This window comes from Triticum aestivum, chromosome 4B (assembly GCF_018294505.1).
Source record: "Triticum aestivum cultivar Chinese Spring chromosome 4B, IWGSC CS RefSeq v2.1, whole genome shotgun sequence".
Taxonomy (NCBI): domain Eukaryota; kingdom Viridiplantae; phylum Streptophyta; class Magnoliopsida; order Poales; family Poaceae; genus Triticum; species Triticum aestivum.
In genome coordinates this window covers 594,098,620-594,170,708 of record NC_057804.1, presented here as the reverse complement: position 1 = coordinate 594,170,708, position 72,089 = coordinate 594,098,620, and positions in this window count along the sequence as shown.

Sequence of the window (72,089 nt, the reverse complement as noted above, 5' to 3'; positions counted from 1 at the left end):
AACAGATTCCCTACACTTGTGGGTTATCAAGACCTTTTTCTGGCGCTGTTGCCGGGGAGCAATAGCGTGGGGTGAATATTCTCGTGTGTGCTTGTTTGCTTTATCACTAAGTAGATTTTATTTGCTATTCTAAGTTGTTCTCTATCTTTAGTTATGGATATGGAACACGAAATACCAAAAAAAATTAGGTGTACTTGCCACTCATGGAGATGGGGAACCTCCTAAAACCCTCGGTGCTCGTTATGTGAAAAATATTAAACACTACTTTGATAATCCTGAGAAAACCTTGTTCAACTTGATAATGGGAGACACGTTGGATCAACGTGAATACTTTAGGGATTATCGCTTGACTCAAAGAGGGAAACTATTATGGGATCAAATTGAAAAGGTACATTGGTATGCTTGGAATTTATGCTTGAGATATGATTATACTTGTTGCTCTAGGATGAAGGTTGAACACCTTCCCTTTTCATGTGGATTTAATGATAATGAAACCTTGGCTTCTTATGCTAATCGTATATATGATTACTATGTTGTGGAATGAATAGAAGAATTTGTAAGGGTGCTTATGAAATTGAATCTTTGTTTGAAAAGTATGAAGATTTTGATGATGCTGTTTATAGACATGAAATATTGCTATGCTTAAATATTGCTATGAGAATTATGAATATAATGCTGATATTAATGAGTTTATTAAGAAAGTCTCCGCTGTCCAAGAAGAGATTAATATTTTGCAGGAATCTATGGAAGAAGAAATTGATGACACTTCGAGCTCATTGGATGAAAAAGACGAGGAGGAGAGCAAAGAACAAAAGGAGGAAGAGCGGATTAGCTACCCGTGCCCACCTTCTAATGAGAGTAACTCTTTAACTCTTACATTGTTTAATTTCCCTTCGTGTTTACCGAAGGATGAATTCTATGATGATTGCTATGATCCCTTGAATTCGTTTGAAATATCCCTTTTTGATGAAATTGATGCTTGCTATGCTTATGGCCATGATGCCAATATGAGTTATGCTTATGGAGATGAACTTGCTATAGTTCCTTATGTTAAGAATAAAATTGTTTCTATTGAACCCACACATGATAGTCCTATTATCTTTTTGAATTCTCCCAACCACACTATATCGGAGAAGTTTGCGCTTATTAAGGATTATATTGATGGGTTGCGCTGTACCACTACACATGATGATTTTGATAGATATAATATGCATGTGATTTCTGCTCCTACTTGCAATTATTATGAGAGAGGAACTACATCTCCACCTCTTTATGCTTCCAATACGATAAAATTGCAAGAAACTGTTTATACTATGCATTGGCCTTTACTTTGTGTGCATGAATTGTTCTTTTATGACATGCGATGCATAGGAAGAGAGTTAGACTTTGTTGTTGCATGATATATGTTGCTTTGTGCTCAATATCAAATTACAAATCATTTTTAATTAAAATTGTCTTTGAAATACCTTGGGATCCGGGTGGATCCATTACTTGAGCACTATATGCCTAGCTTAATGGCTTTAAAGAAAGCACTGCCAGGGAGACAACCCGGAAGTTTTAAAGAGTAATTTATTTATGTTGTGTGATTTTAAAAAGTTTAAAAACAATAAATAAAGTGGGGAACCTAAAAAATTTTCAAAAAGAAAAGTGAAAGTAAGAAAGACGAGCATCGTTGAAGTATGTGAGCTCCTTGGACTTTGTTCATGCCCATGGAAAATTTGCAAATCTTGAATGACAAAAACTTTTCAACAAAAATAATTATCCCCTCGTACAAATCCATTGTATTATAAAAATAATGTGCCAAGATTTGCCTTTAGGATGATTAGATTGCTTGTTGGGTTTGTCCAGTGCAAAAACTGAAACTTTGGCTGTAGTGCGTGATTTTTCATTTTTTACCTGAAGGTCGAATGTTTTTTGAAATTTTTACACAGTACTGCTATGCAAATTTTTTATTTTGTCCTAATATTTCATAATTTTAGAGTTACAGAAGTATGGTAAATTTTCAGATTTCTACAGACTGTCCTGTTTAAGATAGATTCTGATTTTGATGCATTGTTTTTCTTGTTTTGATGAAATTACCAATTGTATCGGTGGTATAAGCCATAGAGAAGTTATAATATAGTATCTAAAATGCAAAAATAAGATATGAATGGGTTTGCAACAGTACTTGAAGTGGTGATTTGCTTTATTATACTAATGGATCTCACGAGGGTTTTGTTAAGTTTTGTGTGATTGAAGTTTTCAAGTTTTGGGTGAGATCATGATGGATGAAGGAATAAGGAGTGGAAAGAGCCTAAGCTTGGGGATGATCGAGGCACCCCAAGGTAATGTTCAAGGACTCACAAGCAACTAAGCTTGGGGATGCCTCGGAAGGCATCCCCTCTTTCTTCTAATGACCTTGGGCAACTTTACTTGGAGCTATATTTTTATTTGTCACATGATATACGTAAATTCTTGGAGCATCCTGTGCTTTTTCTTTTTCTTTTAGTAATGCACCATGCTGGTATGAGATAGTCCTTGGTTGATTTATAGAATGCTCTTTGCACTTCACTTATATCTTTTGAATATGGCTTTATAGAATACTTCATGTGCTTCACTTATATCATTTGAAGTTTGGATTGCCTGTTTCTCTACATAGAAAAACCGTTATTTGTAGAATGCTCTTTTGCTTCACTTATATTTGTTAGAGCTTGGGCAAGTCTTTTGTAGAAAGAATTAAACTCTCGTACTTCACTTATATATATATACATATATATATATATATATATATATATATATATATATATATATTTAGAGAGTTAACAGGAATTGGTCATTCACATGGTTAGTCATTAAATCCTACATAAAACTTGTAGATCGTTGAGTATGATATGTTTGATTCCTTGCAATAGTTTTGCAATATTGAGGTGGTAATACGGGGGCATGATACCTAAAGAATTAAAGTTGAGTATTAATAATGGTGTTAAGGGAAGTAAGTCTTTACACAAGTAAATACTCACGCATGTAAAGTGGTGGTCGCTGACATTAGCAGTGAGGTTGGAGCATAATTTATCCTTTGTTGAAATCCTTTTATGTTGTTTGAATCGAGGGTGCGTGATGGTTGACTCCTACCAACCTCCCCCCTAGGGGCATGCGAGTAGTACTTTGATTTGAGGGCTAATAAAACTTTCATAATAAGTATATGAGTTCTTTATAACTAATGTTGAGTCCATGGATTATACGCCTCTCACCCTTCCACCATTGCTAGCCTCTGTAGTACCACGCAACTTTTGCCGGTGCATAAACCCTCCTTATACCTTCCTCAAAATGGCCACCATACCTACCTATCATGGCATTTCCATAGCCATTCCGAGATATATTTCCATGCAAATTCCATCATCATCATATACATGACTTAAGCGTTCATTGTCATATTGCTTTGCATGATCGTAAGATAGCTAGCATGATATTTACATGGCTTGTTTTTGATATCTTTGATATGCTAGACCATTGCACATCCTGATACACTGCCAGAGGCATTCATATAGTCATCATGTATTAGTTTTATCGAGTTGTGAGTAAATAAAAGTGTTATGATCATCATTATTAGAGCATTTGCCCCAGTTAGGAAAGGATGATGGAGGCTATGATTCCCTCACATCGGGATGAGGCTTCGGACTTACAAAAATAAAAAGAGGCCAAAGAGCCCAAAATAATAATAAAAAAGAGGCCAAAGAGCCCAAAAAAGAGAAAATAAAAAAATGAGAGAAAAAGAGAGAAGGGGCAATGTTACTATCCTTTTACCACACTTGTGCTTCAGAGTAGCACCATGTTCTTCATATAGAGAGTCTCTTGAGTTATCACTTTCATATACTAGTGGGAACTTTTCATTATAGAACTTGGCTTGTATATTCCGATGATGGGCTTCCTCAAAATGCCCGAGGTCTTTATGAGCAAGAAAGTTGGATGCACACACACTTAGTTTCATGTGCGAGCTTTCATACACTTATAGCTCTAGTGCATCCGTTGCATGGCAATCCCTACTCCTCGCATTGATATCGATTGATGGGCATCTCCATAGCCCGTTGATGCGCCTAGTTGATGCGAGACTTTCTTTCTTCTCCTGTTGATCCCTACCACCGCAATCTATTCCACCCATAGTGTTATATCCATGGCTCATGCTCATGTATTGAGTGAAGTTGAAAATGCTGGAGCGCGTTAGAAGTATGATCTAATTGCCTGGTTTGACACCAAGGTGCTCATGACTTATACTTTATGCAAGGAAGACTGAGTGTTTCATGCTTACCACAATTAAGTGTATAGAGGTTGTTTCCTTTCGTCCCATTATTATGAAAGGCAATGATGAATTACATGCATGTCTTATATTTTTCTTTTGATGTCAAGTGATAGACTATTGCTTTGAATCACTCATGTTTTAATATTCATGCCATGATTAGATTACATGATCAAGATTATGCTAGGTAGCATTCCACATAAAAAATTATATTTCTTACCATTTACCTACTTGAGGATGAGCAGGAATTAAGCTTGGGGATGCTAATACGTCTCCGTTGTATCTATAATGTTTGATTGTTTCATGCCAATGTTGTACAACTTTCATATACTTTTGGCAACATTTCATATCATTTTTTGGGACTAACATATTGATACCGTGCCCAGTGCCAGTTCCTATTTGTTGCATGTTTTTTGTTTCACATAAAATCCATATCAAACGAGTCCAAACGCGATAAAAATATACAGAGATTTTTTTTGGAATATATGTGATTTTTGGGAAGCGGAATCAACACCCAATGATGCCCGAGGGGCCCACAAGCCCTAGAGATGCTCCCCCTACCAGGTCGCGGCTTGCAGGCTTGTGGCCACCCTGTAGGTCGGTTGGAGGTTTCCTTTGGACACAAGGAAGCTAATATCCAGATAAAAATTGTGTTAAAATTTCAGCCAAATCGGAGTTACGGTTCTCCGGGAGTTTAAGAAATGGTGAAAGGCCAAAATTGGGAAATGCAGAAACAGAAGGAAACAGAGATAGAGATCCATTCTCGGAGGGGCTCCCACCCCTCCACTGCCATGGAGGCCAAGGACAAGAGGAGAAACCCTCCTACCATCTAGGGGGGAGGTCAAGGAGGAAGAATAAGGAGGGGGGCTCTCTCCCCCTCTCTCCCGGTGGCGCCGGAACACTGCCGGGGCAATCATCGTGTGACGGTGATCTACACCAACACCTCCGTCATCTTCTGATGACCCACAAGTGTATGGGGCCAATTATAGTTCTTTTCGATAAGTAAGAGTGTCGAACCCAACAAGGAGCAGAAGGAAATGACAAGTGGTTTTCAGCAAGGTATTGTCTGCAAGTGCTAAAATTGTAAGTAGCAAAGTAGTTTGATAGCAAGGTAATATGTAACGATAGTAGTAGCAAAAGTGCAGAAAGGTAGACCAATCCTTTTGAGGCAAAGGACAGACCAAAACGGTTTCTTATGATAAGCAAAGTGTTCTTGAGGGTACACGGGAATTTCATCTAGTCACTTCCATGATGTTGGCTTAACTCGTGTTCACTACTTTGATAATTTGATATGTGGGTGGACGGGTGCTTAGGTGCTGTTCTTACTTGAACAAACCTCCTACTTATGATTAACCCTCTCGCAAGCAACCGCAACTACGAGAAAAGTATTAAGAATAAATTCTAACCATAGCATTATACTTTTGGATCCAATCGGCCCCTTACGGATTAGCGCATAAACTGGGGGTTTAGGCTTCTGTCACTCTCGCAACCCAGCATCTAATAACTACTTCACAATGCATTCCCTTAGACCCAAATATGGTGAAGTGTCATGTAGTCGATGTTCACATGACACCACTAAGAGAATGGCAACATACATATCATCAAAATATCAAACACATATCAAGTTCACATGATTACTTGCAACATGATTTATCCCATGACGTCAAGAACAAAAGTAACTACTCACAAATGATAAACATGCTCAAGATCAGAGGGGTATTAAATATCATAATGGATCTGAACATATAATCTTCCACCAAATAAACCATATAGTAATCAACTACAAGATGTAATCAACACTACTAGTCACCCACAAGCACCAATCTATAGTTCTGATACAAAGATTGAACACAAGAGATGAACTTGGGTTTGAGAGGAGTTGGTGCTGTGAAGATGTTGATGAAGATATCCCTCCCCAAGATGTGAGAGTTGTTGGTGATGATGATGATGATGATTTCCCACTTCAGGAGGGAAGTTCCCCCGACGGAATCGCTCCGCCAGAGGGCAAAAGTGCTCCTGCCCAAGTTCCTCCTCGAGGCGGCGGTGCTTCGTCCCGAAAGTCCCCCTCTAATTTTTTCTAGGTCAAAATGACCTATATATTAGAAGATGGGCACCAGAGGTGGGCCGAGGAGGGCAGCATCCACTAGGGCGCGCCTGGGCCTCCTAGCATGCCCATGTGGGTTGTGCCCACATGGTGGCCCCCCTCTGGTACTTATTTGCTCCAATAATTCTTAAATAATCCATAAAAAATCCTCGAGAAGTTTCAGCTCATTTGGAGTTATGCAGAATAGGTAGCTTGACGTAGCTTTTTCAGGTCCAGATTTCCAGCTGCCAGAATGCTCCCCCTTTGTGCATACCTTGCATATTATGAGAGAAAAGGCATTAGAATTACTCCAAAAAAGCATTATTATACAATAAAAACATAAATACCAGTAAGAAAACATGATGCAAAATGGACGTATCAACTCCCCCAAGCTTAGACTTCGCTTGTCCTTAAGCAAAAACCGAAATAAAAAAACATGTCCACATGCTTAGAGAGAGAGAGAGAGAGAGGTGTCGACAAAAACGAAAATGCGGACATAGCAGCATCATGTGACTTATTATAACAGCAACAGACTTTAACATAAAGCTTCTATTATAAAACTTTTATCATAGACTTCTCATGAATAAGTGACAATTCATCACAACATCGAAGTATAAAGCATAAACTCTATTGGAAACCAACAAACTATGTTCTCAGTCAACTTTGCAACTACAATTCATCATATTTTCAGGAAGGGCCACGTATCGGATCCTTTAGGCAAGTACACATACTCAACTATCATTTAGTCTTCTATGATTGCTAACACTCACCGCTTACACATGAACAAAACGTTTCAACAAGACACATAGGAAGATAGGGGCTTATAGCTTCGCCTCCCAACAAACTCACCTCAAGGGTGATGTCAACAATAATAACTCATGCTACCCATATTCTACTGGATATATGTGCCTAGATCTTTCCTCACCACATGATGCTTGCCAAAGGATAAAAATAAAAGGAATAGAGAGAAAAACTTTGACTCTTTGCATGAAAGTAAATACATGAAAGTAGAATATATGCCCTTCATAGAGGGGAAGCGGAGGTTGCCATGCGCTTTTTGTTTGTATGCTCAACCCCTTAGTGCAAGAGAACGCCACGTTATATTGCCCCTTGTGATGGCAACCTTTATTATGCGGTCTGTCGCTTTTATTCTTCACCATCACAAGTTCGTACAATGCTCAATTTTCCCTTACACTAAATGATATCACACTTTTGGAAGCAATTTTTATTTCCCTTTTTGCATCGATGACAGCTTACTTGAAGGATCTTACTCAATCCATAGGTAGGTATGGTGGACTCTCAAACAAGATAGGGTTGAAAGTGTTTTGGATGCACAAGTAGTATCTCTACTTACTGCAGAGTTTTTGGCTAGCAAAGATAGGGGCAAGCACGACATGTTGAAGGATATTTGACAATATAACTTCTATGTGAATATGAACAAACATAAATCATTAGGTTGTCTTGTCCAATGTCAACAAATTTGGCATATAATATTTTGATGGATGCTCACAATCACAAAAGATTTCCATGATAGTATATTTATATGTGAATCTTCTCTTCCCTTATTGATTCTTTCATGAGTTGCATCATTGACCAATGCTATGTTTGTCAATCTAGAATACAGTTTTCTACTTATACTTTTCTTTATGTAATATCATCCCTTACCATAAGATTAGCATATGATCTTTTTCTTTCATTTCCTTTCTTTTTATTGAAACAAGAAAAGTAAAGAAGGTAAAACTCAAACTAAAATTTATTATATATCTCACACATGATTACAAGGATTGATCACTAAGCAAACTCACGCAAAGAAAGGTTAGAACTAAAATTTTATCCATCTAAATATCAAAAGATAACCATGGATTGAACTAGAAGTAAAGGCAAAAGATAGTGGAGATGATACGATACCGGGGCACCTCCACCAAGCTTGGCGGAAGCCAAGGGGAGTGCCCATACCCAATACTCAGTTTTCTTTTGGTGGTGAAGAAGGAGGTGGTGGTGATGAAGTAGAAGCCTTCTTGTCCACGGGTTTCCATGGCAGAGGCTCACCATCATAAGAGGAGTGAGTCTCTCGGATCCTGCAACTAGCAGCCAAACTCATACCTTTACACCTTGCCTCATATTCAAAGACTTGGTTTTGGAGGTCGTAGATCTGGCTTTGGAGGAAGTTGATTTGCTCGTTGAAGGAGATAACGATGTCCTTCATGGACTTGCCATCCACCTTGAGATCACGGGTATAGTCCGCGATCATGAGGTGATTGGCATTGAGTCCACGTTCCACCATCCCCTTGCACTTGAAGATATCTTGCTCCATAGCTTCAAGCCTGGCCTCCATGGATCCAGTCCCCCTGGGTCCTTGCACATCGCGGATGTGCAACACCCCATCGTGCATCTGGATGGCTTGAGGGTGCTGCATCACCTCCCGCAGATATGGGTTGATGAAGTTGTCAAAGAACTTGTCCTCGGAGGATCTTGAAGCGGCCATGGTGGATTGGATCTGACAGAAAACAACAAGAAAAGAAAACAGAAGATTTCTCCACGATACAGAGGTTAACAGGTTCGGGAGGTATATATATATATATATTTATCTTGGGGAACAAGCAGAATGAAAGAAAAACAGAGACCGGAAAGTACCCAAGGTGGGCACAACCCACCTGGGTGCACCAGGCATGCCTGACATGCCCTCGTGTATTGTGCCCACCAGGGTCACTTTCCTGGAAGTTTCTTATTTTCCTAATTTTCTAAATATTTCAAAACTAACAAAAAATATTTTTGCGGATTTTTTGGAGTCCGTTTACTTACCGTATCACGTACCTCCCTTTTTCATGATTCTGGGGTGTTCCAGAAGGTTTCCTTTATGTGTTCTTACGGTGTCAAAGTTTGAATGATATTGCTTTCAACATCAATGGGAGTCTGAGATATAGTGCTTTATTCATTGCCCATTGACCACCTTCGGGTTAGTGCCTTCGGCATTATTTATTTTGGTAGCACCGGATCGATAGACCTCCTCGATGACATAGGGTCCTTCCCATTTGGTGAGGAGTTTTCCTGCAAAGAACCTGAAACGAGAGTTGTACAAAAGAACATATTCTCCAACTTTGAACTCACGCCTTTGGATTCTCTTGTCGTGCTATCTTTTAAATTTTTCTTTGAATAATTTTGCATTTTCATAAGCCTGGGTTCTCCATTCATCTAATGAGCTAATATAAAATAATCTCTTTTCCCTAGCAAGTTTGAAATCATAATTGAGTTCTTTTATTGCCTAGAATGCTTTGTGTTCTAACTCAAGAGGTAAATGACCAGCTTTTCCATAAACCATTTTATATGGAGACATACCCATGGGATTTTTATATGCTGTTCTATAAGCCCAAAGTGCATCATCTAATTTCTTAGACCAATTCTTCCGGGACCTATTGACATTTTTTTGTCAGATTAGTTTTATTTCCCTATTGCTAAGTTCAACTTGACCACTAGACTGAGGATGATCAGGTGATGCGATTCTATGGTTAACATCATACTTAGCAAGAATTTTACGGAAAGCACCATGAATAAAGTGTGAACCACCATTAGTCATTAAATATCTAGGGACTCCAAACCTTGGGAAAATAACTTCCTTAAGCATTTTAATAGAGGTGTTGTGATTAGCACTACTAGTTGTAATAGCTTCTACCCACTTAGTAACATAATCAACAACAACCAAAATATGTGTATACCCATTAGAGGAAGGAAAAGGTCCCATGAAATCAAATCCCCAAACATTAAATGGTTCAACAGCATATGAATAATTCATAGGCATTTCTTGATGCTTACTGATGTTACCTATTCTTTGGCATTCATCACAAGATGAGACAAACTTACGGGCATCCTTGAAGAGAGTAGGCCAATAGAAACCAGATTGCAATACCTTATGAGCGGTTCTGTCTCCCGCGTGATGTCCTCCATAAGCTTCAAAGTGACATTTCCATAGGATTTGTTCCTGTTCATGCTTAGGTACACAACGTCTAATAATACCATCTACTCCTTCTTTATAAAGATGTGGGTCATCCCAAAAGTAATGTATTAAATCATATAATACTTTTTTCTTTTGTTGGTAAGGGATATCCTTTTGCAAAAGATTTGTAAGAGGCCTAGAAATTTTAGGAAAGTCTTTGATAAACCTCCTATAAAAACCAGCATGACCAAGGAAACTACGAATACCTTTGATATCTTTAGGACATGGCATTTTTTCAATTGCATCAACCTTGGCTTTGTCCACCTCAATGCCCCTTTCAGAAATTTTATGGCCCAAGAAAATACCTTGATTAACCATAAAGTGGCACTTCTCCCAATTCAAGACAAGATTTGTTTGCTCACATCTCTGCATGCAAGACTCGATCAAGATTGCTTAAACAATCATCAAAAGACTTTCCATAAATAGAAAAGCATGAAAACCTCAACAATATTTTCACAAAAACCAGAGAATATAGCAGTCATACATCTTTGAAAGGTAGCAGGAGCATTACATAAACCGAAATGCATGCGTCCATAAGCAAATGTTCCAAAAGGACAAGTAAAAGTGGTATTTTCTTGATCAGATTGTAAAACATGTATTTGCGAAAAGCCAGAATATCCATCAAGGAAGCACAACTGTGTGTGCTTAGATAATCTTTCTAACATTTGGTCGATAAAAGGCAGAGGGTAATGATCTTTTCTAGTAGCTTTATTCAGTTTTCTAAAACCAGTTACCATTCTATAGCCTGTGATAATTCTTTGTGGAATGAGCTCATTCTTATCATTAGGAACAACAGTAATACCTCCCTTCTTAGGCACACAATGAACCTGACTTACCCATCTACTATCAGCTATAGGATAGATTATACTTTCTTCCAGAAGTTTCAATATTTCTGTTCTTACCACTTCTTTCATCCTAGGATTTAACCGACATTGGTGATCAACAACAGGTTTAGCATCAGGTTCCATATTAATCTTGTGCTGACACAGAGTGGGACTAATGCCCTCAAGATCATCGAGAGTATATCCAATAGCAGCTCTGTGCTTCCTTAGAACTTTCAATAAGCTTTATTTCTTCATGTTCTGAAAGGTTAGCACTAATAATAATAGGATATATCTTTTTCTCATCAAGATAAGCATATTTCAAAGTGTTTGGCAATTGTTTTAATTCAAACTTAGGATCACCTTTAGGTGGAGGAGGACCTCCTAAAGTTTCAATAGGCAAATTGTGTTTAAGCAGAGGTTGTTATTTGAAAAAGTTTCAATAGGATCACCTTTCACGCATATTGTTCCAAAGAATCAGTAGGAGGCATAGCAATAGAAGCAAGACCAATAATTTCATCCTTACTAGGCAAATCTTTCTTATGAGGTTGTCTACTAAACTTGGAAAAATTAAATTAATGAGATTCATCACCAAAGCTAACACCGACAGTTTGTTTCTTACAATATTTTAGCATTGATGGTGTTCAAGAAAGGTCTACCAAAAATAATGGGACAAAAGTCATCTTGTGGAGAACTAAGAACAAGAAAATCAGTAGGGTATTTTATTTTCCCACACAAGACTTCAACATTTCTAAGGATCCCAACTGGTGATATAGTGTCTCTATTGACAAGTTTAATAGTAACATCTATGTCTTCTATTTCAGCTGGTGCTATTTCATTCTTAATTTCTTCATACAGGGAAAAAGGAATAGCACTCACACTAGCACCTAGGTCACATAACCCATGATAACAGTGATCTCCTATCTTAACTGAGACAACAGGCATGCCAACAACTGGTCTATGTTTATCTTTTCCTTCAGGTTTGGCAATTCTAGAAGCTTCATCATAGAAGTAAATAACATGCCCATCAATATTATCAACTAAGAGATCTTTAACCATAGCAATACTAGGTTCAACTCTAATTTGTTTAGATGGTTTGGGTGTTCTAACATAAATTTTCTTAACCACAATTGAAACTTTATCATGTTCCTTCATCCTAACAGGGAAAGGTGGTTTCTCAATATAAGCAGTGGGAACAACTGGATCAACATTGTAAATGATAGTTTCTTCTTTAGCTTTCATCGGTTCCTTAATATCTTCTTTAATAGGTGGATGATATTTAAACCACTTCTCCTTAGGGAGATCAACATGAGTAGCAAAAGATTCACAACAGGAAGCTACTATCTCAGAGTCAAGTCATATTTAGTGCTAAACTTTTGAAAAGCGTCGGTATTCATAGAAGATTTTACACAATCAAACTTTGGTTCAATACCTGACTCTTTACATTCGTCGAGTTCCCAATCTTCAGAGTTGCGTTTAATTTTTTCTTAAAGATCCCACCGGAATCCAATAGTCTTCTTCATAAAAGAACGAATTCAAGAAGTATCGAGCATGGTTTGATCATTACAAGAAAGCCAAGCATAAAAATTCCGAATAATAATTTCTCTTGAGAGCTCATGATTGGGGCATGAATATAACATTGACTTAAGCCTCCCCCATGATTGGTAGCCTCCCCCAATACTTATGATTAACCCTCTAGCTTGGGGGAGGCTTAAGTCAATGTTATATGCATGCCCCAATCATGAGATCTCAAGAGAAATTATTATTCAGAATTTTTATGCTCGGCTTTCTCGTAATGATCAATCCATGCTCGATACTTCTTGTACTGGTTCTTTTATGAAGAAGACTATTGAATTCCGGTGGGATCTTTTATAAAGAATTAAACGCAACTCTGAAGATTGGGAACTCGAGAAGGTAAAGAGTCAGGTATTGAGCCCAAGTTTGATTGTGTTAAATCTTTTATGAATACCGATGATTTTCAAAAGTTTAGCACTAAATATGAACTTGACTCTGGGATAGTAGTTTCCTTTTGTGAATCCTTTGCTACTCACGTTGATCTCCCTAAGGAGAAGTGGTTTAAATATCACCCACCTATTAAAGAACCAGTAAAAGCTAAAGAAGAAATTATCATTTACAATGTTGATCCAGTTGTTCCCACTGCTTATATTGAAAAACCACCTTTCCCTGTTAGGATAAAGGAACATGCTAAAGTTTCAACTGTGGTCATAAAAAGTTATATTAGAACACCCAAACCAGCTGAACAAATCAGAGTTGAACCTAGTGTTGCTATGGTTAAAGATCTGTTGGTCTATAACATTGATGGGCATGTTATTTACTTCTGTGATGAAGCTGCTAGAATTGCCAAACCCTATGAAGAAGATAAACATAGACCAGTTTTTGGCATGCCTGTTGTCTCAGTTAAGATAGGAGATCGTTGTTATCATGGTTTATGTGACATAGGTGCTAGCATGAGTGCTATTCCTTTTTCCTTATATGACAAAATTAAGAATGAAATAGCACCAGCTGAAATAGAAGACATAGATGTTACTATTAAACTTGCCAATAGAGATACTATATCACCAATTGGGATTCTTAGAGATATTGAAGTCTTGTGTGGGAAAATAAAATACGCTACTGATTTTCTTGTTCTTGGTTCCCCACAAGATGACTTTTGTCCCATTATTTTTGGTAGACCTTTCGTGAACACCGTCAATGCTAGGATAGATTGTGAGAAACAAACTGTCAATGTTAGCTTTGGTGATGAATCTCATGAATTTAATTTTTCCAAGTTTAGTAGAAAACCTCATAAGAAAGATTTGCCTAGTAAGGATGAATTATTGGTCTTGCTTCTATTGTTGTACCTCCTACTGATCCTTTAGAACAATATTTGCTAGACCATGAAAATGATTTGCATATGCGTGAAAGAAATGAAATAGATAGAATCTCGTTCGAACAACAACCTCTGCTTAAACACAATCTACCTACTGAAACTCTAGAGCCGGCTGTAAGTTTGTAGCCCGCTTCTCTTCTCTCTCTTATTCTCTCACATCCAACTCACCAAAAATATATTATTTAAAACCTTACAGCCCACCTGCATTACCTTATTATACTTGCTCTTAGTAGGTGACCTTGCGCTTGGCTCTTCGCCTCTTCCAGAAGTCGAACAATAATGCTCATACTACATTAGTACTTCTGGCAATCTGACACCAAATGAACTGCTGCACGTTCACCACTTGTAAGCAAAAGTTTCTCCTCGTGCTGCAAGCCACCGCGCATGCGTTGGCGAGGGAGAAGGCATAGTAAGCAAGCTTTTTGTCGTTCTGCGAGTTGAGGGGACACATCAAAGTTATTTAGTACTCTCTCTAAAAAGGACTGACCATGTCCATGGCTACCATCCCGTGCTCCGTCATTGAGCACTACTGTACATATAACCGTATTTGGTCGCTCGCCGGTCGCACACGACCTCATTTTGCCGAGCGTGTGTGCTAGGAGGGCATATCCCTGATGGTTTCTAGGTCGTGTGGGAAGGACCCCATATCGCACACACTGACTAGGCGACGGTTCCAAATGCCGTCGCAAAAAGGGGTTTAAAACCGTTTGTATAGCACCGACGCGTACCAGTGGCACATGCTCCAATGCACCAAAGTTGGTTGAAAAATCGCATGTGTGTCCTTGGGTGAATTTTCAGGTCCCATGCAAGAAATGAGAATGAAATTCAATCATCTGGGCGTCGTGGCTCGTCCGAAAAGATTGAGAAACTTGGTTTTTTTTAATTGATGTAAATCCAAAACACGCCTCAAAATCATGAAACTTGGCATGGTGTCATGACATGGAACCAATATGTTGTGGTAAATTTTTTGGCCGAATTGGGACAAGCTTTGGTATAAGATTCTTGCAAACTGGAGCTTCTCTCAAGAAGGCTCGTGGTTCCAAGAGGAACGTGTCACCTCCGTGTGCGAAACAACGTACGTTGCCTTCTCCCACCTTAATTTTTTACGCGGGCATATTAGACCGAATAGAAGTATCATGCTAAATTTTGGAATTATTCTGGGTTTGTTTGGACTTTTTATACATTAATTGAATTTCCGGGCATTTAATGTGCATAATTAAAATTTGAACTACAAGCACATGCTCCAATTCACCAAAGTTGGTTGAAAAATCACATGTGTGTCCTTGGGTGAATTTCTAGGTCCCATGCAATAAATGGGAATGCAATTCAAACATCTGGGCATAGATAACTTCAAAGGGAAAACTCAATTCATCACAAGAGGATAGAGGGGGAGAAACGTCATATAATCCAACTATAATAGAAAAGCTCGTGGTACATCAAGATCGTGCCATATCAAGAACACAAGAGAGAGAGAGAGAGAGAGAGAGAGAGAGAGAGCGAGAGAGAGATCAAACACATAGCTACTGGTACATACCCTCAGCCCCGTGGGTGAATGACAACCCGCAAGTATATGGGATAGTTGTAGCCTCTTTCGATAAGTAAGAGTGTCAAACCCAATGAGGAGCTAAAGGTAGAACAAATACTCTCTCAAGTCCTATCGGCCACTGATACGACTCTACGCACGCTTGACGTTCGCTTTACCTAGAACAAGTATGAAACTAGAAGTACTTTGTAGGTGTTGTTGGATAGGTTTGCAAGATAATAAAGAGCACGTAAATATAAACTAGGGGCTGTTTAGATAAAGAAGCAATAAAGTAAATATAGCGAGTGTGGAAAAGTGGTGGTAGGAGTTGTGAAATTGTCCCTAAGAAATTGACTATGTTACTAGACCGGTAATCACTATCAATTCTATTTGAGGGAGAGGCATAAGCTAACATACTTTCTCTACTTGGATCATATTCACTTATGATTGGAACTCTAGCAAGCATCCGCAACTACTAAAGATCATTAAGGTAAAACCCAACCATAGCATTAAAGTATCAAGTCCTCTTTATCCCATACGCAACAACCTACTTACTCGGGTTTGTATTTCAGTCACTCACGCAACCCACTATAAGCGAATCATGAAGCATTGCAACACCCTACAGCGGGAATCCCTCATGCTTGCATGACACAGAGGGCACCATAGGACAGCACCAATAATAAAACATGCAACTCAAACCAATCATAGCAATTCATCAATCACTGATAGGCCAACGAAAATCTACTCAGACATCATAGGATGGCAACACATAATTGGATAATAATATGAAGCATAAAGCACCATGTTCAAGTAGAGGGTACAGCGGGTCGCGGGAGAGTGGACCTCTGCATATAGATGGGGGAAGGTGATGGATATGTTGGTGAAGATGGCGGAGGTGCTGGTGAAGATCGCGATGATGATGATGGCCCCCGGTAGCGCTCCGGCGCCACCGGAAGCAAGGGGGAGAGAGCTCCCCTTCTTCTTATTCTTCCTTGACCTCCTCCATAGATGGGAGAAGGGTTTACCCTCTGGTCCTTGGCTCCCATGGCATGGGAGGGGCGAGAGCTCCTCCGAGATTGGATCTATCTCTCTGTCTCTCTCTGTTTCTACGTTCCCAGATTCTGCCCCTTCACCGTTTCTTTTATATCCGGGGATCCATAACTCCGATTGGGGTGAATCTTTCGCCCAGATTTTTCTCGTAAAATTAGCTTTCTTGTGGCAAAATAAGAGCGTCAACTGCCTTACAGGTGGCCCAGGAGAGTGCCAGGCGCGCCCCTATCTCCTGGCCACCTCAGACACCATTTCGCATTGATTCTTCCTCCGGAAAATCCCAAATATTCCATAATAATTCTCTGTCCGTTTTTATCCCATTTGTATTCTGTTTGATATTGGGTTTCTGAAAACACAAAACATGCAACAAACAGGAACTGGCACTGGGCACTGGATCAATATGTTAGTCCCAAAAATAGTATAAAAAGTTGCCAAAAGTATATGAAAGTTGAAGAATATTGGCATGGAACAATCAAAAATTATAGATACGATGGAGACGTATCAGCATCCCCAAGATTAATTCTTGCTCGTCCTCGAGTAGGTAAGTGATAAAAATAATAATTTTTGATCTGGAATGCTACCTAGCATAATCTTGATCATATGTCTAATCATGACATGAATATTAAGACACGAGTGATTCAAAGCAATTGTTTATCATTTGACATAAAAACAATAATACTTGAAGCATACCAACCAAGCAATTATGTCTTATCAAATAACATAGCCAAAGAAAGCTTATCCCTACAAAATCATATAGTTTGGCCATTCTTCATTTTCGTCACACAAAATGCTCCCATCATGCACAACCCGGATGACGAGCCGATCAATTGGTTCATACTTTTTAATGCGCTTCAGCTTTTTCAACTCTTACGCAATACATGAGCGCAAGCCATGGACTTAGCACTATATGTGGTATATGGTGGTGGTTGTGAAGACAAAAAGGGAGAAGATAGTCTCACATCAACTAGGCGTATCAACGGGCTATGGAGATGCCCATTAATAGATATCAATGTGAGTGAGTAGGGATTGCCATGCAACGGATGCACTAGAGCTGTAAATATATGAAAGCTCAAACTGGAAACTAAGTGGGTGTGCATCTAACTTGCTTGCTCATGAAGACCTCAGGCATTTGAGGAAGCCCATCATCGGAATATACAAGCCAATTTTTATAATGAAAATTCCCACTAGTATATGAAAGTGATAACTCAAGAGACTCTCTATATGAAGAACATGGTGCTACTCTGAAGCACAAGTGTGGTAAAAGGATAGTAACATTGCCCCTTCTCTCTTTTTCTCTTTTTTTATTTTTTTATTTTTTTGGTGGGCTTCTTTGGCCTCTTTTTTTATTTGGGCTTCTTTGGCCTCTTTTATTTTTCATAAAGTCCGGAGTCTCATCCCGACTTGTGGGGGAATCATAGTCTCCATCATCCTTTCCTCACTGGGGCAATGCTCTAATAATGATGATCATCACACTTTTATTTACTTACAACTCAATATTACAACAAAGATATGAATCTATATGAATGCCTCCGGCGGTGTACCGGGATATGCAATGATCTAGAGTAGCAATGACATCAAAAAAACGGACAAGCCATGAAAACATCATGCTAGCTATCTTACAATCATGCAAAGCAATATGAAAATGATGGACCATGTCATAATAAATGGAACAGTGGAAAGTTGCATGGCAATATATCTCGGAATGGCTATGGAAATGCCATAATAAGTAGGTATGGTGGCTGTTTTGAGGAAGGTAAATAATGGGTGCATGATACCGGCGAAGGTTGCGCGGCATAATAAAGGCTAGCAAAGTGGAAGGGTGAGTGTGCGTATATCCATGGACTCACATTAGTCATAAAGAACTCACATACTTATTGCAAAAGTCTACTTGCCCTCGAAGCAACGTACTAGTACGCATGCCTCGAGAGGGATAGATTGGTAGGAAAAGACCATTGCTCGTCCCCGACTGCCACTCATAAGGAAGACAATCAAAGAAACACCCCATGCTTCAAATTTTTCACACAACGGTTACCATACGTGCATGCTACGGGACTCGCAAACCTCAACACAAGTATCTCTGCAATCCACAACCACCCACTAGCATGACTCTAATATCACCATCTTTATATTGCAAAACTATTGCAAGGAATCAAACATATCATATTCAGCGATCTACAAGTTTATGTAGGATTTTATGACTAACCATGTGAATGACCAATTCCTGTCATCTCTCTAAATAGATATAAGTGAAGCAAGAGAGTTTAATTCTTTCTACAAAAGATATGCGCATGCTCTAACAAATATAAGTGAAGAAAAAGAGCATTCTGCAAATGGCGGTTTTCTATGTGAAGAGAATAAAGCAATGCAGACTTCAAATGATATAAGTGAAGCACATGAAGCATTCTATAAAGCCATACTCAAAAGATTTAAGTGAAGTGCAATGAGAATTCTATAAATCAACCAAGCACTATCTCATACCATCATGGTGCATACAGGAAAAATGAAAACTAAATGCAAAAGACACTCCAAGACTTGCACATATCGCATGAATGAAACAAATACGAAAACATACCGATACTTGTTGAAGAAAGAGGGGATGCCTTCCGGGGCATCCCCAAGCTTAGATGCTTGAGTCTCCTTGAATATTTACTTGGAGTGCCTCGGGCATCCCCAAGCTTGAGCTCTTGCCTCTCTTCCTTTTCCTCATATCGAGACCTCCTCGATTAGACACTTCATCCACACAAAACTTCAACAGAAAACTTGGTAAGATCCGTTAGTATAATAAAGCAAATCACCACTCTAAGTACTATGGAAAACCAATTCATATTTTGTTTTTACATTGTGTCTACTGTAATATAATTTTCTATGGCTTAATCCACTAATATAAATTGATAGTTTCATCAAAACAAGCAAACTATGCATCAAAAACAGAATCTGTCAAAAACAGAATAGACTGTAGCAATCTAAACATTCACCATACTTCTGGTACCCCAAAAAATTCTACCAAAATTAGGAAAAATAAACAAGTTGTACATCAAGACAATGCAAAAGTAATCAGAACCATTTGACATTCCAGCAAAAAATGTAAAATCGAGCACTACAGCCAAAGTTTCTGTCCTACACTGTACAAACCAACATGTAAACATCCTAAAGGCAAACCTTGGCACATTATTTTTATAATACAATGGAATTGTACAAGGGGGTAATTATTTTTGATGAAAAGTTTCTGTAATCAAGATTCACAAAGTTTCCGTGAGCATGAACAAAGTTCACGGAGCTCTCGCACTTCAACAATGCTTGTCTTTCTTACTTTCACTTTCCTTTTTGAAAAGTTTTTAGGTTCCCCTCTTTATTTTTTTGTTTTGAAACTATATAAAAGCACTCAACAGAAATAAATGACTCTCTAAAACTTCCGGGTTGTCTCCCTGGAGCACTTTCTTTAAAGCCATTAAGCTAGGCATATAGTGCTCAAGTAATGGATCCACCCGGATCCCAAGGTATATCAAAGCCAATTTTAATTAACAATGATTTGTAATTTAATAGTGAGAAAAAAGTAACATATATCATGCAACAACGAAGTCTAACCCTCTTCCTATGCATCAGCATGTCATAAAAGAACAATTCATGCACACATAGTAAAGGCCAATGCATAGTATAAGCAGTTTCTTGCAATTTTATCATATTGGAAACATAGAGAGGTGGAGATATAGTTCCTCTCTGATAATAATTGCAAGTAGGAGCAGCAAGCACATGCATATTACATTCATCAAAATCATCATGTGCAATGGTAAAAGGCAACCCCTCAATATAATCCTTAATAAGCACAAACTTCTCCGATATAGTGTAGTTTGGAGAATTCAAAAAGATAATAGGACTATCATTTGTGGGTGCAATAGCAACAATTTCATGTTTAACATAAGGAACTATAGCAATTTCATCTCCATAAGCATAATTCATATTGGCATCTTGGCCATAAGCATAGCAAGCATCATCAAAAAGGGATATTTCAAGAGAATCAACGGGATCATAACAATCATCATAGCAATTACCCTTCGGTACGCACGAAGGGGAATTAAATAATGTATGAGTTGAAGAGTTACTCTCATTAGAAGGTGGGCACGGGTGATCAATCCGCTCTTCCTCGTTTTGTTCTTCGCTCTCCTCATCATCTTTTTCATCCAATGAGCTCACAGTTTCATCAATTTCTTCTTCCATAGCTTCCTACAAAATATTAGTCTCTTCTTGGACAACGGGGTAGGCCTCAATATATAGTTTAAGATAGGCATTAGAAGCATAATTATCATAGCAATATTCAAGTATGGCAAAATTTTCAGATTTGTAGAGAGTAGCATCATACTTTTCAATCAAAGAAGCAATTTCATAAGCACCCTTAAAAGCAACAAATTCTTCAATTTGCTGAACATCATAGTAATTATAAACACCCTTAGCATATGAAGATACGATTCCATTATCACTAAACAAGCATTGATAGGGAAGGTGTTTCTTAGGGTTTTCAGAACAACAAGTAACATCATATAATTCACATAAAGTCCAAGCATAGCATTGCAAACGTTGAATTTGATCCCATAATAGCTTCTCTTTTTCAGATATACGGTGTCGCACATAACAATCATGCTCATCTAAAGATTTTCCCTCAACTAAGCTAGTTGGGGTTTCAGCACGAGCACAAAGGGATCGAAGATGATCCAAGTAAAAAGCTTCAGGAGTGTGATAGATTTTGAGTGGTTCTTCAACCATTGGTGTAGTAGGTACAACTAATTTTTTTTGGTATTTTGCATTTCCTACCCATAACTAAAGATAGAAAACAACTTATAACAACAAATAAAAATTACTTAGTGATAAAGCAAACAAGCACACATGAGAATATTCTCCCCACGCTTTGTCTCCCCGACAAGGGCGCCAGAAAAAGGTCTTGATAACCCGCAAGTATACGGGATAGTTGTAGCCTCTTTCGATAAGTAAGAGTGTCGAACCCAACGAGGAGCTAAAGGTAGAACAAATACTCTCTCAAGTCCTATCGGCCACTGATACGACTCTACGCACGCTTGACGTTCACTTTACCTAGAACAAGTATGAAACTAGAAGTACTTTGTAGGTGTTGTTGGATAGGTTTGCAAGATAATAAAGAGCACGCAAATATAAACTAGGGGCTGCTTAGATAAATAAGCAATAAAGTAAATATAGCGAGTGTGGAAAAGTGGTGGTAGGAGTTGTGAAATATTCCCTAAGCAATTGACTACGTTACTAGACCGGTAATCACTATTGCAATTCTATTTGAGGGAGATGCATAAGCTAACATACTTTCTCTACTTGGATCATATGCACTTATGATTGGAACTCTAGCAAGCATCCGAAACTACTAAAGATCATTAAGGTAAAACCCAACCATAGCATTAAAGTATCAAGTCCTCTTTATCCCGTACGCAACAACCTACTTACTCGGGTTTGTGTTTCAGTCACTCACGCAACCCACTATAAGCGAATCATGAACACATTGCAACACCCTACAGCGGGAATCCCTCACACTTGCGCGACACGGAGGACACCATAGGACAACACCAATAATGAAAACAGGCAACTCAAACCAATCATAGCAATTCATCAATCACCGATAGGACAACGAAAATCTACTCAGACATCATAGGATGGCAACACATCATTGGATAATAATATGAAGCATAAAGCACCATGTTCAAGTAGAGGGTACAGCGGGTCGCGGGAGAGTGGACCGCTGGATATAAATGGGGGAAGGTGATGGAGGTGTTGGTTAAGATGGCAGAGGTGTTGGTGAAGATCGCGGGGATGATGATGGCAACCGTTAGCGCTCCGGCGCCACCGGAAGCAAGGGGGAGAGAGCCCCCCTTCTTATTATTCTTCCTTGACCTCCTCCCTAGATGGGAGAAGGGTCTCCCCTCTGGTCCTTGGCTCCCATGGCGTGGGAGGGGCGAGAGCCCCTCCGAGATTGGATCTATCTCTCTGTCTCTCTCTGTTTTTGCGTTCCCAAATTCTGCCCCTTCACCGTTTCTTTTATATCCGGAGATCCGTAACTCCGATTGGGGTGAATCATTCGCCCAATTTTTTCTCATAAAATTAGCTTTCTTGCGGCAAAAGAAGAGCGTCAACCGCCTTACGGGTGGCCCAGGAGAGTGCCAGGCGTGCCTAGGGGGGGTGGGCGCGCCCCTATCTCCTGGCCACCTCAGACACCGTTTCGCGTTGATTCTTCCTCCAGAAAATCCCAAATATTCCCAAATAATTCTCTGTCCGTTTTTATACCATTTGGATTCCGTTTGATATTGGGTTTCTGCGAAACATAAAACATGCAACAAATAGGAACTGGCACTGGGCATTGGATCAATATGTTAGTCCCAAAAATAGTATAAAAAGTTGCCAAAAGTATATGAAAGTTGAAGAATATTGGCATGGAACAATCAAAAATTATAGATACGATGGAGATGTATCAGTGAACTACTCCCTCCTCATCATGGAGAGTGCCAGGATGACTACGATGGCCACCGGAGATGGACCCCCCCTCCGACAGGGTGCCAGAACAGGGTTCCGATTGGTTTTTCGTGGCTCTGGAGGTTTTCAGCGGCGGAACTCCTAATCTAGGTTCTGTTCTGGAAGTTTGGAGATATATAAGAGGTGTTGGCGTCGGGAATAAGTCAGGGGGTCCACGAAGTAGGGGGGCTCGCCCAGGGGGGTAGGGCACACCCTCCACCCTCGTGGTGGCCTCGGTACTCTTCTGGTCCATCTTCGATGCTCCGTGGGCTTCTTCTGGTCCAAAAATAAGCTCCAAAAATTTTCAGGTCAATTGGACTCTGTTTGGTATTCTTTTTCTGCGTTACTAAAAAATAAGGAAAAAATAGAAACTGGCACTGGCTCTAGGTTAATAGGTTAGTCCTAAAAATCATATAAAATAGCATATAAATGCATATAAAACATCCAAGATGGATAATATAATAGCATGAAACAATAAAAAATTATAGATACGTTGGAGACGTATCAAGCATCCCCAAGCTTAATTCCTGCTCGTCCTCGAGTAGTTAAATGATAAAAAATTTTTTTTTGATGTGGAATGCTACCTAACATATTTATCCATATAATTCCCTTTATTATGGCATGAATGTTCAGATCCGAAAGCTTCAAAACAAAAGTTTAATATTGATATAAAAACAATAATACTTCAAGCATACTAACAAGGCAATTATGTCTTCTCAAAATAACATGGAAGAAAGCTTATCCCTACAAAATCATATAGTCTGGCTATGCTCCATCTTCGTCACACAAAATATTCAAATCATGCACAACCCCGGTTTCAGCCAAGCAATTATTTCATACTTTAGTATTCTCAAACCTTTTCAACTTTCACGCAATACATGAATGTGAGCCATGGACATAGCACTATAGGTGGAATAGAATGGTGGTTGTGGAGAAGACAAAAAGAGGGAGATAGTCTCACATCAACTAGGTGTATCCACGAGCTATGGAGATGCCCATCAATAGATATCAAAGTGAGTGAGTAGGGATTTCCATGCAACGGATGCACTAGAACTATAAGTGTATGAAAGCTCAAAAAGAAACTAAGTGGGTGTGCATCCAACTTGCTTGCTCATGAAGACCTAGGGCATTTGAGGAAGCCCATCGTTGGAATATACAAGCCAAGTTCTATAATGAAAAATTCCCACTAGTATATGAAAGTGACCAAATAAGAGACTCTCTATCATGAAGATCATGGTGCTACTTTGAAGCACAAGTGTGGAAAAAGGATAGTAACATTGCCCCTTCTCTTTTTTCTCTCTTTTTTTGTTTTTGTTTTTTTGTTTTTTTGGCCTTCTCTTTTTTTGTCCTCTTTTTTTTCGTCTGGAGTTTCATCCCGACTTGTGGGGCAATCATAGTCTCCATCATCCTTTCCTCACTGGGACAATGCTCTAATAATGATGATCATCACACTTTTATTTACTTACAACTCAATTACACTCGATACTTAGAACAAAATATGACTCTATGGGAATGCCTCCGGCGGTGTACCAGGATGTGCAATGAATCAAGAGTGACATGTATGAAAGAATTATGAAAGGTGGATTTGCCACAAATACGATGTCAACTACATGATCATGCAAAGCAATATGATAATGATGATGCGTGTCATAATAAACGGAACGGTGGAAAGTTGCATGGCAATGTATCTCGGAATGGCTATGGAAATGCCATAATATGTAGGTATGGTGGCTGTTTTGAGGAAGGTATATGGTGGGTGTATGGTACCGGTGAAAGTTGCGTAGTACAAGAGAGGCTAGCAATGGTGGAAGGGTGAGAGTGCGTATAATCCATGAACTCAACATTAGTCATAAAGAACTCACATACTTATTGCAAAAATCTATTAGTCATCAAAACCAAGCACTACACGCATGCTCTTAGGGGAAGGGTTGGTAGGAGTTAACCATCACGCGATCCCGACCTCCACACAAAGGATGACAATAAAAAATACCTCATGCTCCAACTTCGTTACATAACGGTTCACAATACGTGCATGCTACGGGACTCGCAAACCTCAATACAAGTATTTCTCAAATTCACAATTACTCCACTAGCATGACTCTAATATCACCATCCTCATAACTCAAAACAATCATAAGGAATCAAACTTCTCATAGTATTCAATGCACTTTATATGAAAGTTTTTATTATATCCCTCTTGGATGCCCATCATATTAGGACTAAATTTATGACCAAAGAAAATTACCATGCTGTTTAAGACTCTCAAAATAATATAAGTGAATCATGAGAGTTCATCTATTTATTGAAAATAAAACCACCGCCATGCTCTAAAAAGATATAAGTGAAGCACTAGACAAACTACTTCAAAAGATATAAGTGAAGATCAATGAGTAGTAAAATAATTGTGCAACTATGTGAAGAATCTCTAAGATTTAAGAATTTCAGATCTTGGGATATTATTCAAACAACAAGAAAAAAATGACGCTCCAAGCAAAACACATATCATGTGGTGAATAAAAATATAGCTCCAAGTAAAGTTACCGATGAACGAAGATGAAAGAGGGGATGCCATCCGGGGCATCCCCAAGCTTAGGCTCTTGGTTGACCTTGAATATTACATTGGGGTGCCTTGGGCATCCCCAAGCTTAGGCTCTTGCCACTCCTTATTCCATAGTCCATCTAATCTTTACCCAAAACTTGAAAACTTCACAACACAAAACTCAACAGAAAACTCGTAAGCTCCGTTAGTATAAGAAAATAAATCACCACTTAGGTACTGTTGTGAACTCATTCTAAATTCATATTGGTGTTATATCTACTGTATTCCAACTTGCACAACAAAAAAAGACACATCCGTGACATCTTGGGCCGGGCGATTTTTTTCCTGTCATACTTATGACACTTCTATGATGATAATTGTGACAAAACCCAGTATCATCATAGATGTGGTGGGCTCCTACTTCAGAAAATGGGCTTTTCGTCCTGGGCGGGCCTGAGACGCAGCTACATGACATTCTTTGGGCCGCCCATGACAGAAAAAACCATGGTAGAAGCAAGGGCGACGAAAATATTGGGGTGTTCCCGGTTACAGTGGGTGGTCGGGGCCGAGCGATGCATGGAGGTTTGCACATTTCTCTCGTACACGCACGCATGTGGGTGCGTGGCATTGGGTTCTAACCGAACCCGAGCGAGGCATTCAACTACTGAACCCAAGCGATTGCACTTCAGGCTATGCGTTACTGAACCCGAGTGATCGATTGATGGCTATTAACTGAACCCGATCGAGTGATTCCTTCGCTACTGCTGCTAACTGAAGCCAATCGATGCTTCCTCAGGATGAACAGTGAGCGTTGTTGGGGGGGGGATGAACAGTTCCCGGCGGGGGCTTGGATGAACAGGACCCTGTGGTAGTAGAGGTCGTTGCCGCTGGATGAACAGGACCTCGATTGAGCCGGTTGGGGGTGGATGAACAAGACCCCGTGGAGGGCTGGATGAACAGGACCCCATGGAGGGCTGGCTGAACAGTAGCCGGTGGAGGGCTGGATGAACAGTAGCCCGTGGAGGGGTTGTTGAACAGGACCCCGTGGAGAGGGCTGGTTGAACAGTATCCGATGGAGGAGCACGCGGTGGAGGCTGGATGAACAGGAGCCCGTGGATGAACAGTCGCAGGTGGAGGCTGGAGGAGGTCGATGGTGGATGAACAGTAGCCTGTGGAGGCTGGAGGAGGTCGATGTTGGAGATGAACATTATCCCATGGAGTCCCATTTTGCGGTACGCCACACCCCTTCCGATGAACAGGACCCCTGTTTCGATTGTAGCGCTCCAACAGAAGTCCGTTTCCTCCGTTTTGCGGTATGCCACACCCCACCCGATAAACAGGACCCCATTTCGACCATAGGAGGTCCAACAGAAGTCCGTTTCCCCCGTTGTGCGGTACGCCAGACCCCTCCCAATGAACAGGATCCAGTTTCGATCATAGCCGGTCGAACACAAGGCCGTTTCCTCCATTCTGCAGTACGCCAGGCCTCGTTTCCATTGGCTGTTCTGTCCAAGCCCTCCCGATGTACACAACGACGCATTCCATTCCGACCCAGCCAGTTGGCTCCCCATGAACACGACGACGATGCAGTTTCTCCGTTCCGATCCAGCCATGTACACGAGCCCTGGCCGTATGTATGCGCGAGTAGGCGTTCGAGACCCCGCCCGTATGTACGTACGTGGCCATATTTACTTTCTTGCACCCTTGCCGCAATATGTACGTGTACATGCTACGTGCGGGCCTCTACTATGACACGAGCGCGTCTACATCGACTAGTATGTATGTACACGTTCACGACCAGAATGACAATGCTACGTACGCTTTGACCAGGTGGGTCCCAACTGTCACGCACTTCCTTGCGTGCGAAGATGTAGCTGGTGGGTCCCAAAAGTCAGGGGGGCGAATCGTTTTTTGCCCGTAATATGCACACACTTCCTTGCGTGCGAAGATGTCGCTTGTGGGTCCCAACTGTCAGGGGGGAAACGCTTTTTTCGTGAAATACAGTGGCCCGTACGGTGGGTCCCTGCTGTCAGGTGGAGGAATTATTATTTTGCGTGTAATAAGGAGCCAATTCCTTGCGGCTGTCGTGGACCCAGCTGTCAGCCTATCGACATATGGTACTCTTCCGATGGAAGTTGTTCCTTGACCACGTTGACCACACCGCACCGAGAACACCAGGGCGGTTGATGACGGCGAGGCCTAGGAAGGGGACGACGTGGAGCAGGGGAAGACGCGAGAGTGGATGCCCACGCGAAGAGGAGTACGAGGGTTCACTGGTTTGGCTGCGGTGTGAGGCTGCCATCGTCGCAGAATAACATGGGGTGTGGGTGAGTAGAGGGATGGCCTGGCCAGCGGTGGGAGTAGTAGGGGGCGGTGAGGCCTCCACGGCATCACAGCCGGCCACGGGAGGCAGGAGCACGCGGCACGACCGGGGCTGGTTTGGGCGGCTGGAGCAAGAAGACCAGAGGTTGAAGAAGCACTACGACCATTGGATGGACATCGTACGGTCACTGGAGCTAGAATCCTTCATCTTAACTAAGTTGACAAAGCCCTCCGTCCTTGTCAACTTAGTTGGCCCACAAGTAGCCTCCCACTATGGTGGGTCCCAGCTAGCAGGGGGGTATTCATTTTTTTGTGCTTAATAAGGAGGCACTTCCTTGCGTGCGAAGATATAGCTGGTGGGTCCGACCTGTCAGCGGGGGAACGTTTTTTCACGAAATACAGAGGACCTTCTGGTGGGTCCCAGCTGTCAGGTGGAGTAATCATTATTTTGCGCGTAATAAGGAGGCATTTCCTTGCGTGCGGCCGTGGACCCAGGTGTCAGCCTCTCCACGCATAGTCTACTTCCGATGGTGTTGTTTGTTGACCATGTTGACCACTCCGCACCGAGCGCATCCAAGGTGGTGGACGACGGCGAGGCCCCGGGCAGCAACGAGCCGGAGATGGGAAGACGTGGAAGTAGAGTCGCAGATGAAGAGGTGTACGATGGTTAACTGGTTCTGGTGCGGTGTGGTTCGGCAGTCGGTGGAGAAGAACATGAGGTGTGGAGGGATGGCCTGGCCAATGGTGGAGTAGCGCTTCACAGCGAAGCATGCTAAGCAGAGCTGCTAGCAGCAGGAGGCGGGAGCAGGTGGTCCCGGCGGTGCTGGAGGAAGAAGTCGAGAGATTGAAGATGGATGCTGGTCATTGGATGTAAATCCAATGGCTAACAATGACAGAATCATTTGTTGACTAAGTTGACAATGACTTGCGTTGATTTCGACCTATTGGCCCACATTTTAGCCTCCAAAAATGTGGCACGTATTCAACCCATTTTTTCAGAATTTAGAGTCGTTTTTTTTGCAGGGTAGAATCTACAGTCAATTTGATCTCTTTTTTTAGAATTATAGGCTTGCTGGAAGGTGATGGGTTGGATGAGATTTACCATGTAATCAAGTTAGTTTTGTTAGGTTTTGATCCCTAGTATCCACTATGTTCTGAGATTGATGTTGCTATGACTTTGTTATGCTTAATGCTTGTCACTAGGGCCCGAGTGCCATGATTTCAGATCTGAACCTATTATGTTTTCATGAATATATGTGTGTTCTTGATCCTATCTTGCAATTCTATAGTCACCTATTATGTGTTATGATCCGACAACCCCGAAGTGACAATAATCGGGATACTTCTCGGTGATGACCGTAGTTTGAGGAGTTCATGTATTCACTATGTGTTAATGCTTTGTTCCGGTTCTCTATTAAAAGGAGGCCTTAATATTCCTTAGTTTCCACTAGGACCCCGCTGCCACGGGAGGGTAGGACAAAAGATGTCATACAAGTTCTTTTGCATAAGCACGTATGACTATTTACGGAATACATGCCTACATTACATTGATGAATTGGAGCTAGTTCTGTATCACCCTATGTTATAGCTATTACATGAGGAATCGCATCCGGCATAATTATCCATCACTGATCCATTGCCTATGATCTTTTCACATATTGTTCTTCGCTTATTTACTTTTCCGTTGCTACTGTTACAAGTACTACAAAAACCCAAAAACATTTATCTTTACTGTTGCTACCATTACCTTTATTATCATACCACTTTTGCTACTAAATACTTTGCTGCAGATACTAACTTATCCAGGTGTGGTTGAGTTGACAACTCAATTGCTAATACTCAAGAATATTCTTTGGCTCCCCTTGTGTCGAATCAATAAATTTGGGTTGTACTTCACACTCGAAAGCTGTTGCGATCCCCTACACTTGTGGGTTATCAGTCCTTTGTTAGTGCAGTGTTTGTAGAAAAGTGAGACTACGTCCTCCTCGTGGCAGCCCTTGACCTTGTTAAGCGCAAGGAGGAATCTGGCCCAGTAACAATGTACTGTCTCCTGGGGCTCTTGCCTGATGCGGGAGAGACGGTTTAAGTCCGGGTGGGTGTTGTCGGCTGAATCTGGATTTTGATCCGGTCTAACACCCGAGGGCATGGGAGGCTCCGAGCCCGACATCTCGGGATCCGGAGTGCTGCCCAATCTCTTCGACCCAATGCCCGATTCTAAATCTGGGACCCGGGTCATGTCTTCCTCTGAGCCGGTGTTTGGCTTACTAAGTTCGGTGATCCGGACATAATTCGTCCTCAAAGTTGAGCGGCGACCCGTGTGTGGTTCCTCCACTACCGCTATCTCATGGGTGGCCGGCTGGGATGCAATGTCCCTTTGGTCGGGTTTAAGCCCAATCCGGTCATAGTCCGTAGCGACTCCCAAAGCGGCGATGCGATCCGAGAGCACATTAAGAGAGGTGAGCTCCATTGGATCCATTTGTTCGGTAAGCTCCGAATTGATACGAAGGTTATGCGTGATGACCCGAGAGGCCATCGTTGGTGCGATAGCCAATGGGGCGGCCATAATGAAGCTGCCAAGTCGGAGAATCTAGCCTACAGCCAACGCTCCTCCAGAGATGATGTCGTCCTTGACAACGAGACGAGCCATCAAGCCTTGCAGCGACGACACAGAGGAACTCTCAATGAAAGAACCAATGTCGGTGTCAAAACCGGCGGATCTCGGGTAGGGGGTCCCGATCTGTGCGTCTTAGGCTGATGGTAACAGGAAGCAAGGGACACAATGTTTACCCAGGTTCTGGCCCTCTCGATGGAGGTAAAACCCTACTTCCTGCTTGATTAATATTGAAGATATGAGTAGTACAAGAGTAGATATACCATGAGATCGTAGAGGCTAAACCCTAAGAGATAGCCTATGATGGTATGATTGTAATTGTGATCGACCTTCTAAGGACCATCCTCTCTGGTTTATATAGACACCGGAGAGGGCTAGGGTTTACCCGGAGTTGGTTACAAGGAAGGAAATATAATATCCAGATCGCCAAGCTTGTCTTCCACGCAAAGGAGAGTCCCATCCGGACACGGGCCGGAGTCTTGTGTCTTGTATCTTCATGCAGGAGCTGCTTCATGGTGGGCGCAAAGGCATCCCCCCTCCACCCATTTTGGATTGTAATCAAGAGGAATATAACTGTTCTGAGGGGGATTCAGAAGGAGAAGACCACTCCTATTTACCCCCTGAGGTCTTCGCTCTAACTTGTCATGCTGATGTTGGTAATATCATGCATATGGTGCCTTGCATTGCTTACTATATACATCAAAGATGTCATCTGCTTAGTTTAGACATGCTTTCTGTCAATACCATTTGTTTAGTTTCTTTATCGTATATGTGAATCATGCAATGCCATCTTGTTTAGCCAGACATCATATATGTGAATTTTGCAATACCTCCCTGGTTAGCCAGTCATCTTATATGTGAATTATATCATGCCATCATTTTTTATTACGTGTTAAATTTGTCAACAATTTTAGTACATTCAATTACTCTTCCTATGCATCAGCCATTCGGCACGGTCATGGAAAAATGTGGAGTGGAAACAAGGTCTTCAGATCAGACAATGCTATCTGACAAAGGCATGTCTTGCTGGTTACGGATAGCTCCTTAGAGGAGGATTCAGAGATAGATGACCAGTCCTATCCCCCTCCCCCGAGGTTCATGCTCTAACTTGGCAGGGTTATGTTGCTCATATCATGCGTATGATATCTTGCATAGATATGTCATTTACTTAGTTTAGGCATGCTTTGTGTGAATGCCAACTATTTAGTGTCTAATTACCATATATGTGAATTATGCAATGCCATCTTGTTGCAGAACATTATATATGTGAATTATGCAATGCTATCTTGTTGCAAGGCATTATATATGTGAATTGTGCATTGCCATGCTGTATAGCAAAGCGTCATATATGTGAATTATACCATGTTGTCCTTTTTTTGTATTTCTCATTGCAAGCGTCAAATATTCAACTACTCTTCCTATGCATCAGCCATTTGAATTGGTGATGGAGAAATCTGGAGTGAAAACAAGGTCTTCAGAGCAGACAATGCTACTTGCTGAAGCAGATATCTTTCTAGTTACAGATAGCTGTTCAGAGGAGGATTCAGAGGTAGATGACCAGTCCTATTATCCCCCTGAGGTGTATGCTCAAACTTGGCAGGGTTATATTACTCATATCATGCATATGTTGTATTGCAATGCTTAGTTTTTACATCATATACACAATATTCAGTGCCATCTCCTTAGTTGACACATGATATATGCGATTGCCCTCTGCCCACTTGCTTAGTATATAAATCATATATTTGAATTATATCATGCCATGATGTTTACATAGACAACATGTATCTGAATTATGGCATGCCAACCCATTTTCTAAAGACATAATATAGTTATATTATCTCATCCTGTTTACATAGTCATCATATTTTGAATTATGTCATTCTATCCGTGAATTATATCATGCCATCATGTTTTCATCGACGACATGTTTGTGATTTATGGCATGCCAACCACTTTAATAGACACATCATATAGTTATATCATGCCATCCTGTTTACATAGTCATCATATTTTGAAGTATGTCATTCTATCATGTTTAGTTAGCCATCATACATGTGAAATCGTGTCATGCTATCCTGTTTAATTAGCCATCATATATGTGAAATTATGTCCTGCTATTCTGTTTGGTTAGACAACATAAATGTGAATTATTTCATGCCCTGTTTTCTTCCCTACTATCCATTGCACCTGTCTATATTACAATTTCTGTACATTCAATTACATTTCTTGTTTATCAGCCATTTCAATTGGAGGGGTGATGGCAGTATCTGTTGGAGTAAAAACATGGTCTTCAGAAAAGATCGTGCTATGTGTCGATGCAAATAGAACCACAGGTGTACTTGCCCAAGAACCAGCCCCACCACACATAACCCAGACTCAAGCAGATTGTACCCCTACCCAGTTGGACAGAGAACCAGCTACACCCCTTCTAACCCCAACCCCTGCAGATAGTAACCGAGTTCCAGTTGACATAGCACCGTCTCCACGATAGAGCACCCAAACATGAGAATTTAGTAAGGCAACTGTAGGGCCCAAAGCACAAGGACCACTACTCCGAACCCCAAGTCAATGCTGAAAGTAGAAGAAGAATTGTTCTCAGGTCAGGTTCCGTAGCTATGGTTCATAATACTTTGCTCTTGCATCACTGTATTTACTCATACCAACTAATTTCAAATTTGAAGGATGCAATTGAAACTCCAATGGCGCAACAGGTATGTTTTAAACCTGTTTCTTTAGCGTGTTTGTTGTTGTAACTTGCTCTATGTTCATTTCAGTTTCAATTGAATAAACAGTTATGTTCTCATGCCATGCACATTGCAAGTGTTGTTATTGTTGTGTAGTTTCCCACACTTATATTCTGTCTATGCTGCTTTGTCTTAAATAGATATGATTCGAACTGTATCTATCTTGATTTGGCAACATAAACTAGAATGATATAGACCATACAGTGAGCATACTACATAGATATATGTTTGTTTCATGCTATTATTCTGTCCACCTTACTACTGAACTGGTTTATCAAAATGAATTTCATATACTACATTGTAAACATGTGATGTGTTTGTTTGTTTCTCTTTTAGAACGCCGATAAAATATTGGAGAAGAGTACCCCGTTATGCAATGGTAAAGGAAGTAATGCAGATAAGGTTCAGGATAGTGAGACATCCCTGTTGGTCTCCAAGAAAGCTGATAAAAACTATACTGAAGACACTAAGACAACCCCAAAGTCCTGTCTTGATGTAGTGTTCGAGTTACTGGCTACTACTGCTGGCACCAGCTCTTTGAACTCGCTGCCTGAATCAGTTTGGCTTCTTGATTCTCAACTTCAAGTTGAAAGACATCGATCAGATGTTATGCGACAGGAAGCCGAAGGACCGAGGAAGTCCCTGCAAAATTCAGATGCATACTTTCTGGTGCAACAGCAAGTGTTGGAGGATTTAAGCGCCAAACAAGAGAAAGTTAATAAGCTTTCTAAGCATCTCACCAGCATTATGGGTACCCAGGATATTGTTTCTTGAGCTCTTCTGAAGTGGTTTCAGTTCTGGACTTGTTTTCCTGCGGCGTTTATTTGCACTGGTTGCCAACTTTGACAACCAGTGTATATGATATGCTGCTTCGTTCCCTATATTTGCACTGGTGGCGAACTTTGATGCCTAGTGGATGTAATATGTGTAATAGCCGTGATAACCTAGCGTAAATTGCTTGCTTATTTATTTCCTTATTGTCTTGTTTATTTGTTTGCTTGTAGTTAGTGCAGTTCTTTTTCCGTGGTTTGCTAGTGGCCGCAATAACCTATTTTTTAATACTAGGCCACAATAACCATGGGCTACATATTAACTGTAGTTACTATGGGCCTCCTACGTGCCGTAGAAACAATGGGCCTTCTACGGGGCGTAGAAACAATGGGCCTTCTACGGGCCGTAGACACAATGGGACTTCTGCGGGCCGTATCATCAATGGGCCTTCTATGGGTCGTATGATTGGTTCGCCAAACATGGGCCAATAACATACCGCATTATGGTCGTAAACGGGCTAGAGTTGGAATCGTCCATTCATGGGCCGACCATAACGGGCCGTCGTTAATCGGCCATATTTGATGACGCTATGAAAACAGCCCAACATATTAACGGGCCACAAACGGGCCGACTGTAACCACGCGCTGAATTTGGCCAACAAGTAGAAAATGACAGTAACGGGCCGTAAGTAAACGAATGCTGGAAATTAGCCCAAGAATAAATGGGCCCTGAGAAGGACGAAAGGTAACATGGGCTGAAATGGCCCAATGGAATAATGGGCCGTTATTGGGTATAAAGTGATACGCTGTTCATTACGAGCCAGTTTCACCATGTGCCGTTAATGGGTATAAAGTGTTACATTGTTCATTACAGGCCAGTTTCACCACGGGCCGTTAATGGGCGAAGAGTTATAGAGGGCCTCATATGGGCCAAAAGACGTCATGTGCCATACATGGACCGGAAGTTAAAACGGGCTAGAATCATATTGGACGACCCAGATGACGCTATTGGGCCTAATTCGGATAGGTCGTAACGGGCCGTGGGTTAGCAGGCTGTAAATGGGCTATATGCGAACAGGCTGTTAACAGGATTTCCGTGGGACGGCCCGCCACCTTTTGACCAAGTCAAATGGGTCGGCCTTTTCACAGGAATGGGCCTCTGTTGGGCTGTGCCACGTGTCGACGTATCATAGGCGCCTTTGGTCTAATGAGTGGATGGCATCTGTCCCAACAGTGAGCCGACACATGTTTCCTCCAGCCAATGATGATTTTACACGCGGAAAATCCCCATTGGTCAGGGCTGTTAATGGGTTATCGGATACAAAAACCGGACCCGATAGCTTAACGACGTTCCGTTACGATGGATGCCACATGTCGGTCACCCTTGATGAAAGCACTTCTATGACGTGCGATTTATCGTCATGGAAGTGGACACTTCCGTGATAATAATTTTGGTAATGTCATGGAACACTTCTACAACAGCACAGGTATGACTATCTTGATTATGTCATAAAATCATCATGGATGTACATGCATGATATAAAACGTGACCTACTATGAAAAACACGTATCATCACGGAAGTGTATTTTTTTGTAGTGTTCTCCATGGTTCATACCCTCCGATACTACTCATAGATTCATCAAAATAAGCAAACAACACATAGAAAACAGAATCTGTCAAAAATAGAATAGTCTGTAGTAATCTGGAAACTTTCCCTACTTCTGTAACTCCAAAAATTCTGAAAAAATTATATTCACCTGAGAAATTTGTGCACCAATCCATAGCCAAAATAATCAGGTCAAAATCATGTTTCAATAATATTCTGGAAATTATTTATTGAGCGCAAAAGTTTCTGATTTTCAGCAGGATCAACACAACTATCACCGCAAGCTATTCTAAAGACTTTACTTGGCACTTCATTGAAACAAAAGCTAAAAAAATTATTACTACAGTAGCATAATCATGCGAACACACAAAAACAGTAGGTTAAATGTTGGGTTGTCTCCCAACAAGCACTTTTCTTTAATGCCTTTCTAGCTAGGCATGATGATTTCAATGACGCTCACATGAAAGATAAGAATTGAAACACAAAGAGAGCATCATGAAGAATATGACTAGCACATTTAAGTCTAACCCACTTCCTATGCACATGGATTTTGTGAGCAAACAACTTATGGGAACAAGAGTCAACTAGCATAAGAAAGAAAAACAAGCATAACTTCAAGATTTTCAGCACATAGAGAGGAAACTTGATATTATTGCAATTCCTACAAGCATATATTCCTCCCTCATAATAATTTTCAGTAGCATCATGAATGAATTCAACAATATAACTATCACATAAAGCACTCTTTTCATGATGCACACACATAGAAATTGTATTACTCTCCACATAAGCAAATTTCTTCTCATGAATAGTAGTGGGAGCAAACTCGACAAAATAACTATCATGTGAGGCATAATCCAATTGAAAATTAAAATCAAGATGAAAAGTTTCATGGTTATCATTATTCTTTATAGCATACATGTCATCACAATAATCATCAAAGATAGCAACTTTGTTCTCATAATCAGTTTGAACCTCTTCCGAAATAGTGGATTCATCACTAAATAAAGTCATGACCTCTCCAAATCCACTTCCATAATTATCACAATATGTTGGTGTACAAAAGTAGGGGCTATCTTTTGTACCGCTTTACTTGTGCACGGCAGTCAGAGCCGCGCCCGTGGCCACACTTAGCAGGGCAAAGGAGGGAAGCTGAAGGTGCAAGACAATCAGAGCATCGCCAAGACAGATACACAAAGAGCAGAGGGCGAGGTGAACTTCCCGGCAAGGCCCTTGCCAAGGTGGCCTCCACAGCCCCGGTGTCGGTGTCAAAACTGGCGGATCTCGGGTAGGGGATACCGTACTATGCGTCTAGGCAGATGGTAACAGGAGACAAGGGACACGATGTTTTTACCCAGGTTCGGGCCCTCTCGATGGAGGTAAAACCCTACTCCTGCTTGATTAATATTGATGATATGGGTAGTACAAGAGTAGATCTACCACGAGATCAGAGAGGCTAAACCCTAGAAGCTAGCCTATGGTATGATTGTTGTTCATCCTACGGACTAAAACCCTCCGGTTTATATAGACACCGGAGAGGGCTAGGGTTACACAGAGTCGGTTACAATGGGAGGAGATCTTCATATCCGTATCGCCAAGCTTGCCTTCCTTGCCAAGGAAAGTCCCATACGGACACGGGACAGAGTCTTCAATCTTGTATCTTCATAGTCCAGGAGTACGGCCAAAGGTTATAGTCCGGCCATCCGGACACCCCCTAATCCGGGACTCCCTCAGTAGCCCCTGAACCAGGCTTCAATGACGACGACTCCGGCGCGCCAATTGTCTTCGGCATTGCAAGGCGGGTTCCTCCTCCGAATACTTCATAGAAGATTTTGAACACAAGGATAGTGTTCGACTCTGCAAAATAAGTTCCACATACCACCGTAGAGAGAATAATATTTGTACAAATCTAATCTGCTGACGTATTCCACAGCGTGACATCATGCCACGGCCAAGCCTTCATTCGAATCATTTTACTGTCCCACCTCAGCGCGTTTAGCGAGGCGGTTTCCTTGGCACGTCTTGTCAAAGCAGAGATCGTGTTCCCTTATTCCAGGATTCTCATCAATACGGGCGTGGGTAACCCAACCGTGCCATTGGTATGTCTTCTTAATCGAAAGCGAGTCCCAAACGGTCACGGGGAGGGCTCTTGGTATTCAACCTCTTTATAAAGAGACCAAGGCTCGACTCTTTTCTGTCAATCTCAATCAAATCTGCCTCTCACCTTGAGTTCCAACACCCAAAGGTCCAGATTTAGGCGCTTCGGACCTCCGATGATGTCCGGCTCCGACCTTCAAGGCTGGTGGATGCCTTCCTTCGTTACGGAAGAAGACGTGTTAAAGCTAAGAGATGCCAGGTATCTAACCGGCGAAATCTCTCATAGGTTGCCTGCTCAAGGGCAGGTTATTCCCACTCCCAAGCCTGGTGAGAGCATGGTGTTCGTGTCTCACTTCCTTCGGGGGGGAGGCTTCCCGACGGACCCCTTCGTGAGGGGGCTCATGTTTTATTACGGGCTGGAATTTCATGATTTAACTCCGGAGTCCATCCTCCATATCTCATCATTCATTGTCGTGTGCGAGGCCTTCCTCCGTATTACTCCTCACTTCGGATTGTGGCTTAAGACCTTCAAAGTAGAGCCAAAGATGATCGAGGGGCAGCACGCAGAGTGCGGAGGTGCTGTTATAAGCAAGAATGCCGACACTCCATGGCCCGAGGGCTCTTTTCAAGAGGAGTTCAGCTTATGGCAATGAGAGTGGTTTTATATCACAGCCCCCAAGGGGCACCAAATGGGTGGCACCACCTGCCTTTCGCTCGGGTCCCCCACCACAGCTAGCGTCATGGGTCAATAAAGGGCTTAACTGGGGGCCGTCCAAGGACGTGCCCTTGTTGTAGGGCCGCGTTCGAGATGTCCTAGAAAGAGATATCAATCTGGCCGTAGTGACGCAGGTTATGTTGATTCGCCGCATATTGCCCTGCAAACGTCGCCCCCTCCGCCTATGGGAGTTTAATCCGGATGGACCGCGAGCCCTCCAACATTTTATGGGTGCGACGCCCATGGAGATGTACAAATTATTCTTCGGATCACAAGCAATGTGTCCGGACTCGTCCGAAGACGCAGGTCTGAGCTGCAATCGCCCGGATAGTCAAGTAAGTAGCCCTGTACCCGGACAAGCTATCTGCATATTTATCATAAAATTGCCCTTTAAAAGAGCTATCCCTTAAACAGGAGTGGATAGCGAAAGCAAAGCTAATCAGGTGTCCGGCCCCCCTCCCTGAGACTACGCCGGATCCTGTGTTAACCAGGATGCTGGTGGTTGCGCCTTTGGAAGAAGGCGAAGAGGGTAACAAGGGAGCTACCGCCTCCACGAAGGAGGCTATCAGGAAAGGAGGAATCGAGAATTCCTCTAACCAGGGGAAGAAGAGGACCGCCTCTGCAGACCCGGAGGCCATGGCCTCAAAGCGGGGGAAGAAATCTTCGTCAGAGGGTCCGGCGCCGGGAGGTGCCTCGGTCGCATTGCGCCCCCAAGGGGATCAGCTCTCCACCGAGCCGTAAGTAAAGAGGGGGTTTTTAAAATGAGGGACATCCCTGTTCTATTTCTGAGGAAGATAACCGCAATTTTACCTTGTAGTTCGGATCTGAGCCCTTCTCGGTAGAGCTCATCTTCAGGGGATCTTCGTCCAAAGATGATGGAGAGCGGAACGCCTCCCCCTGCCGTACCGCCTTGCGAGGCGGGCGACCCTGAGGTGTCGTCACAGAGGGTTTCTTCGAATCCAGCAGGGCCAGAAGGCAGTCGTATGGCCCCCCAAGGCCCTCCGTGTCCAGCCTTCGAAAAAGGCCATCAGACGAGTCCGGCACCGCCCGATGCATGGTCGGAGGAGCTGAAGGATCTGCTCAGGCGAGTGTCTATCCCAGAAGAACACCGTGCGTTGATGGATATGGTGATTAGAAGGATTTCATCCGCGGAGAGCGGGTTGTACAAGGCCGTCGGGAGTTTACTGACAGGTTTTGAGGTACGTGAAATGATGTACCTTTTGATAGATCCGCATATATAAGATGCGCCCTGTATAGATAGTAGCCCCTAAGACTCTGTGCGTTGTAAAAAATGACGGCGCGCCGAGGATCATAATCCCAGGTATAATATGTCGCCTTTCCTATGTAGGTGGCGAAGTGTCCGGTGGCCAGCCGGACTGATGAATTTGCCGAGCTAAAGTGGCAACTTGACGTGGAAGATGCCGACATCGCGCTTGTCAACAAGCGGCTGGACGAGACACAAGGTATGTAATTTCTCCGAAGACACCTGGTAAGAGGAGCTTGATGCCCGTACCTTACAACATGTGTGCTTGATGCAGATGGTGCCGCTGCCATGGAGAACCTTCGGGAGGAACTTGCCCGAGCCAAGGAGCAGGCCATGAAAAGCGATGCGGCTGCCTTAAGGGCGGCTGAAGAGCTGAAAGCCGAACAGGTGCTCACTGCGAAAGCAAGAAAGAAATTGCCGAGATGGCTGTAAAGTTGAAGAATGCTGCCGACCGCTGCAAGCTTCTTGAAAAAGAAGATCAGGTGGCACAGAAGGACCTAGAGAAGGCCATTACCGAGGCCAAGGATACTCGCTCTGCGATGAGAGCTATGAAGGAGGAGCTACATCAGGCCAGAGATATCACGACTGGAAAGCCCTTTATGCTACGGATGAAGTTCGGGGATCCTAAATATGCTCCGTTGGACCGGCAGTGGAGTGCTGCGAACACTTATCTGGACTTGGCGGCGAGTGCCGCGGACGCGGCCGAACACTTCCGCGATCAAAAGGACCACAAAGTGGACAAGCTTTTTTGGTCACAGTTCCACAGTCCAGAGCGCCCACTTCCATTAACCGATCGATTGGCCGCATGGGCGGAGCTGAATAGGTTATCCGTACTCGCCATGAAGTATGTCGTGAGTCATCAGTGGCCAAAAAGGCCCGAGCCAAAGAGTTATTTTAGCTTGGTGCAGCAGTTCCTCGGTGCGGTGCCGCATATTAATGCGATGAGGAAGTCAGCGTGCATAGAGGGTGCGCAGATGGATCTTGCCCGTGTCAAGACATACTGGGCGGAGATGAAGGCCATTGTTGTTGCATCCCAAGATTCGGACGAGAGCCGAGTACCTGCCGAGCACTATTTTCAGGAAGTTATGCAGGGCGCTCGTTTAATAGAGACGCAGTGCTCGAAGGATGTTATGTTCGAATAGCATGTATTATTGTAAAACAATGTTTCGATGGAATATAAAAGCTTTTTGTACTTGTGCCTTGAAGAATTAGAATACCTCCTGTGCGGCTGTTAATGTATATGTGTATATAACCTGAAAGATGGCAGTCTTCGGCTTCAGCCCCCACACATATAATGCGGGGGTGTTTGCAGAAGGCGCACTTTCACACTTGATCCAACGTCTTGGTCCTATTAAGGAGGTGATAGCGCAGCGAACTAGGCAACCGGACTATAATGCTTTATCACTTTCACTTAGCCATAGGAGTTTGACAGTGGGGCTACTATATAGCCCATGAGGGCACCACGCTCACCCTAATTCGGGGCGCGTGTGTGCCTGACCGGGAAACGGCCCTTCGTCAATGCGGAGGAATCCTAAAGATTCTGGCGGGTCGTCGAGTGGTTGACCAGTCTCACGCTATATCACGACAGTCAGTTTTCGGCTTTCTCTACTGAAGTCCTCGCCTGGACGAACCGGGGCACAATCGCAGTAGTTCTCCTGGTGCCGCCTTTGCCGATAGAGCGGAACATAAGGCAGCAAAACACAGGAGCCGGGCAAACCCAACATTTGACCAAAGACATGATTCGGAGCTGATGCATATAAGGCCAAACTCGCGATGCCGAACACTCCCTTGGTAAGAAGCCCCTGGTGTCCAGATACGCACAAAATTCTGACATGGCCACATGCCAAGACGGCAGCCTCCTCCTCGGTTATAACAAGAAATAGGGGGATGTGTATCAACAAGAGACAATGAGAAAGGTTTACGCAGGGTCTTAATCTGAAAAGAATCCTTGGAACGGGTCCCTACTGCACGTCTGTGCCTGTGTCTCAGTTGTGCCGTATCCTGGACGGGTGTAGCATGGTGTTCATCTGTAAAAGAGAGGAACTTAGTTGAAAACGATCGTGCGAAAATCTATGTTATATTAAATAAACAAAATATAATTCAAAAAATGGGTAGAATTGAGCTTTATTGTCTCTTGTTGCACACGCGCGGAGCCCCTTGTATGGGGGTATGCGGCTAGTAAGCCCTTGTATGTTTACGCCGGACTCGTCTAGCCTTGTCCGGGGTCTGAACGACCTGTTTAGGTGATTTGACTAGTGAAGCTGATTTAGTGTGCGGCTGTCAAGGCAGCCGCATAGTCTTCCGCGCTCGAGGAACACTCGATATTTCCCTTTAATGAGATGATGCCTCGCGGACTGGGCATTTTAATCGTAAGGGATGCATAATGCGGTATTGCGTTAAAGCGGGCGAAAGCTTCGCGTCCCAGTAGTGCTTGATAGCTACTTGTGAATGGGGCGATGTGGAAGGTTAGCTTTTCGTGTCGGAAGTTATCGGGGAAGCCGAACATAACTTCTAATAGGAGAGAACCCGTACAATGGGTATCTGGGCCTGGCGTTACCCCTTGAAAGGAAGTGTTGCCATGGCGAATTTTTGTTGGGTTTATCCCCATTTTGTGGATTGTGTCCTGGTATAGTAGGTTTGGATCACTGCCGCCGTCCATTAGGACTTGTGTAAAGTGGAGTCCGTCAATTATCGAATCTAATACCAAGGCAGTCCAGCCTGCATTCCGGATACTTCTAGAGTAATCCTGATGGTCGAAGGTGATTGGTTGTGTCACATCCCTAGTTCTGGTATGACCTAGACTAGCTAGTCATTTGTGCATCATGTTTAAATTTCATTTAAATTTGAAATGAGGATTGGTGGAACCCTCAGAATCATTTTGAAAATGACCCAAATAAAAATTTCTCCAAAAGGGTCCAAGAAAATGCTCATGTTGCTCTCCGAAAATATTGGACAGAGATAAAAATCAAACCAATATTTTTAGGAGCTTATGGATATTTAATTTTGGCCATTTGGATTAATCCGATAATTATTTTCCTTGGATATATATTGTTATATATATAAAATATGGTCCAAAAATTATGCCATTTATTAAGGAGCTCTGGAATAATATAATTAGCTCCTGCAAAAATTGGCATAGGGTAATAAATTGATTTAGTATTATTACTAAATCAATACAAATGTCAGAGAAATTAGAAAACAGAAAAACAGAAAAAAAACCTTACCTGGGCTTCTGCCTGGCGCCTCTGGCCCAGCAGCAGCAGGCCGGCCCAGCCAGCAGGCGGCCCAGCCCGCCTCCTCCTCTGTCGTCTTCGTCCTCGACAAAGGGAGGGGAGCGTGCCCGGCGCGCGCGCGCGCCACCGCGCCACGCCACCAGCCTCTCTGCCTGCCTGCCCTCTCCCCTCCTCGTCTGGATGCCCCGGAGACGCCACGCAGCCACCCCGACCTCTCTCGCACTCTCCCTCGCCCTCCTCCTCTCCCCCTGCTCTCTCCCTCGCACACCCGAGCGCCATCGCCGCCGCCGCTCACCGTTGCCGTGGACACCGGCCTCCCCTCGCCTCCCTGACACGCTTCCCAGCTCCGCCACGACCCCCTCTACCTCCTCGTCAAGCCACGCACCTCCGGACGCGCTCCATCGCCGACGCCGTTGTCTTCTTCACCACCGACACTGAAGATCGACCTCGCCGCCATCGCCGTCGATTCGCCGGACGCAGGATGTCCCCGAGCACACCGGCCTGCTCTACGAGTCCGCCGTGATCCCCTCTTCCTTTCCCCTCACCTCTCTCTCTCGCGCGTGCCCTGTAGCCGCTGCCCCGCGAGCGCCCGAAGCCGCCGTCCGCCATGGCCGGCGAGCTCCGTGCCCCCGAGCACCTCCGCCTCGCGTAGTAGCTCGACGTGCTCCTGCTGCCTCGTAGCTACCGCCTGTGCCCTCCGTTCGCTCGAACGCGAGCTGCAGCCCCACGCCCGCGCTATCCCGAACTCCGGTCGCCGCCCAAGTGGTCGCCGCCGGCGATATAGACCGTCTCCGGTGAAACAGAGGGCGCCACTGGATGCGCGCGAGCCTGGGCTTCGCGTAGGTGCTCTCCGCCGCGCGATTGGTCGCCGGAGCGACGATTCCGCAACCCTCCGTCGCGTTCAGGCCTCGCCGGCGACTAACCGCCGGCGGGTTTGACTTGTTTGACCTGGGATTTGACCCCCAGGGTCGCTGACTAGTGGGGCCAGGCCCTGCTAATTTTAGTTAAAAAAATAACTAAACCTAATTAGCCACTAACACTGACCAGTGGGCCCGACCCCCCCTAATCCTTTAATTAAGTTATTCTAACCCTGTTTAACCCCCTGTCACTGACGTGTGGACCCCACACGTCAGGTTTGACCCTGGCCAGCCGCAGTTGACTGCTGATGTCGTGCTGACGTCATGCTGGCGCAATAATATAATTTCTGGATTTAAAATAAATCAGGAAATTCCAGAAATTGATTTAAACTTCAAAAATTCATAGAAATTCAACCGTAGCTCAGATTGAAATAATTTATATATGAAAAATTATCAGAAAAATGCAATCTTTCCACCTGTACTAGTTTCATGCATGAAAAACCAACTTATACATGCTGAATATGAGAAAACACCTTATTGCATATATAGGAGCTTATCTTGGAGATGCATTTGAACCTTTGGTTCAAATGGACTTCAAACCAAATGATTTCTAGTTGCATTAGCTCAAACAACATCACATCTGCATGCCATGTTCATGCATCATATTGTTGCATATGTTTGTGTATTGATTGCCGGCACCGTTCCTTCTCGATAGGTCCTGCTCCGGAGTCCGTTCCAGAGTGCCTGTCTATGAAGCAGTGCCTTCCTTGTTGATCTACCAGGCAAGCAAACCCCCTTGTTCATTCCGATACAATCCTACTCTCTCGCTCCTGCTCTCAGTTATTGCATTAGGACAACAACGATTCATCTGCTACTTTGTGCTGCGGTAGTTGAACCCATTCCTCTGCATGACCTGTCATTGCCACAGTAAATAGTTGAAACCCACTAGCATGTGTAGGAGTTGATTGAAGCCATTGTTGTGTTCCTACCATGCTATGCTTGCTATTGCTTAGAGTTGTGTCAGGTCTGGTTCATTGGGAATGAATTGGAGTGTTACGATATGTTCTGATGCTGAGAGTGAAGTGTGTGAACACGATTTGGTAAAGGTAGCGGTGAGAGGCCATGTAGGAGTACATGGTGGGTTGTCTCACTGGAACCGTCCCTAAGCACTGAGTTCTATGTATGTTGTCCAATGACTCGATACTACCACACATTGGGTTCCGGTAACTCGACCCCTCTCGACTTATTAACCAACTTGATCTCTGTCCAGGAGTCGCAACTAGTTTCTGGTGTTTGTAGGTAGTGTTAGTAGTCTACCAAGTGGCACCCGGCCAGGTGGGCTTGGGACAGACTAGGCACAAGTGGCACGGTGTACCAAGCATAGATCCATCCGGCGAGGTGGGCTTAGGAACCCTGCACACATCGTTTGGGGCCGTGAGTGAAACCCCGGCCGGATCTCCTTGCGGATGGAACCCGAATAGGCGATAAACCTGGACTAGAGTCTTGTGTGGTTAGTCAGGTCGTGGCCGACACCCTCGCCAGGATTCCACTTGAAGGTTGCCGAGATACATGACGTGTACATGGCGGTAAGTGGCGAAAGCGTGTGTGAAGAAGTACACCCCTGCAGGGTTAACATGATCTATTCGAATAGCCGGGTCCGCGGTTATGGACTTCTTGGATGCTTACATGGTACATAGACAACTTGAAGTGGATACCCTAAAATGCTCAAGACAAGTGTGAGTGCTATGGATGGCCTTCTCGTAGGGAGACGGGGATGAATCCATAGTAGTGTATTGTGTGGTGATTAGTGGACTTGTGTACGTTGTCTCACCTCAAGAGTTCTGGTAGTCGTAGAACAGGATAGCCACAGAGTCAAAGCTGGCTTGCTGCAACTAAAACCCAGATACCCTCTTGATACAAATGCATGTTGCTTTATTTATGTTTTTGCAGCGGAGACTTCGGTCTTACTAGTGGAGACTTCGGTCTTGCTGAGTCTTCGGTCTTACTAGTGTTCTCATGGACTTCGACTGGTAGCTAGTACCTCAGCTACGATCTTGATCGGATGTTGTAGATAGTCAGGCTTTCAGCCTTTTTCATTTATAGGTGTCTGTACTCAGACATGTAATGCTTCCGCTTGTTGCTTGTATGCTCTGTATGATGGGTCTTGTGACCCCTGTTTGCAATAAATGCTATGATGGCTCTTCTGAGCCTTTATCTATATGAGTTGTTGAGTTATGCTGTGATGCCATGTTGTACAACACATACTTGCATGTTATGCGTACGTGTAATGTGTATTGCTATGTGTGGGATCTGACTATCTAGTTGTTTATCCTTAGTAGTCTTTCTTACCGGGAAATGTCTCCTAGTGCTTCCACTGAGCCCTGGTAGCTTGCTACTGCTCCGGAACACTTAGGCTGGTCGGCATGTGTCCTTCTTCGATCATGTGTCTGTGCCTTCGGGGAAATGTCACGCGATGAATACCGGAGTCCTGTTAGCCCGCTACAGCCCGGTTCACCGGAGTCCTGTTAGCCCAGTGCTACAGCCTGGATTCACTCGCTGATGACCGACACGTTCGATGCTGGGTCATGGATGCCTGTCCCTGTAAGTTAGTGCCACTTTGGGTTTACAACTAGCCATGTCAGCCCGGGCTCCTTATCATATGGATGCTAGCGACACTGTCATATCCGTGTGCCAAAAGGCGCAAACGGTCCCGGGCAAAGGTAAGGCGACACCCGTGGGGATACCGTGCGTGAGGCCGCAAAGTGATATGAGGTGCTACATGCTAGATCGATGTGGCATTGAGTCGGGGTCCTGACAGCTTGTAACAACCAGTGGCGGGACTCCTCTGGGATAGGCCGTATGGCGCGTATCTCTATAGGCGCCACTCTATTTTTTCCTTTTGTCACATGAAGTGAATTTACTATTTTGACTTCTTGTGGGAACTTCTTTTGTTCTTCGGTGCTCTGCTTGTGGGGTTCGTCGTCGTCCTCGCTTGGTATGTCGAGCCCCTTGTGTTCGGTGTTGAGTTTGCCGGATTGCTTGAAGACCCAACAATCTCTGTGGGTATGGTTTGTAGGCTTCCCGGGAGTACTGTGGATTTGGCATATTTTGTCCAAGATTTTGTTTAGGTTAGATAGCTCGTCCCTGTTATCCTTGAGGGACAGCCTTTTCTGATACTACCAAGAGATTTTGAATCTGGCGTTGACTGTCGTGCTCTTCGGGCTGTTTCCCTTGGTCCGGCGCTGGTCCTTGCTACGTCGCGGTTTCCCGTTTCCATCCCTAACTTCAGATGTACTTGGGTCGCTAGTACTGCTTCTTGCCAACCAGCTGTCCTCTCCCGCGCAAAAGCGGGTCATGAGGCTTGTTAATGCGGCCATTGTTCTTGGCTTTTCTTGGCCGAGGTGTCTGGCGAGCCATTCGTCTCAAACGCTGTGCTTGAAGGCTGCTAAGGCTATGGCATGCGGACAGTCGACTATCTTGTTCTTTTTAGTAAGAAATCTACTCCAGAGTTTCTGGGCTGACTCTCCGGGTTGTTGAGTTATATGACTTAGATCGTCTGCATCCGGAGGTCGGACATAGGTCCCTTGAAAATTTGCCCGAAAAGCATCCTCGAGCTCTTCCCAACTTCCTACGGTGTTTTCGGGAAGGCTTTTAAGCCAATGTCGGGCTGGCCCTTTGAGCTTGACGGGTAAGTATTTTATGGCGTGAAGGTCATCTCCTCTAGCCATGTGTATGTGGAGGATATAATCCTTGATCTAGACTCTAGGGTATGTTGTTCCGTCATATGCCTCTATGTTTACGGGCTTGAATCCCACTGGAAATTCATGGTCCAGCACCTCATCGGTGAAACATAGGGGGTGTGCGGCACCCCTATATTTGGGTGTGCTGTGATGTTCGGATACTTGTTGCATTGCATTGCTTACTAGATCTGGCTGTGCCGTCTTTTTGATGCGAATCCTTGTTCGGATCGCGTGCCGACTTGAGTGCGACGCCCCTTGCCGCTCTATGTTGGCCATGGGGTTGTTTATCCGACCGGGTGTCTTCCTTATTTTTTGATTGCGGGGGCTCTAAGGCCTCCTCATCAAATTCCGATAGTAATTTTCGCTTCGGATAGCTCTTTGTGTGGCGACTGTCGCCGTATTTGTCTGCGGTGTTGAGTACTTTGCCCCATCTAATTCTGAGTGCATCTTCCGCTGTTTTGAGCTTCCGCTTCTGCTTTTTCAGGCTACACGGAGTGGCGACGAGCCTTTTGTGGAGGTTCTTCTGCTCCAGCAACTTGTCCCGCATGAGGTCATTCGGACTATTATCTTCGCTGGGGACGGGTTGTTCGGTTTGTTTACCCAAGTTGCCCTGTTCGTTTGGTTGCTCGATGGCATGTTCGTCGTCCGCCGGTTCGCCCTGCTCTATGGCTGGGTCTCTATCGAGGTGGGGTTTGGCGCAGCGTTTACGCCGGCGCTTTGATTGCTTTTCGAGGGAACGATCCCTCGTTGCGTCCCTTTGTTCCTCATCGTCGTTTCTTTTAGGTGTGTCCACCATGTATACATCGTGAGATGAGGTGGTTGTCCAGTGCCCTATAGGCGCTGATTCCTGTTCATCTCCTGCATCGTCATCCATACCGTCAATGTCTTCGGAGTCGAAGTCGAGCATGTCGGTTAAATCATCGACAGTGGCTACAAAGTGGGTGGTGGGTGGGTTCTTAATTTCTTCGTCATCCGCATCCCATCCTCGCTGACCATAGTCCGGCCAGGGCTCTCTTGATAAAGAGAGAGACTTTAGTGAATTCAGAATGTCGCCGAAGGGCGAGTGTTGAAAGATGTCCGCGGCGGCGAACTCCATGATCGGCGCCCAATCGGGTTCGATCGGCGGGGGCGAGGAAGGTTCGGAGTTCGAAAAGGAGTCCGGCACCTTGGTGTCACAAGCTTCGCAAAGGACAAGACTGGTGTTCGGCTCGATTGCCATAGAGATTGCAGCCCCCGAGGCGGTGTCCAGCCACCCATCTTCGATTGGCGCAGTCGGCTCCAAGCCAAGGGTCGGAGCGGACACTGGGGTGGCCTCCCGGGCACTGTTCGGCGGCAGAGCTAGATCATGCCCATCGTGACAGTGCGGCGCACTCGGCTGCGGATCGAACCAGCCGAAGATCAAGTCTTTGCGGATGTCAGCTGTGTAGTTCAAACTTCCAAACCCGACCTGATGGCCAGGGGCGTAGCTTTCGATCTGCTCCAGATGGCCAAGCGAATTGGCCCGTAGTGCAAAGCCGCCAAATACGAAGATCTGTCCGGGGAGAAAAGTCTCACCCTAGACCGCATCGTTGTTGATGATCGGGGGAGCCATCGGGCCTAAAGGTGACGACACAGAGGAACTCTCAATGAAAGCACTGATGTTGGTGTCAAAACCGGCGGATCTCGGGTAGGGGGTCCCTTACTGTGCGTCTAGGCGGATGGTAAAAGGAGACAAGGGACACGATGTTTTTACCAGGTTCGGGCCCTCTCGATGGAGGTAAAACACTTCTCCTGCTTGATTAATATTGATGATATGGGTAGTACAAGAGTAGATCTACCACGAGATCAGAGAGGCTAAACCCTAGAAGCTAGTCTATGGTATGATTGTTGTTCGTCCTACGGACTAAAACCTCTGGTTTATATAGACACCGGAGAGGGCTAGGGTTACACAGAGTCGGTTACAATGGGAGGAGATCTTCATATCCGTATCTCCAAGCTTGCCTTCCACGCCAAGGAAAGTCCCATCCGGACAGGGGACGAAGTCTTCAATCTTGTATCTTCAGAGTCCAGGAGTCTGGCCAAAGGTTATAGTCCGGCCATCCGGACACCCCCTAATCCGGGACTCCCTCACCCGGCAAGAGACTTGCCGGGGCAACTTGCCCAACACCAGCAGAGCTACCACCCTAGAGCCCAAGAGTTCCAAACACCATCAACCACGTTGGAACCAAGGCTCGGGAGGCACCTCCATGGTGGCATGTAGATCTTTGTGAAGACTAGAAGCATGCAAGATCGGGATAGAATCCAAAGACGACGATCCTCGGCAAGATCCTTGCCAAGGATACCCACGAGACCCCGACAAGACCCTTGCCGGGGACGACCGTGATGCCACGGCAAGACCCTTTCCAGGGTCCTCGGCAAGACTCTTGTCGGGGACATCCGCGGGGCCGCAACCAGGCTCACATCTGCCAAGACTCCACCGTCGTTCCCATAAAGCTGCCAGCCCACCAACTAGGCGAGCACCTACGTGGCGACGCGAGGCCTCTAGGCCAACTCAGCAAGCACCTGCGTGGTGGCATGCAGATCTTCATGAAGACCCTGCCACCACGCCAACTCGGCAGCCTGCGAGCCTACATGGCACTGCACGCCTCATTGGCCTAGACACGTGTCAAAGCAAGAATGAGCAGCGACGTACGAGACATGCCTTGTTACCGTCCGCAATAAAGCAAGGGGACACCTAAGGAGCGCAATTAATGCATTTTGTCCCGTAATGACAGGCGATAAGCTTGTACACTGTATACCTTTCCACCTCCTGTGCGCCAATGTGATGACCCCTTTGACTATAAAAGGAGGCCCGAGGCATACTGGAGAGGGATTCTGATCTTTTGGAGAAGCTACAGGCCGTAGCTAGTTCAAGAACTCAAGAACACTCAAATAGACACAAAAGCAGGACTAGGGTATTAGGCATCCTCGCGGCCCAAACCTCGGTAAACGATCTTTGTGCTGACTCCTAGGCCCGCTCTTTCCACAACCTCGCGCCTGCCGACCGTAGTAGGGATTCCAGTGATCCCATAGGTGTTGTTTTCCACCGACATAATAAGATTCAACACCTTCCAAAATAGTGGGATCATTACTTCCTAAAGTTGACACTCTTCCAAACCCACTTTCATCAATATAATCATCATAGATAGGAGGCATGCTTTCATCATAATAAATTTGCTCATCAAATCTTGGGGGACAAATAATATCATCTTCATCAAACATAGCATCCCCAAGCTTGTAGCTTTGCATATCATTAGCATCATGGATATTCAAAAATTCAAACTAACAACATTGCAATCATGCTCATCGTTTAAAGATTTTATGCCAAACATTTTATTGCATTCTTCATCTAGCAATTGAGCATAATTATCGGAATCCTTATTTTCACGAAAGACATTAAAAAGATGAAGCATATGAGGCAACCTCAATTCCATTTTTTGTATTTTCTTTTATAGACTAAACTAGTGATAAAACAAGAAACTAAAAGATTCGATTGAAAGATTGAAAGATATACCTTCAAGCACTAACCTCCCCGTCAACAGCGTCGGAAAAGAGCTTGATCTCTACTACGCAACCTTCTTCTTGTATACGTTGTTGGGCCTCCAAGTGCAGAGGTTTGTAGGACAGTAGAAAATTTCCCTCAAGTGGATGACCTAATGTTTACCAATCGTTGGAGGTGTAGGATGAAGATGGTCTCTCTCAAACAACCATGCAACCAAATAACAGAGAGTCTCTTGTGTTCCCAACACACCCAATACAATGGTAAATTGTATAGGTGCACTAGTTCGGCGAAGAGATGGTGATATGAGTGTAATATGGATGGTAGATGGAGGCTTTTGTAATCTGAAAACATAAAAACAGCAAGGTAGCAAGTAACAAAAGTGAGCGAAAACGGTATTGCAATGCTTCAAAACAAGGCCTAGGGTTCACACTTTCACTAGTGCAAGTTCTCTCAACAATGATAACATAACTGGATCATATAACAATCCCTCAACGTGCAACAAAGAGTCACTCCAAAGTCACTAATAGAGGAGAACAAACGAAGAGATTATTGCAGGGTACGAAACCACCTCAAAGTTACTATTTCTGATCAATCTATTGAGCTATTCCTATAAGTGTCACAAACAACCCTAGAGTTCGTAGTAAAATAACACCTTAAGACACAAATCAACCAAAACCCTAATGTCACCTAGATACTCCAATGTCACCACAAGTATCCACGGGTATGATTATACGATATGCATCACACAATCTCAGATTCATCTATTCAACCAACACAAAGAACTTCATAGAGTGCCCCAAAGTTTCTACCGGAGAGTCAAGACGAAAACATGTGCCAACCCCTATGCATAGATTACCCCAATGTCACCACGGGAATCCGCAAGTTGATCACCAAAACATACATAAAGTGGATCAATAGAATACCCCATTGTCACCACGGGTATCTCATGCAAGACATACATCAAGTGTTCTCAGATCCTTAAAGATTCAATACGATAAGATAACTTCAAAGGGAAAACTCAATTCATCACAAGATAGTAGAGGGGGAGAAACATCATATAATCCAACTATAATAGCAAAGATCGTGGTAGATCAAGATCGTGCCATATCAAGAACACGAGAGATAGAGAGAGATCAAACACATAGCTACTGGTACATACCCTCAACCACGAAAGTGAAATACTCCCTTCTCATCATGGAGAGCACCGGGATGATGAAGATGGCCACCTGTGATGGATCTTCATTCCGGCAAGGTGCCGGAATAGGGTCCCGATTGGTTTTTCGTGGATTTGGAGGTTTGCAGTGGTGGAACTCCTGATCTAGGTTCTGTTCTAGAAGTTTGGGGATATATAAGAGGTGTTGGCGTTGGCAACAAGTCAGGGGGGTCCACGAGGCAGCCATGATGTAGGGGGGCGCGCCCAGGGGGTAGGGTGCGTCCTGCACCCTCTTGGTGGCCTCATGACTCTTCTGGTCCATCTTCGATGCTCCGTAGGCTTCTTCTGCTCCAAAATAAGCTCCGTAAATTTTTTAGGTCAATTGGACTCCGTTTGGTATTCTTTTTCCGCGATACTCAAAAACAAGGGAAAACAGAAACTGGCACTGGGCTCTAGGTTAATAGGTTAATCCCAAAAATCATATAAAATGGCATATAAATGCATATAAAACATCTAAGATGGATAATATAATAGCATGGAACAATCAAAAGTTATAGATACGTTGGAGACGTATCACTCCCCCCCAACCCCGCCATCCATTTAACCCCGGGCACGATCCATTTTTCTGGCAAACTGCTTTCCACACCCAACACTCATAAGATAGATCATGGGCACCCTGCTACCTAATATAGATACTAGGGTAGCTTCTCTACCGTCTTCTTCCTTCGCTCCGTCGAACTTTTTTCACAAATCGACTGACCCAAATTATACTACTAGTATGTATGTATTAAGTATAGTAGGAACACAAAGATACGAGTAGTAGTACCAACTACAAGAAGAACAGTAGTAAGACATACTAGTACTATTGTACGTACTAAAGAGTTCAAATAATGAGAAAGAACATAAACATAGTTCTACTGGGGGCTCGGCACAATACACCCCTGAAATAAAACTAAGCAACTAGTCCGCTTGACACTACAGTAGAACTGGCATGAGTGACGACACTGCCACCTTACTCGGAGTCTGATTCCACGTCCTCGACTTTGTCCTCGTTCCTCTTCCTATTCCTCTTCGCCAATGCTTCTTTGCTTGAACCGGACACTGGGCTCTACTTTTTCATCCAACCCTTGTAGATATTTAAACAAAGGTAGGCATCCATTGCTGCGTACAGGATGTGATCTTCATCTATTGTCTTTGACTCCCATGCATGATGAAACTCGGGGTGAGGTTTCTTCAGTTGAGCATATGAAGGATCAATCATGGTTGCTGCCAGGGTCAGCATTGAAGGCTGAGAGGAGTTCACCAGGCTTGCCTGCTGGACATCGAAGGGCTGGCCTACAAAGAGGCCTATCCGACCCAGGATTCTCCCGTCGTTCGTAAAGTCTACAGTAATGAATTTCACTCTTTTGTCCATGAGGAGGAACTCCTGGCACCTAACGTAGGCATGGCATATGTGGTAGACCAAGCACACGTTATGTACGCAAACCTGGATCACGACAGGTTTCTTCTTCTCTGCCTCCTTTAGAAGCTTCTCGCTTTAAAGGGCTATGGTGTACTCAACATCTAGCCCAGCGACCCACTCATCCTTTGAACTTTCGAACATGCGTAGGAAGTGAGCAAGGCATGCTTCCGCCGCCGCGGATCTAGGGGTGTAGATGACGATGAATTCATCGGCAATGATGGTTCTAACCTGGTACTCAGCGACGATCATGGAGATTTGGGAGGCCATGGATTTTAGAGGCAGGTTAGGAGAAGATGAACTAGTGTAATGTGAAAGGAGGGGATGACTGGGAGCGAACTGTTGTAAGGTAGAAGACGGGGACGAGTAGGGCGGGCAAACGACGTGGGGTGGCAGCTTGCCCGGTGGATAAACGGCTACATGCCCCCAAAGAGTTCTCGAGTACTATGCAGGACCCACTAGATGTCATGTCTACTAGACCCATATCATAGGCCTGATGATATAACTTCTGCGTCTTCACATGCCATGCCGGCGCGTGCATGTAACTTCACCTAATTCCATCAGCCGTCACGCCACCCACGACCTTCGCCTCCCTCGCACGGTCGCGTCCTTTGAGACTTCGGGCGGCTATAAATGAGCAATTTTTTTGGCTACTTTGCATGCATGATACTCCATCTGGTCCTTTTTACTCCGCGTAAGATTTGTGTCAAGTCAAAGTTTGCAAAGTTTTTGACCAAATTTATACTAAAAACATCAATATCTGCAATATCAAATATATATTTTATGAAACTGCATTTCATAATTAGTATAAAAATATTGATTTGACATTGTGAATGTTGATACATTTTTTGTAAGTTTGGTCAAACTAGAGGTACATTGACTTCAGACAAAACTTATATGTACAATGCAGACTAGTTCCTCCATCCAGGTGCGTGCCAAGTCCTATCAAGTCATCACAACAAGGTTAGCTATTAGAGTCCTACTACCTCCCTTCTAGTTTAAAGGGCTCGATTCAAAAATTTCACCTACTCTTACCAAGATAGAGGCGGTGGAATAGTTTTTGTAGTCTACAAAAAGTACTCAATTAATGCTCTCGTTCTTCACGAAAAAATGTGTTTACCAATGCATTATCGCATTGCATGCATGCATGAACACTAGTAAATGACAAATATTTTTACATGCACTAGCAAGATGCCCGTGCGTTGCACGGAACATCAAGATCTTGTGGGAGAAAAGGATGCATGAGGGAAGGCCTTATCTGCAAATGTGGAGAGGAGTGCAGGTAAATTGTCATAGTTTCCTTCATGTCCGTTAGTTATAGACCAGACGGCCTATATAGATCTATTACTCTAACCCCCCATCTCTTCTTTAATTATTTGCCACATCAGCATGTTTGCTACCACTATGGCCAGCTTTAATCATCGCATGCAATAATTTAGTGCACCTTGAAATTTGAACACCGGCTTGACTCTCCTTCTCCCTCCGGCAGTCCCACCACTCCCCCTCATGTGGAAAAAATTTGCATGCATGACTATCCTCCCCCCGCGCTCGTCCAATCCGTTGTGACCAGCAATATTTCCACCCCTTCCCTCCCCCATAATTTACTCCAACAAATATGCCCACCTAGTTGTTACGTTAATCACGCAATATATCTTACAGGAGCTGATGCAGTTACTCAACTGTAGGTGCATTGGGTCACTGACATGTGGGCCCAACATGCATCTAGCCCACATGTCATTGATGCAACTCCACTTGCAGTTAAGTCAGTGAAGCTCAGTCCATATCTTACATAGGTGTGCCATTGCTCGCTATAAATACTGCGCCTCCCACGACATTCGGAAGAACGCTCACGTTCATCGCTATCTCCTCCCCCTCCCTCTCACATCGACCACCATGGCATCGCCCCACCCACGTCCTAGGTACCACTACTAGGAAAAGGGCTATAGATGGAATGGCCACTAATGGCGCACCTATCATGTGGTGCGCCACTACTATATAGCAGTGGCGCACCATGCTAGGGTGTGCCATTAGTGTGGAAGACACTAATGGCGCACCAGGCACACGGTGCGCCACTAGTAAATTTTTTTTTTCTTATTTTTCCGAACATACTAATGGCGCATCATGGCAAGGTGCGCCATTACTAGTGCTAACTAGTAATGGCGCATCGGCCACATAGTGCGCCACTACTGTTGTTTTTTTTTTGTTTTTTTTGCAAAACTACTAATGGCGCACCATAGCATAGTGTGCCATTACTAGTTTAAATGAGTAATGGCGCACTGTGCCATCGTGCGCCATTAGAATATATACTTTTTTTTCAAAACTTCTAATGGCGCACCAGCAGCAGGTGCGCCATTAGTAACCAGGGTTACTAATGGCGCATTTGCAGGTGGTGCGCCATTAGTAACCCGGGACCAACAAGATATTTTGGACAGCCCACCTACCCACTCACTTTCCCCACTTCATTCTCTCCACCTCCTCCTCCAAGCTTGTCTCGGCTGCCTCCTCCTCCTCACCTCATTTGCACCATAGATTCATCCAAATTAAGTGATTAAATTACCTTTTTTTGATAGGTAAGTAAGGGGGAAGCTATCTTTATGTTGTTCTCCCTCTCCAACAACGTGCACATGCACTTTTTGTGGCCTAGCTAGATCTATGTATGTTCGTGGTGTTGCATATGTTTGTGGTGTTGCATATATGTTTGTGTTTGCAGGTACCGGTATTTGAAATGCGATAGTTGCCAATATTTTGCCGGAATGTTGATTCATTTCCGTTTCGGCGAGAAATTTGGCACTATGCATTCTTTTTGGTCCTATTTTTAGGGAAAGTCATGCCAAATTTTTTCTTGGTTCTAAAATATCATTTTGCTCTACCCCGCAGGCGACCATGGTCCGCACAATGACCGAAGGCATCACGAATAGGTTTTTGAGCTCCGCGAAGGCCGAGATGCTTGAAAAGAACGAGACGGAGATAAGATGTCCGTGTCGAAGATGCAAGCTGAAGAGCCTTATTGCGGACCCGGATTCCGGGCAGGTGTGGGACCACCTGCTCTTGCGTGGTTTCATGGATGGCTATCGGTGGCAAGGTGATGAAGATGACTATGAAGTCGTCCATGGGGGCCGGGAAAGAAATGAGGAAGGGTAGCAAGACAACCACCGCAGCTCAGGCGGGCGAGAAGAAAAAGAATCTCCAGGACATGATCATGACGGTGATGCTGTACAAAGTCATCATGTAGAAGATGTAGGACATGATGATGAGGAAGATGTCGGAGCAGACAAAGGGCATGATCATGAAGATGAAGATGCCGGCGGAGCAGACGATGATGGACCATCGATGGGCTGGGTGCAGGACCCTCATGTTCACGAGCTGCTTCTCAAGCAGACGGATAACCCAAGAGAAAGCCAAGCTGGATCAACTAGAGATAGACGCGGCTACTCCATTGTATGAAGGATGCAGGCCCGAGGATACCCGCCTGAAAGTAACGCTCATGGCTCTGGAGATGAAGGTAAAACACAAAATGACCGACGCATGCTTCGACGAGAACGTGTCATTCTGGCGCGAACGTCTTTCCAAGGGGAACAAGTGCCGACCAGTTTTGAGAAGGCGAAGAAAATTGTGTGTCCTCTAGATTTACCGCACGTGAAATACCATGTGTGCATGAACAATTGCATCATTTATCGGGACGATCACGCGGAGTCTACCATATGTCTGGTGTGCGGTGTCACTCGATACAAGAAGAGGAAGAAAGCTCCTTGAAAAGTGGTGTGGTACTTTCCGATCAATCCTCGTCTGCAGCAGTATTTCGCGGACCCTAAGGTAGAAAAGCTCCCGCGTTGGCATGCGGATAGGGAGGAGAAGAAGCGAGAAGATGACGCAAATGATCCGGAGATAAATAAAAAAGACAAGATGCTGAGTCACCCTAAGGGATGGGAGCCAGTGGCAAGCGTTGAACTTCGAACACCCAGAATTTGGGAAGGATCCAAGGAACATCGTGCTGGGCGCGAGCACCGATGGAGTCAATCCGTTTGGCAGCCAGAGAAGCACACATAGCACCTGGCCTGTGTTTGTGTGGATGTACAACCTTCCCCCTGGTTGTGCATGAAGAGGAAGTACATTCACATGAGTATGCTAATTGAAGGGCCGAAACAACCAGGGAACGACATCAATCTGTATCTGGGGCTGCTGAAAGAGGAGCTAGACACGCTGTGGAAAACGCCAGCCAATACGTGGGACGCCGCAGAGAAAGAATATTTCCCTATGAGAGCCGCACTGCTCACGACGGTGCACGACTATCTCGGTTACGGATATCTCGCGGGGCAGGTGGTCCACGGATTTTCTGGATGCGTCAGGTGCATGGATGACACAATGTATCGCCAGCTAGATAGAGATCCCGGGTCTTCGAAAACCGTGGTCATGGGACATCGAAGGTGGCTTCGCGACGATGACCCGTGGAGGAAACGCAAGGATCTGTTCGATGGTGAAACCGAACCCCGAAGACGCCCGCGTACGAGGAGCGGCGAGGAAATAGACGAGCTGTTGAAAAATTGGAAAGATTGCCCACTGCCGGGAAAGAAGCAAAAGGCGCCAGAGCCGGGAAAGAAGCGAAAGGCGCCAGAGCCGCTGCTGAAGGTATGGAAAACGAGGTCTGTTTTCTGGGACTTGCCGTACTGGAAGATCCACCGTGTGCCTCACAGCCTTGATGTCATGCATATCACGAAGAATGTGTGCGAGAGTCTGCTTGGTACCCTGCTCAACATGCCAGAGAGGACCAAAGATGGGCCGAAAGCAAGGGCAGACTTGAAATCAATGGGCATCAGGGAGGAGCTTCACGCTAATGATGATGATGATGATGAGGCGAAGCAGGACACGGAAAGTCGTCGCAAAGGCAAAAAGGCCAAGAAGACCGGAAATGACTACCCTCCGCGTGCTTCACTCTAAGTCAGGAGGAGATCGATCAGTTTTTCACCTGCCTCGTAGGAGTAAAACTTCCTTACGGTTACGCGGGGAAGATAAGCAGATACCTAGACCCAGCGAAGCAGAAGTTCAGCGGGATGAAGTCTCACGACTGTCACGTGCTGATGACGCAGATACTTCCAGTTGCAATCCGTGGGATCATGGACGCGCACGTCCGTGAAACGCTATTTGGCCTATGCAACTTTTTCGACGTCATCTCTCGGAAGTCGGTTGGCGTGAGGCAACTCAGAAGGCTACAGGAAGAGATCGTGGTGATACTATGCGAGCTTGAGATGTACTTCCCGCCCGCATTCTTCGACGTTATGGTGCATCTGCTGGTCCATATCGTGGAGGATATCATCCAACTCGGGCCGACGTTCCTGCACAGCATGATGCCGTTCGAAAGGATGAATGGTGTCATCAAAGGATACGTTCGCAACATGTCACGTCCAGAGGGAAGCATAGCCAGGGGCTTTCTGACCGAAGAGTGCATCTCCTACTGCACGAATTATCTAGGCATCGAGAACCCCGTTGGTCTGCCCGTCAACAGGCACCTCGGCAGGCTCGCTGGATGGGGTCACCGTGAGGGTCGCCGCGAAATGCATGTCGACTTCGAGGGTCGACTCGCCGACTTTGAAAGAGCAAACCTAGTCGCGCTACAACACATAGACGTGGTCGATCCTTGGGTGGTAGAGCACAAAACCTTTATTGAGAAGACGTACAATGACCGAGGCCAACAGAGGACGGACGGAGATATAATCAAAGAGCACAACTCATGTTTCACGCGTTGGTTCAAGCAGAAGCTTCTGTCGTACCCTTTACATGAGGATTCTTCCGCGGAAGAACAACTCATATTCGCCTTGTCACAGGGCGCCGAGCACAACCTGATGACCTATGAGGCGTACGATATCAACGGCTACACATTCTACACCGAGGACAAGGACATGAAGAGCGATGGTTATCAGAACTCCGGGGTAACGATGGAATCCTACACCGGTAACGACAAGGACAGATACTACGGAAGGATCGAGGAGATCTGGGAGCTGAGCTACGCTGGAGAGAAGGTCCCGATGTTCCGTGTCAGATGGGCCAAGAGCGTCATAAAAGAAGACCGGTATTTCACCACCATGGTTATACCCGAAGCCAAATCCAAGACCGCGGGCGCAAACGTCACCGCGAAAAATGAGCCATGTGTACTGGCTTCCCAAGTGGAGCAATGCTTCTTCATTACCGACCCGCCAAAGCCCAGTCCTATTGTCGTGAGGAGAGGCAAAAGGAAGATCATCGGAATGGATGGAGTCGCCAATGAGCAAGTCTTCGACAAGTACGGCGACCCAAAGATGGAACATGACGATGACGATGAAGTATGAGCATACACCACAAGAAAAAGCAGGACCACCCTACCTAAAGGACGCCCGTTCAAGAAAAGAACTCCATTTACGCAAAATAAGGGCAAGAAGATTGTGAACATATAGCTAGCTAAGATCGATTTTATTTAAATTGTAGCCTTCATTTCTCGATTGTATTTCATGGGCACTTTTTGAACTCATCAATGTTTTTAAATTTCATGGACACTCGATCTCGATCCCCCTCCATCTCGATCGCTATCCCACCTCGCCAGATCCAGCCCCCCTCACCGCCGAGCACCCCCGCACCATCTCCCCCGCTCCACCGGACGCCGCCGCCGACCCCCCGCACCCTCCCCCACTCCATCGCCGCTGCCGACCCACCGCACCCCCTCCATCGGCCGCACCCTCCCCCACTGCACCGTCGCTGACGACCCACCGCACCCTCCCCCACTCCACCGGCCACCGACCCCCGGCCCGCACCCTCCCCCACTCCACCGCCGCCGCCGACCCCGCCCCCCCACCCTCTCCCCCGCACCCTCCCCGGCCCGCTCCACCGTCCCAAATGAATGCAACTAAAATTGCAAAAAAACAAATTTGATTATATTTTCAAATAACAAATTTGATGATATTTTCAAATAATAAATTTGATGATATTTTTTCATATTCATAAATATTTTGAAATAACAAAGTTGATGATATTTTTAAAAAATTATTACTGTTATGATTTAAACAAGTTTGAACATATTTAAACACAAATAAATATCAAACAACATTTTAAATGCATATATACAAAAATTGGGGAGCCTAGGAATCGAACCGAAGACCTCCTAGTGTGTGTGCTACATGCTGACTAGTCGAGCTAGTGGGCGTGTTCTGATGGAGATAGTGTTAGGTGGAATATAACCTGACCAGTCGTGCTAATTAAAACAAAATTCTAATGGCGCACCAGGGGGAGGTGCGCCATTAGAATCGTCGTACTTATGGCGCACTAGGGGGAGGTGCGCCATTGGAATCCTCCCCCCACTCCACCTATTCCCCTCGCGCTGTGGCCTCCGTCCCTCCCTCGCCAGATCCCCCACTCGACAACTGTACGCCGCCGCCCCCTTGCTCCGCCCCCTCCGTCCCTGCACCTGCACGCTGTCGGTGAGGCCGCCGCCGCTGTGGTCTTGCGTTGCCCCGACACCGCCGCCCCGACGCCCGCGGGACTCCACCCCCGCCGCCCCCGTGCCCCCCGAAAGGGATCGGCCGAGCGCGCGCCGCCCGCTCCTCTCCTCTCCTCCTCCCTCCGACGAGCGAGGGCCTCCTCCGGCCCCTGCAGCAGCCGGTGAGCGCGGCCCCGATGCACCCACCCCGCCTGCCCCTGCCGTCCTCTGCCACCGGCCCCTGCTCTCCTTCGACCGCGGCGAGCGAGGACCCGGACGTGCTCGGACCCCCGACCCCCCGACCCCCCGACCCCTCCGGCGACCAGGTACCTCTCCTCCTTCCTCATTCCTCTCTCTCTCCACCATTCCCCATTCCCTCCCTCCCTCTCCTCGACCGCGGCAGTGTAGGTCATCTGAGCGTTGGCAATTTGTTCTATGTATAACCATTGATTATGCCTTTGAGGCAGTTAGTTAACCTCTCACCTATGTTCATGCAGGGATATTATTCTTGGAAAAGCCACTATTGGTGACGGAATAGAGAGATAAGCAGGTACATATCTTCAGTCCGAATCTAACAGGGTTGTCCATGGATTCAAACTAGCTAAAGGAGATTCAAACTGCCGAACCTTTAGGTTAACAACTCAACATAAACCAATCCCTGAAAGCAAAAAACTCAACACTAACCAAGTGCATTATTTTTGTGACTGTTTTTCTGTTTGCAGAACCAATATTTTTGTGCCAACAATCAGTTTACTCCCTCATGCCAACAACCACTCATTTTTCAGTTAACTCCTATAGATCAAATCATATTTTGATTGTCAACAATAGTGGACTTCTAAGGCTTTTTTAGAGGCAATACTAGTGGATATTAGGCCTTTTTACCGGCAATAATAGTGGAATTTTAGGCTTTTTTTGGAGGAGTCTGTTTCATGCTGGCCTATAGTGATGAATTAGTCAGAATTGTGTATGATTGTGCCTAAAGTAGATAATCTAAAGATACAGACAAAATAATTAGGGGAGCATGTGTGAATCTAAAGTATATTGTCAACTTCCAACATTTGCTCTGTTGTCCATGTGGTTGAAGCAATGAAGTTGAGTGTGTCATTCTTGCTATGGTCATGTAAGAGAAATGCTCTGCCTTGCTAATTTTACCATGAGATTTGGGGTAATCAGCTAGTTCTGGTCAAAGCAAGTGGTTTTCCTGAGCTATGCCTTGGTTAGAAAATGATGCATGATGGTTTGTTCAGAAGAGGAATAATAATCCCAGGATAGCACGTATCATGGGGTCAAACCTAGGACCCCTATTGTAATTTGATTTTGATTATTAAATTTTCTGTGAGCAGATGAATTACAGTGTTTGTGTTGTAATGAAACTTGAGCTGAAATAGAACTTGACAGCCTGTACAGTGAATATATGCAGTGAACAGAAATTGACAGGTTTTCTTGACTGAATTCAGTCCTGTACAGTGAATATATGCAGTCAATATACAGTCATTGTAATTTTTGGGAGTAATTTTTGGTGTCAAATCACTCAAGCAGTAACTGAATTTTCAAACTGAACTTGACACAATACTATTCAGTTAATTTGCTTGGACAGTAGTATGTATGCTCATCACTTTATGTATGGTGTTATGCCCTGTTATCTCTGTTCAGTTGACTAATGAAGCACTAGGCTCATCCATGGTACAAGTTCACCTGTGAACACTTGAAATTAGTCAGGACATCCCGTACTGATAGATGTAAATTGTGTCCAGTAGGCTTTGAAGCACCGGTTTTTCCTGTTTCTAACTCTGAATCTGATATAAACCATACTGTTGGCATAAGTGGTCTTTTGTATATGTGCTGATGCTTTGTTAATATAAAGCTATAGATGATGTTGTACTTGTGATGATGCTACTTGTGATCTTCTGAAATGACCCATTGGCGACTTCATTACGCGGGGATAATGATATTGCAGGTACCCCGAGAGGCCCTTGAGTTTGCCGGAATGTCGATTAACTTCCGTTCCGGCAAATTCGGGTACTCCATATGTCCTATTTTCAGCAAAGGTCATGCTGAAATTTTCCGTGAATTTTAGCATGACTTTGCTAAAAATAGGACATATGGGGTACTTGCGACTAATGCATGGGCCGGGGTATCTTAGTACTTAGTTAAGTAGGATCAACTGCCCCGCCATTCTGCATAGGGCAATTAGTGCCAAGTGATTAGGCCCAACCTAGGGTGCCTCGGCATCGATAAACCCTAAATGATGAAAACTTAACTTAGCATTTAGGGTGCCTCGGCGTCGACAAACCCTAAATGATGAAACCTTGGCTTCTATAGGGTGCCTCGGTGTCGATGAGAACCTAAATGATGTACGCTTAGGCTTTTAGGGTGCCTCGGCGTCGACAAACCCTAAATGATAAAAGCTTAGCTTTTAGGATGCCTCGGTGTCGACAAACCCTAAATGATGAGACCATGATCTTGTTCCTTGACAATAACCAACTTTTTGACCAAACTTTTTTCCTATTTAGAGCGAAACATGGCCCACAACGATGAGGCCGGCGGTTCGGGCGGCAAGCAATTCTGGGAGCTGTCCCAGGAGATGGAGGAACAACCTCACCGCTATGAGGACGCCGCGGAAGACACCGATCCTGACTACACAACCCCTAGTGGCGTCGGGGATGACACCACTGATGGTGCCGCCGAGGATGCCACCACTGATGATGGCGGCGCACGCACAGATGGCAGCCAACCGAAGAAGCAACGGAAGGACCGGCGCCCGAACGCGCTCCGCACCGTCAAGGAGGAATTTACTCAAGTGGACTCCGACGGGCATCCAACGGAGCCCAAACATATAGTCAAGGGGTACTCGGTTCAGCTCGGGTGCATTCTCCGGAGCACCGTCTCGATCAACACCGAGAACCTTAGGCATAAGGACCGAGGGAATTTGCGCAACCTCCTCTTCACGAAGCTGCACGAACGATACAAGTTCCCGCTGAATTTGAAAACACACGCCTCTCAGGGAATAAAGTGAACAGTGCCGCCCTCACGAGGATGAGCACGGCCCTGTCTACTTGGAGAAGCGCGGTGAAGAGAATGATTGAGAAAGGTGATAGTTATGAGAAGATCAAGGCAAAAAATCCTTCGATCAGCGAAGATGACTACAAGGAGTTCAAGATCAAGTGCGAGAGCAGTGCAACCTCCGAATCAAGTCAGTGGGGGAAAGAAATGCGGGAGTTGAACTTAGGGGAACACAAACTCGGTCCCGACGGTTACAGAGTGGCGGAGCCTATATGGGACAAGGAGGACACGGAGCATGCCGAGCAAGGCCTACCGCCCCGCTTCGAGAAATACAACAGTGACAAGCAGACCAGGAACTTTGTCAGGGACCGGTACAAGGAGGACCCGATAACAAAGGAGCTTAGCACGGATCCGAAGATCAGGGTGCTTGAGCTTGTTCTGGCAAAGGAGACTGAAAGCAGTAGCGCGAGGTCATTGCAGAGCACCCCTGCTTGGGACAGCACTCTAAATAGGGTGTTGAACATAATGAAAAACAAGGATAAGCTCAGTAAGCCGTCATCAGCTAGTCGTGTGGTCGGCAAAGGCTTGTCCACAAAATGGTCGTCATACTATACCGCTGGTGGGCGAAAGGAGAGAAAGACCAGCTCGGAAAGCCAGTCGCGCGAGGTTGAAGAACTCAAGGCACAAGTGGCGCGGATTCCAGAGATTATCCAAGAGCAAGTGCAACAAAAACTAGGAACGATGCTCACCGGCATTATGCCTACCTTGATTCATGGGCTGACGACATGGATTGCGGGTGGCCAACAGGGGCCGCCCCCGATTCCCAGCTTCACGGCCAGCAACTCGCACAACACGCAGGCGGCGCCATTGGTGTCTCCGGCGGCGCCATTGGTGTCATCAGCGGTGGCGGTATTGGTGTCTCCGGTGCCGGCACGGGCATATTGGAGCTTAATGCACCGGGTGTACGTTGGCCGGCACCTCGCCAGCAAGCGGCCCCTCCGTCAGTTTCACGCCCGCCGTTGGCGGTGCCTCGACATTAGCCGAGCTCGACGCCATCATCACGGTAACTAATTAAGCCTCTCGTCCGAGGAATTCATCTCCTTTTGCCTTTGACTGGGCATCCCTGACGCCCTACATGTTTTCGCAGGGCGCCGCCGACATTCCGTGCACTCTCCTGCACTTCGTGAACGACGAGTTGGTCGATGTCGCCAAGGGCTAAATCGTTCAACCGGGCAACCCCGTGTTCCACGGTAAACTGATGCACCCACCGTGTATAGGGCTCAACTGGTTCGGGTGCTGCCAGGCTACGACGAGTTGTTACGTCCAATTCAACCTGTCGGGGCCGACGAAGAAGATCTGATGACCCTCAGCGCCTACCTAAGCTGGCCCCTGCTTTGGCCGAAGAGCCAAATTCATTTGGGGGCGTGGGACACCACCCCATAGACAAGACCGGCAGTCGTGCCGGCGCCGCGCCATGGCAAGAACGCCGCAACGCTACCGGACATGCCAGACATCCCTATGGCACATGATCTGGACATGCATATGGCACAGGATCCGGACGACGACGACAACGACAACGGTACATTTACCAACGTCTATAAGTACTTTGCCAAACATGGGTATGGTGACGAGTTCGGCGGGCCTCCTTCTCAAGAACCCAACCAAGACGACTGCGATCTAGCTGGTACGGCGGAGAAATCCAATTGCAACAGGCGTCGTCTGGCGTTCAGTTCTCAGGAGACGCCTCCAGCTCCCGCCTTCACCGAGCCTCAGATAGCTGAGGTGCGAAATATTACCAGCCCCAACACGCTCAAGAAGGCGGTCTGTGAGTAGAACTCGGTCCCATTACAACAGATCAAGAAGAAGGTACGGAAATGAAAGACTGCCAAGGGCGCCGGTGCGAGCCAGCCGGCACCGAGTACGATCCGTGCTCAGGACGGGCCACCTTCACCTCAGGATATCTTGAGGAGGGTGCATGTGGCGGGTAGAGCGATGCTACCGACAAATATGCTCAATGCTACAACCGGTGCTATGCGGAGTTTGCATGACAGTGTTCTTTCTTTGGAGAAGCGGCGTCTCTCCCAGAATGATGTGGCATACCCGGTTTTCGTGTCCAAAGTGCCAGAGGGCAAGGGCTTTGTGGATGGCGCCATCAGGGGTACGATCGTCCTGCGGTTTGATGACATCTTTGCTATGTTTAATCTTCATCCGCTGCACTACACCTTCGTTCGGCTGTTTTCGCTGAGTATGGAGATGCGGATCATTCGAGACAAGACCCCGGACATCGTGATAGTCGACCCCTTCTACATGCGTGCCAAGATCTTGGGCAGCGCTGGGGACCGGCAAGTCGCGAGTTCACACCTCGAAGGCGTCATTCTGGCAAACCCAGATAAGGATAACTTCCTCGTGCCTTACTTTCCCGAGTAAGTCATCCCCTCACCGCCCCGTAACATATGATTTCTTAGATTTCGATCGTTCTTTTTTTTCTAACATTCCGTGTTCTGTGCAGTGACACACATTGCACACTCATCCTCTTAAGCCCGAAATATTCCATGGCCACGTATTTCGACCCGGACCGTGACTCCAAGATAGACTACACAAATATCAAGAAAGTTCTTGATGATGCTCTCCCCGGCTACGCCACATCTGGAGGCACCTTTAAGAGGCCAGTTCGTAGGTACGGCAGGCACGTGTTCACCCACAATACGACGTTCCCCTGCGTCAAGCAGCCGCCTGGCGGTCAGAAGGATGCCTACTACGCCCTCCATCACATGAGGGCGATCGTACGGGACCATAATCACCTTCTGCTACCAAATAATGTCAAAGATTGGGCCGCAAGCTTGGCGGCAATCCAGGACGCGGACCTCCGACAAGAATTCTTTCGCATCCAGTCGGAGTTTGCAGAAATCATCCATCAAGATGTCCTTCATACCTCGGGGCAGTTCTACCTCAGAGAGCAACCGTCCAACAGTGAGATAGACACAACACTTCAAATGCAGGCTGACAACGCCCGCGACTTCATGACCATCACGAAAGACGGCGGCTTCATCCACGCTCCGGTCCCATGAGTCGAGTCGAAAGTAGTGATGCTATGTGTAGTTCTGAAACATTGATTGGCTCATGTTGTAATTAAACTTTAATGAACTTGTATGTCTCTTTGGTTTGGACAGTCGTTCAACTTAGATGTAATCGATGCTATTTATTAGTAGGACCATGAATCGTGCTATTAATGTCTTGCTTTTCTCTTCCGATCCTTTTGTTGCATACTTATATATTGCTTATGTATTGTCTGTTGTTTGGCTTGTGCATAGAGATGCCGTCGTATGTCGTGTACAAGGGTAAGGTTCCCGGAGTCTACGACGACTGGGAGGAGTGTCGGAGACAGGTTCACCGTTTCAGCGGTAACAGTTACAAAGGGTACACCACTAGGGCGGAGGCGGAATCTAGATACGCCCGCTATCTAGCGGGAGAGAGGAGGGAGCGTTGGAGGAACCGGATGAAGACCAGTTTCATCGCGATGATGCTCATCGTGATGACCGCAGCTCTCTTCTATGTGATGGTAGTTTAGATGATCGATATCGACTTGTAATGTGAAGACAAACTCGCTACTCGCGGTCTCCGAGACTTGTAATGTTCTATCTTTGTTCGGTCTTTTGAATTCGGAGACTAATATGATGAATTGTATTCGGAGACTAATCTTCTATTGTATTCGATGAATCTGCTGTTGCTGTGTGGTGTTGTCTAAATTCTGTCAATAATATATTTTGTAACCTGTGAAAAATCAGAAAGAAAAAAAATCCCTAATATTCATACTAGTGGCGCACCACACAAGACACTAATGGCGCACTGTGATAATCACACTAATGGCGCATCACCCACTGGTGCGCCATTAGTAAGCCAAATCACATGGGTACATATGGCCCCCTGGGAGGCATTCTAATGGCGCACTGTGGGCTATACTAATGGCGCACTACTTGGTGCACCATTAGAACACCAGATACTAATGGCGCACTAGAGGTGCACCATTAGAATCTAATTCTAATGGTGTGATGCTAGTGGCGCACTAGTAGTGCGCCATTAGTAGGGAAAACTGGTGCGCCACTAGCATGCCTTTTCCTAGTAGTGTACCCCTCGCTGCACTGCGCGGACGATCACGCATCGCCGTTCTGTTCCTCGCCACCACTAGTCGAGGAGGACGCGTTAGTGTTCCGTTCCTCGCCGCGACGCATAGAGGTGGACACGTCGGCATTCCCAGTCTCACAAACATGCGCGTCAGAGGACGCGTCGGCTCCCCACTATGGGGAGAACGTTGCACCGCCAGCCGAGCCCCCCCCCCCCAGACTTGATGAGCTTTGGAAAGAAATAGATGTTGCCTTGTGGGAGGCTTTGCCTCCGGCAGAGAATGCTAAAATAGAGGCGGAGAAGAAGGCCAAGGAAAAGACGCGTGCTATGAGGCATGCTGCCTGACAGGCCTATGTCGCGTCCGAGAGAGTCAGGCAATTGGCTCTTTGGCAGAAGGCTCCTGCAAGGGCCGTGAGGGTGGCGGAGGACGCCCGTGACAAAGCCCTGAGTGCAGTCGGGCCCAAGAGCCTCATCTATGCTTGGCGATACGTGGACCGGGTGCACGCCTCTAGCAAGGAGGAGTACCTGTTGGCACCGGATCACCACACTGGTGAGATCGCGCTCGCCCGCCAGCAAGCCACCAATCAGCACCTCGCGAGTTGCGAGGCTGAGGAAGAGGCGTTGTGTCGGCGCGCTGGGAAACGGCCGCTCACCAGGGCACTCGTGGAGAGCCGCAAGCGCTCCTGCGAGCGCTATGACTTTTATTAGGAATATAATTTAGTTCCGTAAGGCGATCTCATTAGTTGTGGGACGCAAATGATAAATCCAGAATGTTCGGCAATTAGTAGCGTCCTTAATTAAGTATGTAAAAGGAAAAGTTTGGAAACCTTGTGTATCCGTACGCATTTTGTAAGTACATACATATAACACAAACTTTACTATATACTATCGCACTACACGTCTCTCTCTATATATGCTTGCCGACTGTGCTACTACTATTACTTATATAGGTGCAAATGCACATTTTAACATTACGATGCGGTGTAAAAGTAGAAAAATAGTACTAGTCAAGCTTGTGAAACGATTCAATGCAAAACAAATGCAAAAATGCTTGTTTGATTGTTTACTTTTAGCTTCCTTCTCCGTGGTTGTTTCTCTATCGTACTTTGTATGGAGTATCTCATTGGTCAGGAAGGCATGCAAATTCCCAAACCGCTTCCTACACCATGTATCGATTTTTTTGCCTAACAAGTTGTGCTGTGCAATTGGAATTCCAACTTGAGTACTATTACTAGGAGTACCAGGGGCCAGCTCTATTAGGCTTCTAGATTAGTAATCCCATAACTACTACCTCCGTCCTGGTTTACTGGTCCCCATTGTAATCTGTGTCAAATTTTAACCATAAATTTAACTAATGAAATGTTTACGCATGTCACCCAAAATTATATAACTTTTGTTGACATGCACTAACATTTTATCAGTTAAATCTTTGGTCAAAATTTAGCACAAATTAGAATAGTGGCTAATAAACCAGGACGAAGGTAGTAGTTTAGAAGCCCAAATAAATGAGTGAGGTGCCTTATGTGATTAGTCTTACGGTAAAAGCTGGGGAAGAGACGGCTTATTTTTTATGCCGCTAAAAGAACTAGCCCTAGGATTAGTAGCTAGGGATACTAGGAGTAGTAGCTAGATCGAGTGTGAGAGATAAACCGGACAAAGTAAATGCAGAGAGATGAAATGCAAAAAAGATGGAGGGATGTGATGGTTGCTTGTCCCTTTATTTTACCAGGGCACTTATTACTAGGAGTAGTGGGGTTTTGTGATATGACGGCTTTACTGCCGCGCCACGAGCGGGTTGAGACTCCCGTGCAACGCCGCCCTCTACATGAGTACTACCTCAGTCGTGGTTTATTAGTCCCCCATTGAATTTTACTAAAGATTTAACTGACAAAATGTTAGTGCATGTCAACAAAAACTATATCGTTGGATTCATATTTGAACATAGTTTTCAATGATATAATTTTTGGTGACATGCATGAGCATTTATTCTACCATATTTAATGTTAGTTAAATTTACGGTCGTACTAATATATAGTAAGGTGCCCATGCGTTGCACGAAACAGTGAAATTCATTGATCATGGAGTTGTTTATTTTGACAAAGTATGTGGGGGTCATCTCATGTGTAATGAGTATCGATAGGTTTCTTCAGATATTATTTTTTCTCTAGAGCTCACAAACATCTGGGTGAAATAGATAAAAAAGTATCTTTTGCAAACAAAAGCGTTCGACCTACATCCAGAACTTGTGAAGAAATAACACTTATTGTGCTTTGCAAGAAATGATCTTTAAGAATTAGCTTTTGAGTATCGATTTTGTTTATTTTTTCTAGACCACCATGAATGTACTCCCTCCATCTTGGTGAATAAGTCATCTTAAGTTGTGCACTGTGACCAAGAATGAGGGGAAAATGAGAGAACTTAATGTTTATTTGCTAATTAATAGCGTTGCATGCAGTGGACTAACCACTTCATGTCGTGTTTGGTAGTCTTGAGTCATTGAAAACATGCACGCCGCACATCTCGTATTGGTTGATATGTCAAGAAACAAGAAACGAGGTGGGAGTTAATGCACCGCGCCTAAGTATTTTGGGATTATTTGGTTTTCGTAAGGTGACTTAGAGCGAGTACAATAAGGTACAGTCAGCAGGCTCTAAAGTTGAGGAGAGAGGATAGGAGAGAGAATGTAAGCAGGCTCTCCTCATGCAAGAGCCAGCTGCATCATGTGCTACTAGGCACTATGTGAGAGTGGAAAGTGGGCCATGTATTAATAAAGTAGCACATACTTATAGCTAATTGTTATACATGTTGGCTACAGATGACATGGCACTTTCTTATAGTCAACAGTTGGCTATACTATTAATTATTAACCATGCTCTTATACACCTAGACGGAGGGATTAAATCAGGATGACTTGGAAGGGGGCAGAGGAGATGTAAGAAATGGTTCATCAGAAGTCTTTCACCAGTACTATAGTAAAAATTCTCAATTAATCTCATAAATGGAAAGCGAGAACACTAATGGAGCAAAAGCATACATGGAATATTCTAGACTAAACCATAAATGGATACACTTTTATTCAGGCGCGATACTCTAATAGAGCAAGATCATGCATGGAAGGTTATATGCTATATAAATAAGAAGTCTCCACATGATTAGACAACGGATTACATTGAGCGAAGACTAATGGTCAACATTTAACTTGGTAATGCATATGTCCAGGTGAAGCTCCTTGGAGTCCCCGTGCACCATATTGGGTTGAAAATCATACCATCGGTCTTCCATGTCCACTTCGCAGGGAACAGAGCAGCTCGACACATTCCTAGTTAGCGTCATGGAGCCAGGGTGGGTGCCCACGTACCTGTGAGGGGCAGTAACAGTGAGCACACACCCATACACCGGCCTCGTGTTAGCGTCAGCGGTGTTGCCCCTGATGCACACTACAGAGACGGGGCGGTGGCCTGTGCGGGCCTTGCCGGTGCCCACGGCCAAGAGGAAGATGATGTCATCCTCGTCCGTGACTAGCAGGCGGCGGTGATCCTCCAGTGACTCCGACACGGCGAATGGCCAGTACTGTTCGACGGACGGTGCCATGAGGTGACGCGCGAGGCTCGCCGGCGAGCCTTGAAACGTCAGCGTGCACTCATAGCAGTAGTAAGACGCGTACGTGCATCTGGAACTATGCTCCGCCAACTAGTGCTGGTCGACGTACCTCTCGCAGCTGAAACTCTTGTAGACGCAGG